We start from the raw sequence: 72,089 nt of genomic DNA, 5'->3' as shown, positions 1-72,089 counted from the left end.
ACACAATCAGCGTTATTAAGACTGGTAAACCGGAATTGAGGTACCAACCTTATTTACCGGGTTATATAAACCGAAAGTGTGCTTGAAGGCCGGTAAGTGTGTTATTACGGTTATATCGAGGACATAATTGAGGACCAATCTTTTGTGATTCATATTCCGGGTTATATGTATAAGACTATGATTCTTAGTGCGGTAAGCCGCCTAGAGACTTGTGATTTGTTTTTCTATGCAGGATAGTTAAAGACAACTATTTGAGCTTAAGGAACATGAATGATCATTTATGACCCGGAGGAATATAAGGAAACAACTTCAATGGAATTAAGCATTCAGCGCGTGCACGATGGCACGGCAAAGTTAAAATGGTCCTATTCTATTACAAGACTCATCGAGTCCAAAAGGGTGAAGCATTGTTTGAATAAGCCGCCTACAAAGTTAAGATGCTTTCTGGGTTGAAGCTTCCGGCTCATCCCTCTCCGCTCCTCCGGCTGTTCCCAAGACCTGGAAAGTTGACGATTTCCAGTCAATGCCGCTCAGAGCTTCAAATTGAGCTTCCTCGTCAATTAACCCGGCCGGGTCAATTTCCGGTGCAAAGGTGTGCTTACGAGTCGGCGGGACTAAGCTGATGGCTTCATAACGCGGAGTGGGGATCCTCTGATTCTCTGCATCGTAACCCGGCTGGTACTTGGTCAGATCCGTGTCATTTCCAATCAGAGTGGCCACCGGGCGTACGATCTTCACGCAGGATGCAAAGTCCCTTTGGTCGAAGGGGGTGCCGTCGTCCTTCAAGCTGGGGTAGCCAAGGGCAATGTCCGCCGGGTCTAGTTCTGGAAGGAACGCCTTGGCCCGGCTCAGAGCAGCTATGGCTCCGGCTCTTGCAGAGGCCCGTCGCAGCTCTTAGACACGCTGAGGAAGAACGGCAAGCCGGCGAAGAACTTCCGCCAGGTGAGTCGGCACCTCATTGGATAGGGCCACCACGGCCAAGGCGCGCTGTGACCCGGTGTAGAGTTGCTCCACCAGGGTGTACACGGCCTTCAACTTGGTCAGCACACTTTGGTTGAGGTTGGCGCTTCTGGGACCTATTTAACAGAGTAAGATAAGCCGCTGGCAATGATGGGTTATGAGACATAAAGATTATAAACTGGACGAGAGCCGGTGGAATGACTTACCGAAGATTGCGGCGACCATCTGTGACACGTGGCGCTTTAAGCCGGCGAGTTCGGCGGTTCTTTCCGTCAGAGCCTTCTCCGCCTGTTCGGCCCGGCTCACCAGGGCAGCCTTCTCTTCGGCCCAAGTTTTCCGTTTAGCTTCAAAGTTCTTCTTCAGCTTCTCTTGCGCAGCAATACTGGACACAAATTTGGTGTTGGCCTTCTGGGTCTCAGTTTCGTGCGTCCTCAGGCGGGTCTTCAAATTAGAGATGTCAGCCTCAAGCTTCTTGCAAGCAGCCTGCACAATTTCCGGGTTATAATATGAATAGTTACTATGCAAATTTAAAGTCCCAAGTGCTTTCCAAGCAAAGACACTTGGCACTTGGGGGCTAATGCATGTCGAACGTTTCTATCTACAAATTACCGGTTCATGGAAATAAGCCGGAACTTAAGTCTACAACGCCATGGAGGAGTTTTGTCAACGAGAGCATATTCGACTTGATGTTTCATCAGTGGCTCACCCTCAATCCAATGGTCAAGCTGAGAGGGCTGATCAGGAGATTCTGAAAGGTATCAAGCCCCGGCTTTTGGTCCCTTTACAACGGACGCCGGGTTGTTGGGTGGAGGAGTTACCCTCCGTGCTGTGGAGCATCAACACTACTCCTAACAGGTCTACAGGTTTCACGCCTTTCTTCATGGTTTATGGAGTGGAAGCAGTTCTCCCCAGTGACATCCGTCATGAGTCGCCTCGAGTGGCGGCTTATGTTGAGGCGGATAATGAACAGGCGCGCCAAGATGCTCTTGACTTGTTGGACGAACAGCGTGATGTGGCAGCGGCTCGCTCGGCGATTTACCAACAAGACCTGCGCCGTTATCACAGTCGCCGGGTTAAATCCCGGGTCTTCCAGGAAGGCGATCTGGTGCTCCAGCTCATCCAAGATCAGACAGATGCGCACAAGCTATCCCCGCCTTGGGAAGGGCCCTTTGTGGTCAGCAAGAATTTGCACAACGGGTCATATTACCTCATTGACATTCGGGAGCACAAAGATTCACGTAAGTCGGAGGAAGAGACCCGTCGGCCGTGGAACATAGCTCAGCTTCGGCCTTACTACACTTAAGCCACCGGCTCTCATAATGTACATATTTCTCTAAGCCATGTATATATTATGATAAGCAATAAAGCAGGACCTGTGTCCTTTTTTCTCCTCCAAAGGTGAACGTGTTGTTTTCATTGCAAGATCACATGATAACTTGAAGGAGGATCCGGCTTCTGATCGTATTCGACTCTAGCCGTATGCAATATAATCACTTGGGGGCTTCCTGTTCAAACATAGGTCGTATTCGAACCAAAGAGAACATAGCTGTCGATACCCATTTGATTGGCAAAGTGCCGAGCTCATTAGGGAGTTTTCTTTGATCATATTTGAATTATAGTTCAACCCCCTTTGGGAACCGACGGGGATCGTATTCGAATCAGCGTCGTTAAACAACTCCTCAGGTCATTTGGGGGCTTCCTGTTCAAACATGGGTCGTATTCGAACCAAAGAGAACATAGCTGTCGGTACCCTCTTGATTGGCATCGCCACACCCACTGGGGGCTATATGATCGCATTCGAATCTTAGCATAACCCCTTTGGGACGGGTCTCTGGTCGTATTCGAACCGGAAGCCCCTAAGTTTTTTCTGATTTACAACGAGTTCTTCTGATTGTTTCAATAGTGTGCACGGCGGGTCTCACTTTGCCGGATTAACTTTGATTCACAGTACTAGTCGAACACAATCGGCGTTGTTAAGACTGGTAAACCGGAATTGAGGTACCAACCTTATTACCCGGGTTATATAAACCGGAAGTGTGCTTGAAGGCTGGTAAGTGTGTTATTACGGTTATATCAAGGACATAATTGAGGAACAGTCTTTTGTGATTTAGATTCATATTCCGGGTTATATGTATGAGACTATGATTCTCAGTGTGGTAAGCCGCCTAGAGACTTGTGATTTGTTTTTCTATGCAGGATAGTTAAAAACAGCTATTTGAGCTTAAGGAAAATGAATGATCAATTATGACCCGGAGGAATATAAGGAAGTAACTTCAATGGAATTCAGCATTCAACACGTGCGCGATGGCACGACAAAGTTAAAATGTTGGTCCTATTCTATTACAAGACTCCCCGAGTCCAAAAGGGTGAAGCATTGTTTAATAAGCCGCCTGAAGAGTCAAGATGCTGGCCGGGTCGAAGCTTCCGGCTCATCCCTCTCCGTTCCTCCGGCTGTTCTTATGACCTGGAAGGTTGACGATTTCCAGTCAATGCCACTCAGAGCTTCAAATTGTGCCTCCTCGTCGATTAACCCGGCCGGGTCAATGTCTGGGGCAAAGGTGTGCTTACGAGTCGGCGGGACTAAGCTGAGGGCTTCATAACGCGGAGTGGGGATCCTCTGATTCTCTGCGTCGTAGCCCGGCTGGAACTTGGTCAGATCGGTGTCGTTCCCAATCAGGGTGGCCACCGGGCGAACGATCTTCACACAGGCAGCAAAGTCCTTTTGGTCGAAAGGAGTGCCGTCTTCCTTTAAGCTGGGATAACCAAGTGCAATGTCCGCCGGGTCTAGCTCTGGAAGGAAAGCCTTGGCCCGGCTCAGAGCAGCTATGGCTCTGGCTCTTGCAGAGGCCCGTCGCAGCTCTTGGACACGTTGAGGAAGAACGGCAAGCCGGCGAAGAACTTCCGCCAGGTGAGTCGGCACCTCATTGGATAGGGCCACCAGGGCCAAGGCGCGCTGTGACCCGGTGTAGAGTTGCTCCACCAGAGTGTACACGGCCTTCAACTTGGTCAGCACACTTTGGTTGAGGTTGGCGCTTCTTGGACCTGTTTAACAGAGTAAGATAAGCCGCTGGCAATGATGGGAGTTACGAGATATAAAGATTATAAACTTGATGATAGCCGGTGGAATAACTTACCGAAGATGGCGGCGACCATCTGCGACACATGGCGCTTTAAGCCGGAGAGTTCGGCGGTTTTCTCCGTCAGAGCCTTCTCCGCCCGTTCGGCCCGGCTCACCAGAGTAGCCTTCTCTTCGGCCCAAGTTTTCCGTTCAGCTTCAAAGTCCTTTTTTAGCTTCTCTTGAGCAGCAATACTGGACACAAATTTGGCGTTGGCCTTCCGGGTCTCAGTTTCCCGCGTCCTCAGGCGGGTCTTCAGATCGGAGATGTCAGCCTCAAACTTCTTGCAAGCAGCCTGCACAATTTCCGGGTTATAGTATGAACAGTTATTATGCAATTTTAAAGTCCCAAGCACTTTCCAAGCAAAGACACTTGGCAATTGGGGGCTAATGCATGTCGAACGTTTCTATTTACAAGTTACCGGTTCATGGAAGTAAGCCGGAACTTAAGTCTACAACATATTCAGTCATAAGTCGTCGACTTGGGGGCTAGTATGGTAAAGATAACTATGCAGTAAGCAGTAGAGTGGTACCTCAGACTTCTGCTGTATCTGATTCACCATGTCGATCTCTAAATCCCGGCTCTTGTGCACCTGACTGACATAGCCGGAGACGATCTCTCCGATGCTCAGATTGGCATAGTCGGTGAGGTCCAGATTGGCCCGACGGCGCTCTAGCAACTCTTCCTTGGCGGAGCACTTGGCCAGCGCAGTGGGTCTCCCCGGCTCAACAAACTCCATCCGGGTGATTACCACGTCCGGGTCATCGGTCGGCTGAGCCAGGCTGGAGGTCTCCGGGTTAGCAGAAGTTTCTGCGATTGGCTTGTCGGTTGGAGCGGTGGCTGCAGGAGCAGAGGCAACTGGCGGTTCTTGAGCTGCAACCTCTGGTTCAGGCAAGTCCGGCTCTTCGACCGGCTTGTTCTTTTTCGCCCTCTTGCTGAGCTTTGCCTCGGCACTGAAAGGACAAAAAGGTTAGTACAAAAGTATGAGTACAGATAAGCACAACAAGAGATGATCATCATTACCCGGGTACGGTCTTGAAGGCCGGCAGGTTTGATTGCATCGAGTCACCAGAGGAGGGTGAGGTTTCCTGATAGTTTGAATCAGAAGAATTGAGCGGTTGACGTATAACACCCGCCAAAGGATGAAAAGGGTACAAGTGGGAGATAACCTCGGTCCGGCGTTTCCTCGACGCGTCAGGTAAACCGGAGGAGAGGTCAGCGTCCTTGTTGGTCCGGGTGTGCCGCCGGCTCTCATGAATCTGTCGCTTCAAAAGAAATTGAGGATCTTGATAAGCTAAAGGATGTGAAAATCTTACTTTCCGGGTTACCCTTCGGACTTTCAGCCTTGGCAAGGGCTCCGAGTCGGAGAAAAGTGTCATTACCTCTTCAACCACCGGGTTACTTGCTCCGGTGTCATCCTTTTGATGAACAAGTATTGATAAGGTGGACAGAAATAAACAAGAAATACAACAAGAGCTTACAGGTTCAGGGGTTACCTCTGACTCGGAGCTGTCACTCAGTTGAAGCAGCTCTGAGGTAGTGGGCTTGCTTCCCTTCTTGCGGGGAGCGGCTCTCTTGGCGGCTTTCTTAGCCTTTCTGGCCTTCTTGGCCGCCTCATGGTCATATTTGACCTTCCAGAATTTGTCATCAGCCTGAAAAATACAACGACGATTTCTTAAGGTTCAGATGGAAGCTATCTACAGAAGAAAATAAGATGTTCAGATTAGCGGCTTACCGCTGGGGCCGGGTTGGTCTTGCAGAAGGGGCTTAAGCCGGTCCTCCCGCAGTCTGCCAGGCTCTCGTTCAAGAGAGCCTTGGTCATGTCCTCAGCAACGTCTTCAGGAAGATCATTGCGGCTGTGTCTCAGGGGGTCATCTTTCCGGCCCGTGTACTCACACATTAAGCCGGGGCGGCGGCTTAAGGGGATCACCCGCCACGAGATCCAGACTCGGACCAGATCAATGCCATTAAGGCCATTTCCCAGCAGAGCCTTGATTTTGTTGATGGTGGGGATCAGAGGTTGGCGCTCCGCCTGAGATAACTTGTCTGACAGAGGGTGAGTTGGTTCCAGACGCGAAGGACGAAAGCTGGGCAGCGGGCTCTCGTCAACCGGCGACGTGTCCTGGCAGTAGAACCACGTCTGGTTCCAGTCCTTTGGGTGGCTTGGCGGCTCGGCGTAAGGAAAAAGGCAGTCTCTCCGGCATTGAATAGAGATTCCACCAAGTTCCAGGCTTGGTCCGTTGGCGCACTCATTCTGGCGGTTCAAACAGAATAGCTTTCTAAAGAGCAGAAGGCTGGGCTCTTCTCCAAGGTAGACTTCGCAGAATACTTGGAAGTTGCATATGTTTGACATGGAATTGGGTCCTATGTCTTGTGGCCGCAGATCAAAGAAATTCAGCACATCTCTAAAGAACTTTGAGCCGGGCGGTGCGAAGCCCCGGCTCATGTGATCCGCAAATATTACCACCTCCCCGTCCCTTGGCTGTGGTTTCTCCTCTGACGGGTCAGGGGCGCGGTAAGACATGACGTCCTTCTTGGGAAGGTAACCCGACTTCACAAAATCCGCTAAGGTCTCGTCGGTGATGTTGGACCTCATCCAATTGCATGTGATGGGTCTTTGGGAGCTTTGGGAGGCATAGTGAAACTCGGAAGCCTATGATAAAAGGAAATGTCCGGTTTAATTATAAGCCGGAGGAATTTACAGTTCAATGTTTAAAGTGGCGGCTTATGAAGGGCCCTAATGACATATAGCTAAGTGCATCGGGTTATCTAAGCTACTGGGGGTACTGAGAGTAATTCAATTGTCTACAGCTTTGTTGTAAATGAGCCGGAAAATTTTATGGCGCGTGGCTTCTTTTGAGCCGGAAATGTAAGCCGCCATGATTCAGCAGGTACAATTTTTTACTAAGTGTGGTGAAAACAGGTTTCACACATCACAGTAACTAGTTTGGATCAAAATGGTCGATTAAAGAGGAAAGTGTCTAGAACTAAAACAGACGCAGAAGAAGTTTGCGGGTTCGAACAGAGCCTCTATGCAGTAAAAAGGAGATCTATGTACACTGGAAACGGGCGTGAAACAACTACCGCAGCAGTTCTATACAGTCTAAGATCAAGAAAGGTGGTAAAAATCAAATCTACTGAGAACTCGCGAAGAACGGTGAAGAACACGGGAAGAACGACAGGAGCTTAATGTGGATCTACTATATGGAGTGGCGATGGCTTACGGGTGCTGGTGAGTCGCGGAGGTCGCCGCCGTTTTCTCTGGACACAACAGGTTGATGCAGCGGCCGGAGTCGGTGAGGACGAGAAGACCTGCGGCGGCGACGGCAACAGAGCTCGAGCAGAAGAAAAATGGGTGCTGAAGACGGGTGGTTGAAGGCTCATCGGGCCGGACTACTTATAAGGGCAAGCTCATAAGTGGGCGCGAGAAACGAGGAGGCCACGGCGCGGTTATCTCACCGTAAAAACGCCTCAATTTTCGGGATGGCAGTAAAGATAAGATCCGTTGCGGATACGGTGGAGTGAAAAATGGACCTAATGGAAGATGACGTCACGGCGGATTACCCGGAATCCAGAGGATGACGTCACGCCGGGTTATGGCCTTCACACAATTGTAAGCCAGAGATTTTCTGTCGAGGATATAATGTTGAGGATATAAACCTTAGAGTCACCCGCCCGGTGGGGCCGGGTTACTCATAAGGGTCATCACCTGAAGCCCGGCGCCAAGCTTGAAGACGGTGGGCCAAAGATGGGTTTAAGACCCGGAGATGGCTAGGGCCCGTAGTTACAACCGTCATTATGGTAGAACTTGTAGTGTAAGGCAAGAATAGTTGAGCGTCCGAGCCGGACACTCTTATGAGCCGGCCGGGACTCTGAGAGCTGCTGGGCGACAACCTCTCTATATAAAGGGACGACCCGGCAGCGGTTTAGGGGAGAAAAAAGATCTCACCGAGAGCCAGGCATAGCAGTTAAGCTCCCTGGCTATTGAAACCCTAATCAATACCACCTCAACTGGACGTAGGCTTTTACCTTCACCGTAAGGGGCCGAACCAGTATAACCCTCGTGTTCCTTGTCCCGTTTAACCCCTTCAAGCTTCCTAGCTACGATGGCTCCACGACTAAGTCCTAGCTCATGGACATCTGCCGTGAAAATTCCACGACAACCCCGCATGTAACTTTCCATATTTGTAACTCCAACTCTTGCCATTTTCGGCTATGTGCTATGATATTCCCTCCGTGGTCGGGTTTTGTCTTTCATTTTGCATTTTGTTCATGTCATGCATTTCATATCATGTCATCATGTGCATTGCATTTGCATACGTGTTCGTCTCTTGCATCCGAGCTTTTTCCCCGTTGTCCGTTCTGCAATCCGGCGCTCCCATCTCCTCCGGTGCACCCCTCTTGTTTTCGTTTCGTGAGCGGGTGTCAAACATTCTCGGAATGGACCGAGGCTTGTCAAGTGGCCTTAGTATAGCACCGATAGACCATCGGTCAAGTTTCGTTCCATTTGGAGGTCGTTTGGTACTCCAACGGTTAACCGGGTAACCGCAGATGCCTTCTGTGTGTTGCAGCAAAACCCCCTCTCTAATCAGCCCAAAACCCACCAAACTCTCTTCCTTGCTCTAGGTTGTTCGATCACGATCGTGTGGGCGAAAACCGCACCTCATTTGGACTCTCCTAGCTCCCTCCAGCTATATATGTGCATCCCCTCCCGAAAACGTTCGCAGATGAAACCCTAGTTTTCCCCCGCCGCCGCTGGACACGTCCTTACCCCGCCGGACGAAGCCCGCAGCCAAACCGCGCAGCGCCAAGTGGCAGCCCGCCGCCGCCCGTACCCCGCGCCGCCGAGGCCCGGGGCCGGCCCCCGCGGCCCGACGCCTCCCCGCGCCGCCCGCGCTCCTGCCTCGCCGCGCCCGCGCTCCTGCCTTGCCGCGCCGCCACCGTCGCCGTCGCCTCCGGCCGCCGCCCGCCATCGCCACCGGTCGCCGCCGCCGCGCTTGCGCGCCCCGCCGCCGCACGCCTCCCCGCGCCGCAGCCCGAGCCGCCGCCTCCTTCCTCCACCGCGCCCCGTCCGGCGCCTCCTCCTCTCCTCCGGCCGCCACCTCGCCTTCCCCTCCATCGTCGCCGACGAGCACGGGCTCGAGCTCGCCAGATCCCGATCCAGTCAACCTAAGGTTGACTTTCTGCCTCCCCCGAATATCACTAAGTCATTCATTTTTTACATTACATGCACTTGTTCAACGCATCATAACTCACTGCTGTTATTTGAGTCCGTTTCGCGCGTGTAATATGTCAAAATGTTCGCCTCGTGATGCTCTACGTTTTGTTCAATTGCACCATGTTCATTTGAGTCCATCTTGATGCCCAAATCTCTGGTGCAAGAGTGCTAGTTGCTGTTATCTGCTGGTTCTTAGCAGAACTTGGAGATTTGTCATTTTTGTATCATTTAATCTGTGCATCTTATGGGCATGAGCTCTACATGTGTTTTGTTGTACGCCATGCCATCTTTCCAGTGGTGTATGCCTTGTACTTTTGTGATCTCTGTGGTGACTAGCACAAGCATGCCAACTAGGCCCCGTAATGTTTCTGATTTCAGGGACTTTGTGATTTCTCCAAGTCTGTCTGCTGTTATTTTGTTGCCATGTAAACTTAATGCTACAGAGAGATACATGCATATTTTGGAGATGTTCAGTAAGGATGTTTTGTAGCTATTTTGCAATAGATCCATTCCTGCCCTTGTTTGCAATTATGGAGTACCATAGCATGACTCAATCTTGTTCTACTTTTGCTATAAAATATTTCTGGCAGATTGTTAACATGATATTCAATTTTGCCAAGCTTGTTGTAGTTGATCCATACATGCTATGCTTATGTTCTTGCCATGGATAGCTTCATAAACATGCCATATTGCTGTAGGTATGCTTTTTTTCTCATGCATTGCTTTGTAATGAGTGCATCAAGCTCACAAAGATGCCCTCATATTATTATTTCAGCCATGCTCTGTTTACATGGTTGCCATTATATCTTCTGATCCTTTTTGGCTTATGGTCAGTAAGGGACTTTTGTCATATGCATTTAGTAGAATACTGCCATGTGTTGTTTTTCTATGTTAAGTTCCTGTAGCATGTTGATTTCGTGCTCTGAACATTGCTACCTGATGCTGTTTTCTGCCATGTCCAGTAATTTCACCAAGTCTGTGAACCTGTTATCTTTTGCACTTTTGCCATGCTTGATTGAGCTTGTTATTTTGTGATTTAGCCATAGCTCAGTGTTCATCTTTTCGCAAGCATCACCTGTAGATTACTGCCATATGCTTTGTTGCTATGTTGCAGTGATGTAGAATTGTTGTTGCATTCTAAGTGCTATCATGCTGCTAATCGCAGATTCGTGTCATTCTTGTTTTGCTTGCCATTTGCAAACCGTGCATCCGTTTCCGGTGATCTTTATATCGATTTCGACCGAAATCATCTCGTCTTTCCAGTGGCATGCTTGGTTTGCCAAGTTACTGTATTGTTGAACATTTTCCTTCCGAAGCACGCATATGCATTGCATATCATATCTCGCATATCATTCATGTTTTGCATCATGTTGCTTGTGCATTTCTCGTGGTTGATTGTGGTTTCGTTTGTTTGTGTTCTTGTCTTGGGTAGAGCCGGGAGACGAGTTTGTGAACGAGGAACCTGTTGAGTACGCTTACGAGGATCAAGCTTTTGACAACTCTGAGAACCTTGCAGGCAAGATGACCACCCCTCCAAATCACTTCTATCTTTGCTTTGCTAGTTGTTCGTTCTATTTCCATGCTGCGCTACCTATCACTTGCTTTATCATTCTTCCCATATTGAAATGTCAGCCTCTAACCATCCTTTCCTAGCAAACCGTTGTTTGGCTAAGTTACCGCTTTTGCTTAGCCCTTTTTATAGCATTGCTAGTTGCAGGTGAAGTTGAAGTTGGTTCCCTGTTGGAACATGGATATTCTGGGATATCACAATATCTCTTATTATATTAATGCATCTATATATATTTGGTAAAGGGTGGAAGGCTCGGCCTTATGCCTGGTGTTTTGTTCCACTCTTGCCGCCCTAGTTTCCGTCATACCGGTATTATGTTCCTTGAGTTTGCGTTCCTTACGCGGTTGGGTGATTTATGGGACCCCCTTGACAGTTCGCCTTGAATAAAACTCCTCCAGCAAGGCCCAACTTTGGTTTTACCATTTGCCACCTAAGCCTTTTTCCCCCGGGTTTTCTAGAGCCCGAGGGTCATCTTTATTTTAAACCCCCGGGCCAGTGCTCCTCTGAGTATTGGTCCAAACTGTCAGTCGCCGGTGGCCACCAAGGGCAACTCTGGGCTCGCCTATCGGAAGCTTGGACAATCCGGTGTGCCCTGAGAACGAGATATGTGCAGCTCCTATCGGGATTTGTCGGCACATTCGGGCGGCTTTGCTGGTCTTGGTTTACCATTGTCGAAATGTCTTGTAAACTGGGATTCCGAGACTGATCGGGTCTTTTTGGGAGAAGGTTTCCTTCGTTGACCGTGAGAGCTTATGATGGGCTAAGTTGGGACACCCCTGCAGGGTATTATTTTTCGAAAGTCGTGCCCGCGGTTATGAGGCAGATGGGAATTTGTTAATGACCGGTTGTAGAGAACTCGTCACTTGACCCAATTAAAATACATCAATTGTGTGTGTAGCCGTGATGGTCTCTTCTCGGCGGAGTCCGAGAAGCGAACACGGTTTGAGTTATGAATGATGTAAGTAGGAGTTCAGGATCACTTCTTGATCATTGCTAGATGACGACCGTTCCGTTGCTTCTCTTCTCGGTCTCTTTTGCGTATGTTAGCCACCATATATGCTTATTGCCGCTGCAGCTCCACCTCATTACACCATCCTTCCCTATAAGCTTAAATAGTCTTGATCTCGCGGGTGTGAGGTTGCTGAGTCCTCGTGACTCACAGGTTCTACCAAAACAGTTGCAGGTGCCGACGATGGCAGTGCAGATGATGGGATCGATCTCAAGTGGGAGTTCGATGAGGAACGTGGTCGTTACTATGTGTCTTTTCCTGATGATCAGTAGTGGAGCCCAGTTGGGGCGATCGGGGATCTAGCATTTGGGGTTATCTTATTTTCATTTGGATCTTGGCCGTAGTCGGTCTATGTGTGTATTTCAGATGATGTATGAATTATATTTATGTATTGTGTGAAGTGGCGATTGTAAGCCAACTCTTTATCCCATTCTTGTCCATTACATGGGATTGTGTGAAGATGACCCCTCTTGCGACAAAACCACAATGCGGTTATGCCTCTAAGTCGTGCCTCGACACATGGGAGATATAGCCGCATCGTGGGCGTTACAAGTTGGTAATCAGAGCCATCCCCGACTTAGGAGCCCCCTGCTTGATTGAATCGCTGGCGTTGTTGAGTCTAGAACAAAAAATGTTTTGAGTCTTAGGATTATATATATCGGAGAGTAGGATTCTTTTTACTCCTCAGTCCCTTCGTCGCTCTGTTGAGGTCTCCTGACGTAGAAGTTTTGACTCTTCTCCCCTCAAATTTCACTCAATTTTTTTTAGGATCACGCGGGTATCTTGGAATCGTTCCGATGGTTTTGTGACGAGAACATTGTTCTTGGTGCCTCCTGACATTTAGGGGTTGTGGCTGTGTCCCAGGGAGTTGAGCTCCGAGGTGTTGTCGTCACAATTTTATCGTTGCAGTTCTGGAATACCTGAGTTTCGCCGACATCGAAATCTCTTTTATGCAGTTGTTGGTGAGATCACCTCGACGCCACCCAGTACTGGGGCGGGAGTTCGGGAGTATTGCCATAACTTGTATAACAGATGCTTTTTGAAGGTTGAGGTACACGATTTCCGAAGGTTTCTTGGTTATGTGTTGACGGATGGATACAGCTGGATCTAGGGATTGCTAGTTTGGGTGATATATTTTGTGTCCCCTGTATCCCCAACACCAGATTGCATAACCAGAAAGTTTTGGGAGTTTATAAGTGGGAATTCAAGTAGCCTTAGGATATCTTTCCGACAGACGCATGATATGAGATTGGGGTTCGACGTCTAGTGGTCCGCCTGTACACGGTTGGTTTTAAAGTGGTCTCGTAGTGTCTTAAAGAGTCCTTGGCTATGCCGACTCGGGGACGCTTCGTATGTCATGTGCACAACCTTGTACATGATGGTGTTGAACGATCGAGCCCGTGTGGGCCCCGCCCCGAAAACTTCGGACGAAATCTCTATCATATGTTTGTTCCGGCTTATTCTGCAAGCCAATACTTTGTTTTGTTTTGAATTGTGGTGTCCGAGTTGCTTCGAAGTCAGATGTTGATTCCATACCTTTTTTCTAAGTGGCTTCTCAATTTATGGAAGTGTGATGATTTACTACGGAATTCATTCGTTCATCCTCGTTCGAATGTTTATTGTGAAGACTATATGTTGCAATTTCTATCCATTGATTCTACTTATCTATTTGTCTATCAAGATGCTAACGGATGTCACCCTCTTCAGGATGGCTCCGCCAACGCGTCAGAATCCGGAACGCAATGAAGGGAGTCTGGCGAACCCTCCGCCACCACCTCCGCCTCCAGAGGCATGCCAAGTTTTCATGGCAGCCACCAACGCCAATGCTCAGATGATTCTGCAACTCTTGCAAGAACGCACCCAAGGGCAAGGCAATCAAGGCAATGAAGGTCAAGGCAACAATCAGCCTCACTTCGCTACCCTCAACCAGTTTCTCGCAAATCAGCCCAAGTCTTTCAGCTACTGTGCCGAGGCCACGGATGCCGATGATTGGCTCGTGGACATCAAGAAGCATTTTGAATGTAGCAATGTCAGGCCTGAGGACTATGTCAAGTTCGCTTCTTTCCAGCTCAAGGACCAAGCTGCTGATTGGTATCAACAATACAAGGATTCCAGAGGAGGTCGTGTGATCACTTGGACTAACTTCTGTCGGGATTTCAAAGCGCACCACATTCCACAAAGTGTTGTTGAGAGCAAGCGTGAGGAGTTCCGCAATCTCAAGCAAGGCAACATGTCTGTGTATCAATTCAACATCCAGTTTCAGAAACTTGCTCGCTTCGCTAAACAAGACGTTCCTGATGAAAAGAGCATGATCTATCACTTCAGAGGTGGTCTTAGAGAGGATCTGCAGTTAGCTCTCGTTCTTGTTGAGCCTACTCAGTTTGATCAATTCTACAATATGGCACTGAAGCAACAGGCTGCTCAGCTCAAGTGTGAGGCTTCTAAGAAGAGAGTCAGGGACGCAGTTCAGTCTTCTTCTTCCTCACTTCTGGCAGCTAAGCAACAGAAGTTCTGGTTGCCTCCTCCTCCGTTTCGTCAGTCTTACCAGCAGAAGAACAAAGGTGGCCATGGTTCTTCCAACTCTGGCTATCAGAACAAGTCACAGAATCAAGCTCCAAAGCCCAATGCTCCTTATCATCGTCCACTCTTAGAGGTGACTTGCAACAAGTGTCAGCAGAAAGGTCACTATGCTAACAAGTGCTTCAACCAAAGGCGCCTGCCTCCTCCTCCTCCTGTCAGATCTTCCAGCAATGCAGTGGTCAAGCATAATTCAAAGTTTGCAAAGGTGAACATGATGAATGCAGCTCAAGCGGAGGAATCTACTGATGTGATAATGGGTAATCTTCCTGTTAATGATATTCCTGCAAAAGTTCTTTTTGATACTGGTGCATCGCTTTCTTTCATATCAAGACCTTTTGCATCCAAGCATGAGTTGGTTTTTCAAGGTTTGCCTAGACCTAGCAGTTGTCTCTCCGGGCAAATGCATGAATGCAAGCTCCATGGTCCCGGATGTTTCCATCAAGATGGGAAACTATAAATTTCTGCCTTCTCCAGTTGTTCTTGGTGACTCGGATATTGATCTTATTCTCAGGATGGACTGGCTTTCTGAGCACAAGGCTCAACTTGATTGTGCTGCCAGAGAAATTCAATTGACACACTCTTCTGAGGATGTTATTATTTATGCCGCTCGTGATGAAACCATTCGGTTATTTTCTCTCAATGAGAAGGGTGAGTTGAATGCCATCTCTCAGATTCCAGTCGTTTGTGAGTATCAAGATGTCTTTCCAGAAGAGCTTCCGGGTATGCCTCCTCACCGGCCAGTTGAGTTCGTTATCGATCTTGAGCCGGGAACTGAACCCGTTTGCAAGCGTCCTTACAAGCTTGGACCCAAGGAGCTGAAGGAATTGAAGAAACAGCTCGATGAACAAGAGCGTATGGGTTTGATCAGACCGAGCTCTTCTCCATGGGGTTGTGGTGTTCTTTTTGTAAACAAGAAGGATGGCACGGACCGACTTTGTGTCGACTACCGTCCATTGAACAAGAAGACAATCAAGAACAAGTATCCACTTCCCAACATCAATGAGCTATTCGAGCAACTCAAAGGTGCTAAAGTTTTCTCCAAGCTTGACCTTCGTATGGGTTATCATCAGATTCACATTCGTGAAGAATATATTCCCAAGACAGCATTCAGAACAAGTTTTGGTTCTTATGAATATACTGTCGTGTCTTTCGGCCTTGTCAATGCTCCTCCAACTTTCTCTCGGATGATGAATTTCATCTTCAACCCCTATACCAATGAATTCGTCCTGGTGTATCTCGATGATATCTTGGTCTTCTCCAAGAATAAGAAGGACCATGCCAAACATTTGCGATTGGTGCTCGACAAGCTCAGAGAGTATCAATTCTATGCGAAGTTCTCAAAATGCGAGTTTTGGCTCGATGAAGTTCTTTACCTTGGTCACATCATCTCTGCCAAGGGCATCACTGTTAACCCCGAGAAGGTGTCCGCAATGTGAATTGGGAACCTCCTCAGAATGTCAAGCAGCTCCGCAGTTTTCTTGGTCTTGCAAGCTATTGCCGAAGATTCGTTGAGAATTTCTCTAAGATTGCAAAGCCTCTTGCCAACCTCCTCCAGAAGCATGTGAAGTATGTCTGGTCTCCTGAGTGTGATGTTGCTTTCAACACTCTCAAAGAGAAACTAGTCACAGCTCCTGTCTTAACTCCTCCTGATGAATCCAAGCCATTTGAAGTTTTCTGTGATGCTTCTCTCCAAGGTCTCGGTGCTGTGTTAATGCAAGAGAAGAAAGTTGTGGCCTATACCTCTCGTCAGTTGAAGCCCAATGAAAAGAACTACCCCACTCACGATCTTGAGTTGGCGGCAGTTGTCCATGCATTAATAACATGGAGACATCTCTTGTTGGGAAGACAAGTGGACATTTTCACCGATCACAAGAGTCTCAAGTATATCTTCACTCAGCCCAACCTCAACCTTAGGCAGACTCGATGGGTCGAAATGATTCAAGAGTACAATCCGAGTATTGAATATACTCCAGGCAAAGCCAATGTCATTGCAGATGCTTTAAGCAGGAAGGCTTATTGCAGCAGCTTAATTCTCAAGCCTTTCCAACCGGATCTTTGTGAAGCTTTCCGCAAGCTGAATCTTCAAGTTGTTCCTCAAGGCTTTCTTGCCAACCTCATAGTCTCTCCTACTTTGGAAGATCAAATTCGTGAGGCACAACACCTTGATGCCATGGTGAAGAAGGTGAAACGTGGTATCGACAAGGGTCTTTCCAAATACAAGTGCTATCGCATTGATGACAGAGACACTTTATTCTTCGAGGACCGGATTGTGGTTCCTAAAGGTGATCTAAGGAAAGTCGTTATGAACGAGGCACACAATTCTCTTCTGTCCATTCATCCTGGATGGACGAAGATGTATCATGACCTCAAGCAGTCGTATTGGTGGACTCGAATGAAGCGAGAAATTGCTCAATTCGTGAATGAATGTGATGTCTGTCGAAGAGTGAAAGCAGAACACCAATGACCAGCTGGTCTCCTGCAACCTCTTGCTATCCCAGAATGGAAGTTTGATCATATCGAAATGGACTTCGTGACTGGATTTCCAAAGTCCAAGCGTGGAAATGATGCTATCTTCGTTGTCATTGACAAGCTTTCTAAAGTGGCTCATTTCTTTCCAATCAAAGAATCCATCACAGCAGCTCAGTTGGCCGAGCTATACACCTCCAGAATTGTCTCCTTGCATGGCATTCCACAATTGATTTCTTTGGATCGTGGAAGCATCTTCACCTCTAAGTTCTGGGACTCCTTCCAGAAGGCCATGGGCACAAACATTCGCTTTAGCACAGCTTTCCATCCTCAAACTAGTGGCCAAGTCGAGCGAGTCAATCAAATTCTTGAAGATATGCTCAGGGCTTGTGTCATTTCCTTTGGCATGAAATGGGAAGATTGTCTTCCATATGCTGAATTCTCCTACAACAACAGCTTCCAAGCAAGTTCGGGCAAGGACCCATTCGAGATTCTCTATGGGAGAAAATGCCATACTCCTCTTAATTGGTCAAAGACTGGCGAACGGCAACTTCTTGGCAATGACTTAATCACTGAAGCTGAAGAAATGTGTAAAGTCATCCGTGATAATCTCAAAGCCGCGCAATCGCGCAAGAAGAGTTACTATGATAGTAAGCACCTTGATGTGGCTTTCGAGATCGGAGACCATGTCTACCTCCGCGTCTCTCCAATGAAAGGCACTCGTCGCTTCGGTATCAAAGGGATGCTTGCCCCTAGATACGTGGGTCCTTTCAAGATCATTGGCAAAAGAGGCGACCTCGCCTATCAACATGAGCTTCCTTCCAACTTCGCGAACGTGCACGATGTGTTCCACATGTCACAGCTTCAAAAGTGCTTCAAGACGCCTGAGCGCACCATCAACTTTGAAGAGATTGACCTCCAAGAAGATCTGTCTTATCATGAGCACCCCGTTGCTATTTTTTAAGAAACTGAGCGCAAGACTCGCAACAAGTCAATCAAATTCCTGAAAGTGAAGTGGTCGCACCATTCCGACCGGGAAGCCACCTGGGAACGCGAGGACCATCTCCGTTCCGAATATCCGGAGTTCTTTCAGTCCTAGATCTCGGGACGAGATCCTCTCGTAGTGGTGGAGTGTTGTAACACCCCGCATGTAACTTTCCATATTTGTAACTCCAACACTTGCCATTTTCGGCTATATCCTATGATATTCCCTCCGTGGTCGGGTTTTGTCTTTCTTTTTGCATTTTGTTCATGTCATCAATTCATATCATGTCATCATGTGCATTTCATTTGCATACGTGTTCGTCTCTTGCATCCGAGCTTTTTCCCCGTTGTCCGTTTTGCAATCCGGCGCTCCCATCTCCTCCGGTGCACCCCTCTTGTTTTTGTTTCGTGAGCGGGTGTCAAACATTCTCGGAATGGACCGAGGCTTGTCAAGTGGCCTTAGTATACCACCGGTAGACCACCGGTCAAGTTTCGTTCCATTTGGAGGTCGTTTGGTACTCCAACGGTTAACCGGGTAACCGCAGATGCCTTCTGTGTGTTGCAGCAAAACCCCCTCTCTAATCAGCCCAAAACCCACCAAACTCTCTTCCTTGCTCTAGGTCATTCGATCACAATCGTGTGTGCGAAAACCGCACCTCATTTGGACTCTCCTAGCTCCCTCCAGCTATATATGTGCATCCCCTCCCGAAAACGTTCGCAGATGAAACCCTAGTTTTCCCCCGCCGCCGCCGGACACGTCCGTACCCCGCCGGACGAAGCCCGCAGCCAACCGCGCAGCGCCAAGTGGCAGCCTGCCGCCGCCCGTCCCCCACGCCGCCGCGGCCCGCCGAGGCCCGGGGCCGGCCGCCGCGGCCCGACGCCTCCCCGCGCCGCCCGCGCTCCTGCCTCGCCGCGCCGCCGCCGTCGCCTCCGGCCGCCGCCCGCCCTCGCCACCGGTCGCCGCCGCCGCGCTTGCGTGCCCCGCCGCCGCACGCCTCCCCGCGCCGCAGCCAGAGGCGCCGCCTCCTTCCTCCACCGCGCCCCCCGTGCGGCGCCTCCTCCTCTCCTCTGGCCGCCGCCTCGCCTTCCCCTCCATCGTCGCCGACGAGCACGAGCTCGAGCTCGCCAGATCCCAATCCAGTCAACCTAAGGTTGACTTTCCGCCTCCCCCGAATATCACCAAGTCTTTCATTTTTTACATTACATGCACTTGTTCAACGCATCATAACTCTCTGCATATAGCTCCGTTTCGCGCGTGTAATATGTTAAAATCTTCGCCTCGTGATGCTCTACATTTTGTTCAATTGCACCATGTTCATTTGAGTCAATCTTGATGCCCAAATCTCTGGTGCAAGAGTGCTAGTTACTGTTATCTGCTGGTTCTTAGCAGAACTTGGAGATTTGTCATTTTTGTATCATTTAATCTGTGCATCTTATGGGCATGAGCTCTACCTGTGTTTTGTTGTACGCCATGCCATCTTTCCAGTGGTGTATGCCTTGTATTTTTGTGATCTCTGTGGTGACTAGCACAAGCATGCCAACTAGGCCCCGTAATGTTTCTGATTTCAAGGACTTGGTGATTTCTCCAAGTCTTTGTCTGCTGTTATTTTGTTGCCATGTAAACTTGATGCTACAGAGAGATACATGCATATTTTGGAGATGTTCAGTACGGATGTTTTGTAGCTATTTTTGCAATAGATCCATTCCTGCCCTTGTTTGCAATTATGGAGTAACATAGCATGACTCAATCTTGTTCTACTTTTGCTATAAAATATTTCTGGCAGATTGTTAACATGATATTCAATTTTGCCAAGCTTGTTGTAGTTGATCCATACATGCTATGCTTATGTTCTTGCCATGGATAGCTTCATAAATATGCCATCTTGCTTTAGGTATGCTTGTTTTCTCATGCATTGCTTTGTAATGAGTGCATCAAGCTCACAAAGATGCCCTCATATTATTATTTCAGCCATGCTCTGTTTACATGGTTGCCATTATATCTTCTGATCCTTTTTGGCTTATGGTCAGTAAGGGACTTTTGTCATATGCATTTAGTAGAATACTGCCATGTGTTGTTTTTCTATGTTAAGTTCCTGTAGCATGTTGATTTCGTGCTCTGAACATTGCTACCTGATGCTGTTAAGCTCCCGGTAGCCAGGCATAGCAGTTAAGCTCCCTGGCTATTGAAACCCTAATCAATACCACCTCAACTGGACGTAGGCTTTTACCTTCACCGTAAGGGGCCGAACCAGTATAACCCTCGTGTTCCTTGTCCCGTTTAACCCCTTCAAGCTTCCTAGCTACGATGGCTCCACGACTAAGTCCTAGCTCATGGACATCTGCCGTGAAAATTCCACGACAACCCCGCATGTAACTTTCCATATTTGTAACTCCAACTCTTGCCATTTTCGGCTATGTGCTATGATATTCCCTCCGTGGTCGGGTTTTGTCTTTCATTTTGCATTTTGTTCATGTCATGCATTTCATATCATGTCATCATGTGCATTGCATTTGCATACGTGTTCGTCTCTTGCATCCGAGCTTTTTCCCCGTTGTCCGTTCTGCAATCCGGCGCTCCCATCTCATCCGGTGCACCCCTCTTGTTTTCGTTTCGTGAGCGGGTGTCAAACATTCTCGGAATGGACCGAGGCTTGTCAAGTGGCCTTAGTATAGCACCGATAGACCATCGGTCAAGTTTCGTTCCATTTGGAGGTCGTTTGGTACTCCAACGGTTAACCGGGTAACCGCAGATGCCTTCTGTGTGTTGCAGCAAAACCCCCTCTCTAATCAGCCCAAAACCCACCAAACTCTCTTCCTTGCTCTAGGTTGTTCGATCACGATCGTGTGGGCGAAAACCGCACCTCATTTGGACTCTCCTAGCTCCCTCCAGCTATATATGTGCATCCCCTCCCGAAAACGTTCGCAGATGAAACCCTAGTTTTCCCCCGCCGCCGCTGGACACGTCCTTACCCCGCCGGACGAAGCCCGCAGCCAAACCGCGCAGCGCCAAGTGGCAGCCCGCCGCCGCCCGTACCCCGCGCCGCCGAGGCCCGGGGCCGGCCCCCGCGGCCCGACGCCTCCCCGCGCCGCCCGCGCTCCTGCCTCGCCGCGCCCGCGCTCCTGCCTTGCCGCGCCGCCACCGTCGCCGTCGCCTCCGGTCGCCGCCGCCGCGCTTGCGCGCCCCGCCGCCGCACGCCTCCCCGCGCCGCAGCCCGAGCCGCCGCCTCCTTCCTCCACCGCGCCCCGTCCGGCGCCTCCTCCTCTCCTCCGGCCGCCACCTCGCCTTCCCCTCCATCGTCGCCGACGAGCACGGGCTCGAGCTCGCCAGATCCCGATCCAGTCAACCTAAGGTTGACTTTCTGCCTCCCCCGAATATCACTAAGTCATTCATTTTTTACATTACATGCACTTGTTCAACGCATCATAACTCACTGCTGTTATTTGAGTCCGTTTCGCGCGTGTAATATGTCAAAATGTTCGCCTCGTGATGCTCTACGTTTTGTTCAATTGCACCATGTTCATTTGAGTCCATCTTGATGCCCAAATCTCTGGTGCAAGAGTGCTAGTTGCTGTTATCTGCTGGTTCTTAGCAGAACTTGGAGATTTGTCATTTTTGTATCATTTAATCTGTGCATCTTATGGGCATGAGCTCTACATGTGTTTTGTTGTACGCCATGCCATCTTTCCAGTGGTGTATGCCTTGTACTTTTGTGATCTCTGTGGTGACTAGCACAAGCATGCCAACTAGGCCCCGTAATGTTTCTGATTTCAGGGACTTTGTGATTTCTCCAAGTCTGTCTGCTGTTATTTTGTTGCCATGTAAACTTAATGCTACAGAGAGATACATGCATATTTTGGAGATGTTCAGTAAGGATGTTTTGTAGCTATTTTGCAATAGATCCATTCCTGCCCTTGTTTGCAATTATGGAGTACCATAGCATGACTCAATCTTGTTCTACTTTTGCTATAAAATATTTCTGGCAGATTGTTAACATGATATTCAATTTTGCCAAGCTTGTTGTAGTTGATCCATACATGCTATGCTTATGTTCTTGCCATGGATAGCTTCATAAACATGCCATATTGCTGTAGGTATGCTTTTTTTCTCATGCATTGCTTTGTAATGAGTGCATCAAGCTCACAAAGATGCCCTCGTATTATTATTTCTGCCATGCTCTGAAACCTGATAACGAAACTTGCTATATTTACATGGTTGCTATCATATCTTCTGATCCTTTTTGGCTTATGGTCAGTAAGGGACTTTTGTCATATGCATTTAGTAGAATACTTCCATGCCTTGTTTTGCCATGTTAAGTTCTTGTAGAATGTTGATTTCGTGCTCTGAACATTGCTACCTGATGCTGTTTTCTGCCATGCTTGTTATCTTTTGTGAACCTGTTATCTTTTGCACTATTGCCATGCTTGTTTGAGCTTGTTATGTTGTGATCTAGCCGTAGCTCAGTGTTCATCTTTTGTCAAGCATCACCTGCAGATTACTGCCATATGCTTTGTTGCTATGTTGCAGTGCTGTAGCATCGTTACTTGTTGCATTCTAAGTGCTATCATGCTGCTAATCGCAGATTCGTGTCATTCTTGTTTTGCTTGCCATTTGCAAACCGTGCATCCGTTTCCGGTGATCTTTATATAGATTTCGACCGAAATTATCTCATCTTTCCAGTGGCATGCTTGGTTTTCCAAGTTACTGCCTTGTTCATCATTTTCCTTCCGGAGCACGCATATGCATCGCATATCATATCTCGCATATCATTCATGTTTTGCATCATGTTGCTTGTGCATTTCTCGTGGTTGATTGTGGTTCCGTTTGTTTGTGTTCTTGTCTTGGGTAGAGCCGGGAGACGAGTTCGTGAATGAGGAACCTGTTGAGTACGCTTACGAGGATCAAGCTTTCGACAACTCTGAGAACCTTGCAGGCAAGATGACCACCCCTCCAAATCACTTCTATCTTTGCTTTGCTAGTTGTTCGTTCTATTGCCATGCTGCTCTACCTATCACTTGCTTTATCATGCCTCCCATATTGCCATGTCAGCCTCTAACCATCCTTTCCTAGCAAACCGTTGTTTGGCTAAGTTACCGCTTTTGCTCAGCCCTTCTTATAGCATTGCTAGTTGCAGGTGAAGTTGAAGTTGGTTCCCTGTTGGAACATGGATATTCTGGGATATCACAATATCTCTTATTATATTAATGCATCTATATATATTTGGTAAAGGGTGGAAGGCTTGGCCTTATGCCTGGTGTTTTGTTCCACTCTTGCCGCCCTAGTTTCCGTCATACCGGTATTATGTTCCTTGAATTTGCGTTCCTTACGCGGTTGGGTGATTTATGGGACCCCCTTGACAGTTCGCCTTGAATAAAACTCCTCCAGCAAGGCCCAACTTTGGTTTTACCATTTGCCACCTAAGCCTTTTTCCCCCGGGTTTTCTAGAGCCCGAGGGTCATCTTTATTTTAAACCCCCGGGCCAGTGCTCCTCTGAGTATTGGTCCAAACTGTCAGTCGCCGGTGGTCACCAGGGGCAACTCTGGGCTCGCCTATCGGAAGCTTGGACAATCTGGTGTGCCCTGAGAACGAGATATGTGCAGCTCCTATCGGGATTGGTCGGCACATTCGGGCGGCTTTGCTGGTCTTGCTTTACCATTGTCGAAATGTCTTGTAAACCGGGATTCCGAGACTGATTGGGTCTTTCCGGGAGAAGGTTTATCCTTCGTTGACCATGAGAGCTTATGATGGGCTAAGTTGGGACACCCCTGCAGGGTATTATTTTTTGAAAGCCGTGCCCGCGGTTATGAGGCAGATGGGAATTTGTTAATGACCGGTTGTAGAGAACTCGTCACTTGACCCAATTAAAATACATCAACTATGTGTGTAGCCGTGATGGTCTCTTCTCGGCGGAGTCCGGGAAGCGAACACGGTTTGAGTTATGAATTACGTAAGTAGGAGTTCAGGATCACTTCTTGATCATTGCTAGATGACGACCGTTCCGTTGCTTCTCTTCTCGGTCTCTTTTGCGTATGTTAGCCACCATATATGCTTATTGCCGCTGCAGCTCCACCTCATTACACCATCCTTCCCTATAAGCTTAAATAGTCTTGATCTCGCGGGTGTGAGATTGCTGAGTTCTCGTGACTCATAGATTCTACCAAAACAGTTGCAGGTGCCGACGATGCCAGTGCAGATGATGGGATCGATCTCAAGTGGGAGTTCGATGAGGAACGTGGTCGTTACTATGTGTCTTTCCCTTATGATCAGTAGTGGAGCCCAGTTGGGGCGATCGGGGATCTAGAATTTGGGGTTATCTTATTTTCATTTGGATCTTGGCCGTAGTCGGTCTATGTGTGTATTTCGGATGATGTATGAATTATATTTATGTATTGTGTGAAGTGGCGATTGTAAGCCAACTCTTTATCCCATTCTTGTTCATTACATGGGATTGTGTGAAGATGACCCTTCTTGCGACAAAACCACAATGCGGTTATGCCTCTAAGTCGTGCCTCGACACGTGGGAGATATAGCCGCATCGTGGGCGTTACAGCAACATGACCATTGGATCAAACTCAAACGGTGCAGATCAGTCACTGTAGCACAAACTGTGTGGGTGTGTTTTGTTGCATTCTCATCTCAATATATTTGTTCCCTCTTCGTGTATTTGTGTTAACCTACTAGTGTGGACTCATGCACCCTTCATGCACTCTGCCAAACACCCAAAAGTGGGTCCAGAAGGGAACTTTTGCTCCCATCCCGTGCACCCTTCATACACCCTGCCTAACACTGGTTCATGCTTCATATGGTTCATGTTTCATGGAGTACTGTAGCACCGTACTCTCCGTGCACTATAGACCTAGTTCTGTTAACGTTGATCTCACCGTTTATTCTCGACCGAACAGTCTAAAAAGCGGTACTATGTTACATTACTGTCATATAGTTGACATGCGCACAACATCATTTGTTATCGTCATATCTTACTACACTAGCAAAAAGATTATGTAGGACTGACGTACGAACCACTACACATGCCTAGTAGTACGAGCACTGTGTATGTTCAAGTGGCTGCCGTGTTTCGCACTCCTCCGTTGTAAGAGTGGAAACGCTTGCTGTAATCATTTTTTTCTTCAGAAAAACAGTGGACACGCTCTACCGTGCGGATCCTCCTCGACGGAAGTCGGGAACCTTGCTACTCACTTTCGCCGACGTGTGGGACAGCCAGCATCGGGGTCCACTAGCCATGCACTAAATTACTCCATAGTAGAGTGCCCAACTGCACGGTAGACTACCCCGATCGAAGCACCGCAGTAATGCCCAATGAGCTGTCAAATCACAAAACCCCCTCCTTTCCAGCAATAAGTTAGATGGACGAAGCAACCATCATTTCGCTCTTCTCTCTCAGCTTCCTCCCTTGAAGAAAACACCCACTCGCTTCTCCCTCATCTTGTTCCTCATTTGTTCAAGAAAACCCCGACCTGCTTCTGCCATTGTTCTTTTCTCCCAAAGAAGAAAGGTGAGCACATCAATGGTGTTGATTCTGGCCAAGGCCCGGTCTTGCAACCCCGAGACTGATCCTATAACTCCCTCTCTGTTCTTATTTTGGGTTTGTGATTATGGTTTCTTTTCTTTTATTTCTATTTGACAGTTTCTTGATGGACGCTATAGCACCGGCCGAAGTGATGTCTATGGCTCTGGCCAAAACCGTCGAGGCTCATGGTACAAAGAAGCGCAAGCACCCCGCCGAGACTACCACAGACAAGCTCAAAGCCATCGCCCTGTCCAAGCCCCCCTCTCCGGGATCCCTCATTAAGCAAGTCCAGGTAATATCTCTTCTTGACGATCTTTTTGTCGATCTTGATCATGTTTTTTCATCTAACACGCATTACTAGTACAAGTAGTAAAACTTTCTAGGTGATCTTGCATGTGATTTTTGTGTGTCAAATGACGGTTCTAAATTCCTCTTTTGACCAAAACATGCGAGAGGTTGACACTGATTTCTTATAGATTACTTTCAACTACTTTATGAACATCAATGCTACCTTTGAAGAGGGTATATTTGCCTCAGTAACTTGTGTTATGGATATTGCAAGTAATCCCTCTGCTCTCATGCCTTTGAAGACATGTTCTAGTGTCTTTGTTCACTCATTTCTGTGCGTATATGTAGTCATATATGGAGTAAAATATCGAAAATCATCTTATATTTCTGAACAGAGGTAGTAATAAAATATTTGGTTTCTGTTTGAATTAGAACCAGGTCCGTGGTGGAGATGAAGTTCTCAAAGTCATGCTGTGTGAACTGGAAGACCTGAGGATGAGTTCTACTGCTAAACTATCCAGCTGTTGTGTCCTTGTCGCCATGTGTCCTGAACTAGTGTTTTCCTCTAGCATTGTTGTCACGCGTGTTCTCGTGGTTCTACTTGACCACAACAATTTCCTGGTTGTGCCTTCGATTACGAAGGGCGTGGTTCTTGTAAAGCTTCCCGAAAAATCTGATGCGGCCTATCTTCATCGTCATGTTTACGAATGGAAAGACCACTCTGTTAGGTTCTCCAAGGTTGACGAGATGGTGATGGTGCAGGTAGACATCTCTCACGAAGTCCATGGCCTAGTCAGTTATGTGGGGTTCATCCAGTAGGTCGGTGGCAACAAATAGTCTGCAGAGTTTAATTAGTGCAACTTTGCTTGTCTGTAGTAAGTACTATTGTTCAGTACTTGATTTGTGTTTGTGAACCCTGTATTGTTTAGTACTGCCGCTTTTGGTGTGCGGTGAGTCCTGAGAACAGTCTATGTTAATGTCTGTCCACTCTATTCAGTCTGTATATTTTGAAGTATCCAGATCATCTTTTTTGTGAGGACGGTTTATCCATTATGGTTACAGTCCAATTGTGGGAGTAGGCGGGGGCCTTGCATGCCACGCGTAGTTGGACAATCAATCTTCTGTTTAGTACTTCAACATAGTGATTTCCTAGTAAGGATTCACTCCTGTCACATCAAGTAAATCTTATTGATTTATATCTAAATCTTATTGATTTAATGTCATGTTTTCTTTCTTTTGCTGCAATTTTACGATGCAGGTTTTGCCATGTGACATTCATCACAGAATAAACCGTTTGGTTTGCTCTATGATGGTTATTTTTGCAGGTTTCACTTCTTATGTCGTGTCAGTAACTAAGGCACTGTCCTTCACTTATATTACTAGAAACAATTGGATCAGTCTGTTGTCTGAGTACAAGCTGAATCCCTATGATGAACTATAGTTTGGTTTAACAAACACGCCACAATTAGTCCTTCTCGTGTTTAAAAGAAATGAAGAAAAAGAATGGATCATGGTCACGGAGCCTAGTCAAGTTGGAAAGCTGATCATAGCAGACCAGACACGATCGCCGCTGTCTCGCACATCGGTACCACCTTCAGCGACGACAGTTGCTCTAGCACTGACAGCGGCAGCCGTTTAGTCTGATCCAGCTGAGGATTGGGCACCGACCGCGTCAGCCAATCAGGCTGATCTACCAGAGGATCGGGCATCGACACGGGCACCTGCTCTGATACCGGCACCAGCTCTACAAGGAGCACCATCTCCGGCAGCAGCAGCGGCACTACCAGTCGCACGGGCACCAGTAACGGCTTTGGCACCTGCACCAACACTTGCACTTGCATCTACTCCGGCCCGTGCAGCAGCAACGGAACCAGCAGTTGCACTGGCAACAGACTGGGCTGCAGTTCGCACTTCATATACCAAAGTCCTTACAAAAATAGACATGTCCACCTTCTTGGTAAGCATTGGTCGTCCAAGTGCTTCGTTCTTTTTCCTTTTCATGTTGTTTCACATGATTCACTGTGTTGATCTAACTATTTGTGTATGGCTTCTTGTTTGCAAAAAGAGAATTCCTAGAGCAATGAGGGAGTCTTTCAACAATCCGGGTGACCATGGCCAAGTTTATCTTACCGTGTGCAGCCTTGGTGTGAATGAACCTGCTCAATATACCATAAGTACAAAGCATAGTTGCATGATGATTGATGCTAAAGGATTGACAAGCTTCAAAGCTAAATCATATCTTGTGGTAGGGGATGATGTCAAAGTCGAACTTTCTCGGCAAGGAGAGCTGGTCCAAATCAGCTTTGAAATTCTTCAGTAGCAGCACGCAACTGCCGAACTGATCTATCCTCCGAGAGATTTTGATGTAATAATCTGGCATGGTGAAACAAGTGTCCTGTGTGTATAAGTAGTACGACGGTATTATTTATCACATGGTATATCATTGATAGAATTGCAACTCTGATTGCTGGTTAGGAACTGTCATTCGATTACATTCTAACAGCTGTCGTGCTTCATTCAATTTTGTGTATTGGCCTTGCGACAGCATCTAAATCCAGCGCCGTACCGATCGCTTGCAATATGAAAAGCACTGAGGTAGAACACATGGGCCCCCAAACATGCAGGCCCACCGGCCTGTGCCCAAAGTCTAGAACCGTGAGCCTGTCTAATTATTATATTCTCAGCCGAACCCCCAAAATGCCGGTGCATTGCATGTAACATCAAGATGCATTTGTATGAGTATTTTATCTTGTGAGAGAAAAGGATGAACGAGGGAAGGCCTTATTTGCAAATGTGGAGAGGTGTGTGGGTACCTTTCTGCAAAGCCATAGTTTCCTTCCTATCCATCAGAAATAAATTAGACGACCTATATTGCAGGATGGCAGGCACACCATCATCACCAACTTGTCTATACTGTGTTAAAAAAACTCTGTTTTTTATGATTATATATGTTATATATATTCCCCTCGATTTTTCTTATGTATAAAGTTGTGATATAAAAGATTTTTATACTTACAGAGGGAGTATCTCTCTATCAAAAATATATTTATGTGTAACTAGTTACTCCTGTCTTTCTACTTCCTTTCGCTGATATGTGGGGCATCAGGCAACGGGGTCCACGTGGCATATGCACCAAATTAGAGTGCACAACTGCACGGTAGACACACCCCGGTCGTAGCGCCGTAGTAATGCCCAATGAGCCGTCAAATCACAAAAAACACCCACCTTTCCAGCTTTAGCAGTAAGCTGGACGGACGAAGCGGCAATATTTCACTGGGCCTGAATCCCCTTCTCCCTCGTCTGCTTGTTCAGAGAAAACCCACTCTCGGCGATTGCACAGGGTTTTCTCATGGAAAACCAAGTACGAATTCTTCATCCATCCCCGATAAATCCAAGTACCTTGGTTGCGGGTAATCCTAGGATGGCAGCCGCCGCCATTGATGCATTTTTCTTCCTACTGAAACTAGTGTGTTTCATTTGTAGTGCCCAAAGTGTGAGGACCCTACAGGTTTCTGCACCCTCGGCGAGACGCCACACTTCTTCCTTCTCATTCTAACACAGGATTCTAAAACTTGCACAGTATGTTCCTAGAACCCTCTTTTCTATCCGGGAGGGTGGGGTTTTTTGAACATGCTATCGACTAATTTGGAAATTTGGATTGCTATATTTGGATAAAATATACTAGTACCATGTTCAGCAATGACGTGAAGGAACAAATTATTTCTAGATTTGGATAGGGAATTGTGTTCTCATATTATTTTTCCTGCAGTGCATTCCTTGCTCTGCCAGAACACATGTACTGAAGATGCTCGGACTTGCCATAACTGAATACACCAGTTTAATGGTCACAGTGAAGACAAGCCATGGATAGAAGTTCCGAGTTGGGTTCATGAACCAAGAAGATTGCTGCTTTTTTTATGGCTGAACTTGCATAAACTTTCTCAAGTGTTACAGACTGAAGGTTGGCGCACGAATGTTGATGGAAATAGAAGAATCTGGTCTCATCTTCACTGCAATCTTCCACCCCGATGTCGTTCCAATTGTTCATCCATGTTAGTTTTGTATCTGGTTCTTGCTTGTTGCCAAGATTACTTCTTAATCTACCTATTTTGTCTAACTAATCACAATTTAACTTTAGAAGTAGCAATGAATCTCTCACGTAGATGCTACTTCTAAATAATATTTTCTTATAATTGGTGGCACGTGTAGGTTTTTTCAGAGTTAAGTAGGCTACTCGTTTGTTATTCTATAAGAACCCGGTTGTTACTCATGGCACTGAAGTTGACTGGGACGACATCCACAAGTTCCTACACTTTATTTATCGTCTTGAGGTCCTTGTGGGGCGTTTCAATGGTGGAAGGCCACGTGGGATATGTGTGCCACTGCTGCACTCGTTGAACAGGTCCAACTGTGTCAAGAAACTTATGGTACGAGCTGTTTTCTGTTATATATGTTGTTCATAAACTCTTGCTTATACACAGTTTTACAGCTGTGATCTTCTTGAAACAGAAACTGCCCAGTTCTATTGTTCCTATACAGATGCTTGACCATGGTCGGGTCAGACTTGCGCTTGGTCACAACATGATGTTTATATCGACCTACTCCATTCCCCTTGGAGGTGAAAAGATACTTATTCATGGGTGGTCTCAAATAATGAAGGCCCGTCCATCTTGGAGAATAGGACAAAAGATTATGTTCCTGCTTTTCCATGGCTCTAAAGTGAATATCCTATTTATTGACTACATTGCGAGATGAAGCCACTTTCAGAAGGTTGTGATGCGGGGTGGCGCCTGGGGCTTGGCGGCCTCACCCTTGGATAACAGTAGGCAAAGTAACATTGTTCGAGGCGTGCTTTGTACGGTTGAACCTGTATAAGTACTCATACTACTTTCAACTATGGTTGTTAAGTGCCCCTACTGGTTTCAGTTAAGGTTGTTCAGTACTCCTGCTGCTTTTACAGTCTGTCGTGTTTCTTTAGTCCTGTCTTCCTCCAGCCGCCAAAACCGACCAGTGCCGGCGGGGCCGCCTGCTTCCACCTCCAACAGCTGGCTGCGCCTCAGTGCACACATCACCGCCCCACCGTCTCCTAAATCTTTAACGCCGACGTCCGAGGCCTCACCGTCGTCCTCCGTGCGCTTTGGTGCGCTGGCCACGGCGCCGCCCTCTCGCGTTGTCAACATGGTCAACAAACAAGAGGAATCGGCAGATGAGTGTACGTGGAGAGGATGATAGTAGGGACCCACCATGTCCATGGCCGGACGCAAGGAAGTTCCTCATTTTTTGTTATATATACTCCGTTGTCAGCATATGGAAAAAGAAAATGCTTCCTCCTAGTGGTTTCCTAACATCTGGGACCCACGACATTGTCAGCGTATATTGTCAATAGACAAGAGAACAGCACAAGATCGGCTAACACCTGCGACGTAGCTGCTCGAGAAGTTATTTTTTTGTTATTGTTGAGACGGAGTAGGTTTCAACTCCACTGTGGCCCGTCTAGACCAGGCTTATATTTTATGTTCACCCCATGACGAGCCCAACTATTTTTTCTTTGTGAAAATGAGCCTAGTTTATTTTTTCTTAAGAATACCCAATCCAGGCCTAGTTATTTTTCTACGCCCTGATGGGCTGCAACTCTTTCAAGACGCCTGCAAATCTTGAAAGTTCTATGAAATGGGTTGTAAATATTAAAACAGATGACAAATTGGCAATTACTTTATAATTTCTGATTATTTTTTCACATTTTCAGATTCCAATTTCAGTGGGCTTTAACCTAATTTAAATATATCTTCAAAGTACTTTAAATCTCGCTCGACATTTCGGTATTAAAAATAGTTCGGAACCCACAGTAATATGCGAAATTTCATTTAAATTTTTAACCTTGGCCCTATCCAACAAAAAAAAGGACTGCAATAAATTGCATAACAAGTTGCAATGAGCTATATATAAATTATTAAAAAAAGGGAATGGTCTGACTTGTGGGCCTATTAAGTTGACGTGTATGCAAGATTTTCTTACTTATTATATACGTCAACAAACGATTCTAGCAGACGTAACCGTTGGATGTCAATCCAACGGCCGTCGTGTTTCTTCAATCTCTGATCTTCTCGCTCCAGCCGCCAAATCCAGCGCCGGCGGGACCGCCTGCTCCCGCCTCCCGTGGCCTGCTGTGCTGCCGCGCAGGCCTCACCACCCCTACTACTCCCACCGCTGGCCAGGCCATCCCTCTACTTCACCCACATCCCTCCACTGTTGTGGCTTTGCCACCTCCAGGCCATTCCCTTCCTGGGTCTCGCTGTCATCCATCGCGCTGGTGTTCTCGGCACGGCATGGTCAACGTTGTCAACAAATGACAACATCAGAAGAGGGATGTACATGGAGAGGCTGACAGTTGGGACCCACATGGTCCATGGCCGCACGCAAGCAAGTACCTCCTTATTACACCAAAAAGAAAGAATACTCCCGCTGACCGCTCGGACCCACCAGCTATATCTTCGCACGCAAGGAAGTGCCTCCTTATTACGCACAAAAAAAATGAATACTCCCCTTGCTAGCTGGGACCCACAATAGTGGGAGGCTGACTTGTGGGCCTACTAAGTTTATGGGGATGGAGGGCTTTGTCTACTTAGTCAATATGAATGATTCTAGCTCCAGTGAACGTACGATGTCCATCCAACGACCGTAGTGCTTCTTCCACCTCTGGTCTTCTTGCTCCAGCCGCCCAATCCAGCGCCGGTCATGCCGCCTGCTCCTGCCTCCCGTGGCCGGCTGTGCTGCCGCGGAGGCCTCACCGCCGCCTACTACTCCCACCGCTGGCCAGGCCATCCCTCTACTCACCCACACCCCATGTTATTCTACGGCGACGGCAGCCTCACACCAAAGCCGAACCAGTGAACCCTCGTACTCCTCTCCGCGTGGGCATCCACTGCCGCGTCTTCCCCGGCTCCACGTCGTCCCCTTCCAAGGCCCCGCCGTCGTCCACCGCCTTGGTGCTCTGGGCGCGGCGTGGTCAATGTGGTCAACGAACGACTTCCATACGAAGAGTACTATACATGGAGAGGCTGACAGCTGGGTCCACGGCCGCAACAAGGAAGTGCCTCCTTATTACGCGGAAAATAATGATTCCTCCACCTGACAGCAGGGACCCACCGGACGGGCCACCGTATTTCGTGAAAAAAATGTTTCCCCCCGGACAGCTGGGACCCACCAGCTACATCTTCGCACACAAGGAAGTGCCTAACAGTTGGGACCCACCTAGTCGAAGCGTACGTAGCATTGTCATTCTGGTCGCGAACGTGTACATACATACTGGTCGATTGGTCTGTCTATAGGCTGCAGCGATGAACCGTGGCCGAGTAAGGAAGGGCACGTGTCGTAGTAGAGGCGCGCACGTAGCGTGTACACGTACATATAGCCAGGGTGGAAGAAAGTAAATACGGCCACGTACGTACATACGGGCGGGGTCTCGAACGCCTACTCGCGCATACGTACGGCCAGGGCTCGTGTACATGGCTGGATCGGAACGGAGAAACAGTGTCGTCGTGTTCATCAGGAGCCAATCGGCTTGGATGGAACAGCTGATTGAAACTAGGCCTAGCGTACTGTAGAACGGAGGAAACGGCCTTGTGTTCGACCGGCCACGGTCGAAACGGGATCCTGTTCATCGGGAGGGGTCTGGCGTATCGCAAAACGGAGGAAACAGACATCTCTTGGACCTCCTATGGTCGAAACAGGGTCCTGTTGATCAGGAGGGGTGTGGCGTACCGCAAAACGGGACTCCACGGGCTACTGTTCATCTCCACCGTCGACCTCCTCCAACCTCCATGGGCTACTGTTCATCCACCGTCGACCTCCTCCAGCCTCCACCTGCGACTGTTCATCCACGGGGTCCTGTTCATCCAGCCTCCACCGCTCCTCCACCGGCTACTGTTCAACCAGCCCTCTCCATGGGGTCCTGTTCAACCACCCCTCCACGGGCTACTGTTCATTTAGCCCTCCACCGGCTACTATTCAACCATCCCTCCACGGGGTCCTGTTCATCCATCCCTCCACGAGGTCATGTTCATCCACCCCCAACGGGCTCGATCAGGGTCCTGTTCATCCAGCAGCAACGGCCTCTACTACCACGGGGTCCTGTTCATCCAGCCCCCACCAGGAACTGTTCATCCACCCCCCAACAACACTCACTGTTCATCAAGGGAAGGAGGCAGCAGGGTTCGATCGACTTCAGTTAGCAGCAGTAGCGAAGGAATTGCTCGATCGGGTTCAGTTAACAGCCAGATCAATCGATCGCTCGGGTTCAGTAACGCGTAGCCTGCAGTGCAATCGCTCGGGTTCAGTAGGCGAACGCCTCGCTTGGGTTCAGTTTGAGCCCAACGCCTCGCACCCATGCGCGTACGTGTATGAGAGAAACGCGCATCGCTCGGCCCCCGACCACCCACCGTAACCGGGAACTCCTCGATATTTTCCTCACCCTCGCTTCTACCACTGTTTTTTCCGTCATGGACGGCCCAAAGAATGTCATGGAGCTGCGTCTCCGGCCCGCCCAGGACGAAAAGACCATTTTCTGTCATGATTTTTTGTCATAAAAGTAGGAGCCCACCACATCTATGATGATACCGGGTTTCGTCACAATTATCGTCATAGAAGTGTCATAAGCATGACAAAAAAATCGTTCAGCCCAAAATGTCACGGATGTGTCTTTTTTTTGTAGTGGCTAGGTGTCGCACGGAGGCCGGGAAATATGGTGATAGCGTGACTGCGTGAGGTGGGCTTGTACGTAGTATGATGTAGTCACAGGGCTTGCCGTGTTTCCTACTCCTCCCGTCTAAATGTGGAGAAGATTTGGTTAAGTTCTTCCTCCTTTTGCCAACACGTGGGACATCCAGTATCCAGGTTATGTCATGCAAGAAAATGGAGTGCTAGTTGATGCCACGTGATGTGCATGTTGGGTTAAACTGTAAATAGAATCTTACTCTTGAGTAACTCCAAAAGCGGCCACTGAAGATCTTTATTGGATTTGTTTTTCATCACCAGCACGTCGAGGTGAAAGATGTGCAGGTTCAGTGGGTCGTCTTGCGTTTTCACTGACATGTCGGACCGCATGTGAGCAAACAGACGATGCGCTCCGTGGCTGTGCTGGCTGGCTGAGAAGAGAGAGAGAGGAGGGAGCACAGACTAAATTTCATGACAATGTGTTCGCTCTACGTAACCAGCACCTCGATATAGTGGGTGGCATGTGCCATAACTAGCATTCACGTCTAGCAGTACGGCACACGCCACCCACACGAGTCCCATCTAACACCAATTTTTTTGGAGTCCGTGCTATAGCCATCTCTTCTCCCTCCAGTTTTCTCAGCCATCACGCGGTGGGCGGGGTGGGGGTTTGCCGTAGTCGGTTTGCTCAACTGCGGTCCCACTTGTAAGTGAAAATGCAACACAGCACGCATTCCCCCTTGAGCGGCGTGCCGGACGAACCATGTGGGGGTGCGACGTGAACATGGCAGGCTTGTCCTTTTGAACTTGTAACTTTTAAAATTTCGTTCTGCTCCATGGTGCGACCGATAGATAGAAATAACGATTTTCCCTAGAGTAATGAGAAGTTTGGTTCTGGTGCGGTTCATGCATGGAGTACGTACCAAAATTATGAAGTTGATGCGAAAGGTAAGATAATTACTAGTAAAATATACTACTACATGGATTTGACAGAAAGATAAAGATACATACGGATCCATCAACGACATCCTCACGCCCTAGTGCACCGGGTCACCAACCGACGTGTGAGGAGCAGCGGCATTGGCGGCGAGCTCAACGTGCTTCTGAACAATGCCGTCAAAGGTTGCCCTGTGGTCCAAGAAGGCCAGCGCCCTATTGTCCTCCTCTTGCACGTAGTAGTCCTTGTGGACGATTTGCACATAGACGTGGGTGATTATGTCGATGGTGTCTTGCTGCGCCAGGCGCTGCGGGGTGAGCGTGACCTTGAGGTGGACATTCTCCGGTGCAATGGCGGGCAGTTGTAGGGCCACCAGTGCGTCGAAGAGGTTGTCACCATAGAGGCCGTTGAGGGTGGCGGGCATCACAGAGCCTGGGCTCGTGGGCTGGTGGCATACGTCAAGGTCGTCCGGGAGCTTCTTAACGACGGTGAACTTGTCGAGGAAGCCAACGAGGACCTCATCGAACAAGGAGACGAAGTTGTCGCCCAAGAGGCATCTCGCCCTGGCGGCCTCAAGCATGACGTGGAGACGTTCCTCGGTGCTGGTCCGCAGGCCGGCATCGTGGACTCTCTGGCATAGCCGGCTGATGCTCGCGCTCATCGCCTCCATGGGTCTAACTTCTAGTCAACTGATCTTGCGATTGGAGTGATCACTCTTGCCCTTGGATAGGGTGCGTAGGTGCGTAGGATTTCGTAGATTGTACTGGTGGGGAGCCTTTATATGAGAAGTGCAGACTGCATTGCATTCACGTGTGTGTTGACCATCTACTCCTCGGCCCTCCCTCCGTGCTGGTGCAGTATAGTCATCTCACCGAGACCAAGTTGGGGCAAAACAAGAGAACTTTGATGTTTACTGGTTTATTAGCCCCTTTCCATTTTACGCCAAGTTTTGACCTTTGATTTAACTAATAAAATGTTAATGCATGTAAGCAAAAATGTTGTGCTAAGTAGTCTCAAGTCATTGAATGCATACGCACCCCAGATCTCCTATTCGGTGATTTCTTTTTTCGTGGCAAAAAACAGGGAACGGGGTGGGTAGTTAATGCATCGCGCCTAAGGCTGGTCGTAATGGTGAGTATCATATACTAGTACCATGCATATGATACTAGTGTAGGATACTACGTTCGTAATGCATTACTGATATCTACTACGCAACCTTCTCCTTGTAGACGTTGTTGGGCCTCCATGTGCAGAGGTTTGTAGGACAGTAGAAAATTTCCCGCAAGTGGATGACCTAAGGTTTGTCAATCCATGGGAGGTGTAGGATGAAGATGGTCTCCCTCAAACAACCCTGCAACCAAATACCAAAGAGTCTCTTGTGTCCCCAACACACCCAATACAATGGTAAATTGTATAGGTGCACTAGTTACTGGTACATACCCTCAGCCCCGAGGGTGGACTACTCCCTCCTCATCATGGAGAGTGACGGGATGATGAAGATGGCCACCGGAGAGGGATTCCCCCCTCCGGCAGGGTGCCGAAACGGGTCTAGATTGGTTTTCGGTGGCTATAGAGGCTTGCGGCGTCGGAACTCCCGATCTAGGTTATGTTATGGAAGTTTGGATATATATAAGAGGTGTTGGCGTCGGGAACAAGTCAGTGGGGTCTCAGAGGCGGCCACAAGGTAGGGGGGCGCGCCCAGGGGGTAGGACGCGCCCAGAGGGTACGGCACGCCCCCACCCTCGTGGGTGCCTCGGGACTCTTCTGGTCCATCTCCGATACTCCGTGGGCTTCTTCTGGTCCAAAAATAATCTCCGTGAAATTTCAGGTCAATTGGACTCTGTTTGGTTTCCTTTTCCGCGATACTCAAAAACAAGGAAAAAACAGAAACTGACACTGGGCTCTAGGTTAATAGTTTAGTCCCAAAAATCATATAAAACAGCATATAAATGCATATAAAACATCCTAGATGGATAATATAATAGCATGGAACAATCAAAAATTATAGATACGTTGGAGACGTATCAAGCATCCCCAAGCTTAATTCCTGCTCGTCCTCGAGTAGGTAAATGATAAAAATAGAATTTTTGATGTGGAATGCTATCTAACATATTTATCAATGTAATCTTCTTTATTGTGGCATGAATGTTCAGATCTGAAAGATTCAAAACAATAGTTTAATATTGACATAAAAACAAGAATACTTCAAGCATGCTAACAAAGCAATCATGTCTTCTCAAAATAACATGGCCAAAGAAAGTTATCCCTACAAAATCATATAGTCTGGCTATGCTCTATCTTCATCACACAAAATATTTAAATCATGCACAACCCCGGTTTCAGCCAAGCAATTGTTTCATACTTTAGTATTCTCAAACTTTTTCAACTTTCACACAATACATGAGCGTGAGCCATGGATATAACACTATAGGTGGAATAGAATATGGTGGTTGTGGAGAAGACAAAAAGGAGGAAGATAGTCTCACATCAACTAGGCGTATCAACGGGCTATGGAGATGCCCATCAATAGATATCAATGTGAGTGAGTAGTGATTGCCATGCAACGGATGCACTAGAGCTATAAGTGTATGAAAGCTCAAAAGGAAACTAAGAGGGTGTGCATCCGACTTGCTTGCTAACGAAGACCTAGGGAACTTTGAGGAAGCCCATTATTGGAATATACAAGCCAAGTTCTATAATGAAAAATTCCCACTAGTATATGAAAGTGACAACATAGGAGACTCTCTATCATGAAGATCATGGTGCTACTTTGAAGCACAAGTGTGGTAAAAGGATAGTAGCATTGCCCCTTCTCTCTTTTTCTCTCATTTTTAATATTTTTTTATTTGGGCCTTTTTATTTTTTTATGGCCTCTTTTTTCCCCCTTTTTATTTTTTTTCGTCCGGAGTCTCATCCCGACTTGTGGGGGAATCATAGTCTCCATCATCCTTTCCTCACCGGGACAATGCTCTAATAATGAAGATCATCACACTTTTATTTACTTACAACTCAAGAATTACAACTCGATACTTAGAACAAAATATGACTATGTGAATGCCTCCGGCGGTGTACCGGGATGTCCAATGAATCAAGAGTGATATGTATGAAAGAATTATGAATTGTGGCTTTGCCACAAATACGATGTTAACTACATGATCTTGCAAAGCAATATGACAATGATGAAGCGTGTCATAATAAACGGAACGGTGGAAAGTTGCATGGCAATATATCTCGGAATGGCTATGGAATATGCCATAATAGGTTGGTATGGTGGTTGTTTTGAGGAAGGTATGGTGGGTGTATGGTACCGGCAAAAGTTGCGCGGCACAAGAGAATCTAGCAATGGTTGAAGGGTGAGAGTGCGTATAATCCATAGACTCAACATCAGTCATAAAGAACTCACATACTTATTGGAAAAATCTAAAAGTCATCAAAACAAAGTACTACATGCATGCTCCTAGGGGAAGGGTTGGTAGGAGTTAACCGTCGCGCGATCCCGACCTCCACTCATAAGGAAGACAATCAGTAAATAAATCATGCTCCAACTTCATCACATAACGGTTCACCATACGTGCATGCTACGGGAATCACAAACGTTAACACAAGTATCTCTCAAATTCACAACTACTCACTATCATGACTCTAATATCACCATATTCATATCTCAAAACAATCATAAGGAATCAAACTTCCCTTAGTATTCAATGCACTTTATATGGAAGTTTTTTATTATACCCATCTTGAATGCCCATCGTATTAGGACTAATTTTATAACCAAAGCAAATTACCATGCTGTTGTAAAAGACTCTCAAAATAATATAAGTGAAGCATGAGAGTTCGTCTATTTCTTCAAAATAAAACCACCGTCGTGCTCTAAGAAATATAAGTGAAGCACTAGAGCAAATGACAGACTACTCCAACAGATATAAGTGAAGATCAACGAGTAGTCGAATAATGATGTAACTATGTGAAGACTCTAACATTTAAGAATTTCAGATCTTGAGATGTTATTCAAACAGCAAGGAAAACAAAATAAAATAAAATGACGCTCCAAGCGAAACACATATCATGTGGTGAATAAAAATATAGCCTCAAGTAAAGTTACCGATAGACGAAGACGAAAGAGGGGATGCCTTCCGGGGCATCCCCAAGCTTAGGCTTTTGGTTGTCCTTGAATTTTACCCTGGGGTGCCTTGGGCATCCCCAAGCTTAGGCTCTTGCCACTCCTTATTCCATAGTCCATCGAATCCTTACCCAAAACTTGAAAACTTCGCAACATAAAACTCAACAGAAAACTCGTAAGCTCCGTTAGTATAACAAAATAAAACCACCACTTAGATAACGTTGTGAACTCATTCTAAATTCATATTAGTGTAATATCTACTGTACTCCAACTTCTCTATGGTTCGTACCCTCCGATACTACTCATAGATTCATCAAAATAAGCAAACAACACATAGAAAACAGAATCTGTCAAAAACAGAACAGTCTGTAGCAATGTGTAACTTTCGAATACTTCTGGAACTCCAAAAATTCTACCAAATTAGGAAGTCCTAAGAAATTTGTTTATTAATCTTCTGAAAAAAGAATCAACTGAAAATCACGTTCCTGTGATTTATGAAAACTAATCTCGTGCGCGCAAAAGTTTCTGTTTTTCAGCAAGATCAAATTAACTATCGCCATAGGTTATCCTAAAGGTCTTACTTGGCACTTTATTGAAACAAAAGCTATAAAACATGATTACTACAGTAGCATAATCATGTGAACACACAAAAACAGTAAAGGTAAATATTGGGTTGTCTCCCAACAAGCGCTTTTCTTTATTGCCTTTTTAGCTAGGCATGATGATGACAATGATGCTCACATAAAAGATAAGAATTGAAACATAACTGGAGCATCATGAAGCATATGACTAGCAAATTTAAGTCTAACTCGCTTCCTATGCATAGGGATGTTTTGAGCAAATAACTTATGGAAACAAGAATTAACTAGCATAGGAAAGCAAAACAAGCATAGCTTCAAGATTTTCAACACATAGAGAGGAAACTTGATATTATTGCAATTCCTACAAGCATATATTCCTCCCTCATAATAATTTTCAGTAGCATCATGAATGAATTCAACCATATAACCAGCACACAAAGCACTCTTTTCATGATCTAATTGCATAGAAATTTTACTACTCCCCAAATAAGCAAATTCATTCTCATCAATAGTAGTGGGAGCAAACTCAACAAAATAACTAGCATGTGAAGCATAATCCAATTGAAACTTAAAATCATGATGACAAGTTTCATGGTTATCTTTATTCTTTATAGCATACGTTTCATCACAATAATCATAGTAAATAGGAGGCATGCTTTCATCATAATAAATTTGCTCATCAAAACTTGGGGGACTAAACATATCATCTTCATCAAACATAGCATCCCCAAGCTTGTGGCTTTGCATATCATTAGCATCATGGGTATTCAAAGAATTCTTACTAACAACATTGCAATCATGCTCATTATTCAAAGATTTAGTGCCAAACATTTTAATGCATTCTCCCTCTAGCAATTGAGCACAATTACCGGAATCCTTATTTTCATGTAAGACATTAAAAAGATGAAGCATATGAGGCACCCTCAATTCCATTTTTTGTAGTTTTCTTTTATAGACTAGACTAGTGCTAAAACAAGAAACAAAAAGATTCGATTGCAAGATATAAAGATATACCTTCAAGCACTCACCTCCCCGGCAACGGCGCCAGAAAAGAGCTTGATGTCTACTATGCAACCTGCTCCTGACGTTGTTGGGCCTCCAAGTGCAGAGGTTTGTAGGACAGTAGCAAATTTACCTCAAGTGGATGACCTAAGGTTTATCAATCCGTGGGAGGTGTAGGATGAAGATGGTCTCCCTCAAACAAACCTGCAACCAAATAACAAAGAGTCTCTTGTGTCCCCAACACACCCAATACAATGGTAAATTGTATAGGTGCACTAGTTTGGCGAAGAGATGGTGATACAAGTGCAATATGGATGGTAGATATAGGTTTTTGTAATCTGAAAATATAAAAACGGCAAGGTAACAAGTGGTAAAAGTGAGCATAAACGGTATTGCAATGCTAGGAAACAAGGCCTAAGGTTCATACTTTCACTAGTGCAAGTTCTCTCAACAATAATAACATAACTGGATCATATAACTATCCCTCAACATGCAACAAAGAGTCACTCCAAAGTCACTAATAGCGGAGAACAAACGAAGAGATTATTGTAGGGTACGAAACCACCTCAAAGTTATCCTTTCTGATCGATCTATTCAAGAGTCCGTAGTAAAATAACACAAAGTTATTCTTTCCGTTCGATCTGCCCTAGAGTTCGTACTAGAATAACACCTTAAGACGCAAATCAACCAAAACCCTAGTGTCACCTACATACTCCAATGTCACGTCAAGTATCCGTGGGTATGATTATACGATATGCATCACACAATCTCAGATGCATCTATTCAACCAACAGAAAGAACTTCAAAGAGTGCCCCAAAGTTTCTATTGGAGAGTCATGATGAAAACGTGTGCCAACCCCTATGCATAGATTCCCAAGGTCACTGAACCCGCAAGTTGATCACCGAAACATACATCAAGTGAATCAATAAATACCCCATTGTCACCACGGGCATCCCACGAAAGACATACATCAAGTGTTCTCAAATCCTTAAAGACACAATCCGATAAGATAACTTCAAAGGGAAAACTCAATCCATTACAAGAGAGTAGAGGGGGAGAAACATCATAAGATCCAACTATAATAGCAATGCTCGTGATACATCAAGATCGTGCCAACTCAAGAACACGAGAGAGAGAGAGATCAAACACATAGCTACTGGTACATACCCTCAGCCCCGAGGGTGGACTACTCCCTCTTCGTCATGGAGAGCGCCGGGATGATGAAGATGGCCACTGGAGAGGGATTCCCCCCTTTGGCAGGGTGCCGGAACGGGTCTAGATTGGTTTTCGGTGGCTACAAAGGCTTGCGGCGGCGGAACTCCCAATCTAGGTTATGTTCTGGAAGTTTGGGTATATATAAGAGGTGTTGGCATTGGGAACAAGTCAGGGGGGTCTCCGAGGCGGCCACGAGGTAGGGGGCGCGCCAAGGGAGGTAGGGCGTGCCCCCACCCTCGTGGGTGCCTCGGGACTATTCTGGTCCATCTCCAATACTCCGTGGGCTTCTTCTGGTCCAAAAATAATCTCTGGGAAATTTTAGGTCAATTGGACTCCGTTTGGTTTTCTTTCTCTGCGATACTCAAAAACAAGGAAAAAATAGAAACTGGCACTGGGCTCTAGGTTAATAGGTTAGTCCCAAAAATCATATAAAACAGCATATAAATGCATATAAAACATCCTAGATGGATAATATAATAGCATGGAACAATCAAAAATTATAGATACGTTGGAGACGTATCACATAGTATCATAACTTAGTATCTTAGGTTGCATTATTAATTGCCATGCATGACACAAAGTAGTACAACATTTAATATGATACAGTATCATGATGTGATACCACATCCTCTCTTTCCTCATTTAATTGTGTGCCACATCATCCAAAAAGCCTAGTTGGCATGCATGATACCACTTATGATACTCCCATTACGACCAGCCTAAAAGTTTGGGGATTATTTTGATTTTGTAATGTGACTAATGCACTAGTATGGAGGGAGTACAATAGTAGTCTTTGATTGCAATTTTTTGGGTAGCTTACCAAGCTGAGCGCTCGGTGAGTACAATAGTAGTCTAATTGACGAGACTTCAGATTTGAGACATCTACCGGAAGGGAGAGTGTATAATATCATCGGGAACTATGTTCAAAACCGAATAAAACAATACTCCATGTATTTATTTACAGAGGGAGTAGTATATTTTTTGTGACATGCATTACTAGATATTGCTAGTCAAATACTAAATCCAGACGGATGTGGTAGTACTACTAAATCCAGACGGTGGTGCTAGACTAGTAGTACTACTACCAATGTAGTACTAGTACTGTACTACCCGTTGGTCAAATTACTCCTCACAGTGAAGTAACAAGACCCTGCATCAGAGATGACACCTGAGTGTAGGCGCCGTGTTCGGCATACCAAAGTCAGCCTCACCCTATGCAGTCACTATCATCATGGCTGTAGAGCTAGCCTACTTACAACTAGCCGTGTTCGACATAATTTCCCGTGCATTGCCAAGAGTATCTCTACTCTTTTCTTATACGAGTAAGATGCCCGTGCATTGCACGGAACACCAAGATTGGGGGTGGACGGCGCCGGCAGCGGCCATCGCGCCAGATTGTTCAATGGCCGTCTAGATGTGGTGGGGAGGAGATAAGGCTGATTGTGAGAGACAAGGAGTTGTTTGTAAATAGGGAACAAGTGCGGGCATCTTTTTGCAAAACTACAGAAGTTTGCTTTCTATTCGTCAGATCTAGATCCAATGGCTATTGGTGAAAGATGGCAGGCACACCATCATCAACAACTCAGGACCTCTTTGATTCGCAGGATTTTGAAAACGCAGGAATAGGACACGGCAATATTACAAGTTTCAAACTCATATTACAAATGTTAGGAGTAATGTTGCACCTATGAAGAGGGAATTATTAGGAAGTTTACGTAAGAACTTTCATACTTTAGGTAGATGCAGCATTATCGTACAAACTAAATCCACCGCCCTGACAAGTCACTAATGGGCAAGTAAATTTTTGAGTCTCTCATGACTTGATGTTTCAAAAACAAATTCAGCTTCTACGGAGACTTTCTCATTTAGGCTTAGACACTTGCGGTGATCAGCATGCCATTCATTGTTGCGCCGGAGAACGCCAAACCTCATTACCTTGAGCACACTTGCCTCCAGAACAAAGAACCTGACCAACTTAATCTCAGATGTGCTGCCTCGGTAGTCGATCAAATCAATTTCTGTAAGATGGAGATCAAAGCATTCGATGAGATTGTTATAGTGCAGCACATTTTTCACTTTCGGGTCTTTTTTTATCTACAAAAGAAGAGAACATATTAGAGCAGCTGGTTGTATAAGATTGTCGTGTCATCAAGAGGTACCAATATCATTCGCTCATACGATAGGGTTGGCTGGCTAGTGATATTTTTTCACTCTCTCTCCTTCTCTTTCCTCTCATTTACCTAGGAGCACGTGAAGAGCTTGGGCATTGGTTGCCTTCCACTATGTGGCCGATGCCATATTTCTCAAAAGTATGCCACATAATACGCATCGATGTCAAATCAAAAGATTTTGGCACCACTCTAGCGATGTGAGCACTACTAGGAAAAGGCCTACTAGTGGCGCACCAGTTTTGCCTACTAATGGCGCACTACTGGTGCGCCACTAGTACCACGCCACTAGTATTAAATACTAATGGCGCACCAGTTTTGCCTACTAATGGCGCACTACTGGTGCGCCACTAGTACCACGCCACTAGTATTAAATACTAATGGCGCACCACTGGTGCACCATTAGTATCTGGTATACTAATGGCGCATCAACCCGTGCGCCATTAGTATATCCCACTGTGCGCCATTAGTATGCCTCCCAGGGGGCCATATTTACCCATGTGCTTTGCCATACTAATGGCGCACTGCGGGGTGATGCGCCATTAGTATCCTTTGGCATACTAATGGCGCACATTGGGGTGATGCGCCATTAGTATGTATCTTAGGGATTTTTTTTCTTTTCTGATATTTGCACAGATTACAAAATATATTATTGGACAGAATATAGACAACACCACACAGCAACAGCAGATTCATCAAATACAATAGAAGATTAGTCTCCGAATACAATTCATCATATTAGTCTCTGAATTCTAAAGACCGAACAAAGATAGAACATTACAAGTCTCGAGACCGCGAGTAGCGAGTTTGTCTTCACATTACAAGTCGATATCGATCATCTAAACTACCATCACATAGAAGAGAGCTGCGGTCATCACGATGAGCATCATCGCGATGAAACTGGTCTTCATCCGGTTCCTCCAACGCTCCCTCCTCTCTCCCGCTAGATAGCGCGCGTATCTAGATTCCGCCTCTGCCCTAGTGGTGTACCCTTTGTAACTGTTACCGTTGAAACGGTGAACCTGTCTCCGACACTCCTCCCAGTCGTCATAGACTCCGGGAACCTTACCCTTGTACACGACATACGAAGGCATCTCTATGCACTAGCCAAACAGCAGACAATACATAAGAAATATATAAGTATGCAACAAAAGGATCGGAAGAGAAAAGCAAGACATTAATAGCACGATTCATGGTCCTAGTAATAAATAGCATCGATTACATCTAAGTTGAACGACTGTCCAAACCAAAGAGACATACAAGTTTAATTACAACATGAGCTAATAAATGTTTCAGAACTACACATAGCATCACTACTTTCGACTCGACTCATGGGACCGGAGCATGAATGAAGCCGCCGTGTGTCGTGATGGTCATGAAGTTGCGGGCGTTGTCAGCCTGCATTTGTAGCGTTGTGTCTATCTCACTGTTGGACGGTTGATATTTGAGGTAGAACTGCCCCGAGGTACAAAGGACATCTTGATGGATGATTTCTGCAAACTCCGACTGGATGCGAAAGAATTCTTGTCGGATGTCTGCGTCCTGGATTGCCGCCAAGCTTGCGGCCCAATCTTTGAGATTATTTGGTAGCAGAAGGTGATTATGGTCCCGTACGATCGCCCGCATGTGATCGAGGGCGTAGTAGGCATCCTTCTGACCGCCAGGCGGCTGCTTGACGCAGGGGAACATCGTATTGTGGGTGAACACGTGCCTGCTGTACCTACGAGCTGGCCTCTTAAAGGTGCCTCCAGATGCGGCATAGCCGGGGAGAGCATCATCAAGAACTTTCTTGATATTTGTGTAGTCTATCTTGGAGTCACGGTCCGGGTCGAAATACGTGGCCATGGAATATTTCGGGCTTAAGAGGATGAGTGTGCAATGTGTGTCACTGCACAGAACACGGAATGTTAGAAAAAAAAAGAACGATCAAAATCTAAGAAATCATATGTTACGGGGCGGTTAGGGGATGACTTACTCGGGAAAGTGAGGCACGAGGAAGTTATCCTTATCTTGGTTTGCCAGAATGACGCCTTCGAGGTGTGAACTCGCGACTTGCCGGTCCCCAGCGCTGCCCAAGATCTTGGCACGCATGTAGAAGGGTTCGACTATCACAATGTCTGGGGTCTTGTCTCTAATGATCCGCATCTCCATACTTGGCGAAAACAGCCGAACGAAGGTGTAGTGCAGCGGATGAAGGTTAAACATAGCAAAGATGTCATCAAACCGCAGGACGATCGTACCCCCGACGGCGCTATCCTCAAAGCCCTTGCCCTCTGGCACCTTGGCCACGAAAACCGGATATGCCACATCATTCTATCTGAGACGCCGCTTCTCCAAAGAAAGAACACTGTCATGCAGACTCCGCATAGCACCGGTTGCAGCATTTAGCATATTTGTCGGTAGCATCGCCCTACCCGCCACATGCACCCTCCTCGAGATATCCTTAGGTGAAGGTGGCCCGTCCTGAGCACGGATCGTACTCGGTGCCAGCTGGCTCGCACTGGCGCCCTTGTTAGTCTTTCGTTTCCGTCCCTTCTTCCTGATCTATTGTAATGGGATCGAGTTCTGCTCACAGACCGCCTTCTTGAGCGTGTTGGGGCTGATAATATTTTGCACCTCAGCTATCTGAGGCTCGGTGAAGGTGGCAGCTCGAGGCGTCTCCTGAGAACTGCACGCCAGACGACGCCTGTTGCAATTGGGTTTCTCCGCCGTACCAGCTAGATCGCGGTCGTCTTTTTCAGGGTTGGGTTCTTGAGAAGGAGGCCCGCAGAACTCGTCACTGTACCCATGTTCGGCAAAGTACGTATCGACGTTGGAAAATGTACCGTCGTCGTTGTCGTCATCGTCCGGATCCTGTGGCATATGCATGTCTGGATCATGTGCCATAGGGATGTCCGGCATGTCCGGTAGCGTTGCGGCGTTCTTGCCATGGCTTGGCGCTGGCACGACTGGCGGTCTTGTCTGTGGGGTGGTGTCCCCCGCCCCCAAACGAATCTGGCTCTTCGGCCAAAGTAGGGGCCAGCTTACGCAAGCGCTGAGGGTCATCACATCATCTTCGTCGGCCCCAGTGGGTCGAATCGGAGGTAACAACTCGTCGCAGCCTGGCAGCACCCGAACCAGTTCAACCCTATACAAGGTGGGTGGCATCGGATTACCGTTGTACACGCGGTTGCCCGGTTGAATGATTCTGCCCTTGGCGACATCGACCAACTCGCCGCCCACGAAGTGCAGGAGAGTGCAAGGAACGTCGGCGGCGCCCTACGAAAACACGTAGGGCGTCAGGGATGCCCAGTCAAAGCCAAGGAGATGAAGTCATCGGCCGAGAGGCTTAGTTACCGTGATGCCGTCGAGCTCGGCTAATGTTGAGGCACCACCAACGGCGGGCGTGCAACTGACGGAGGGGCTGCTTGCTGGCGAGGTGCCGGATGGCGTACACCCGGGTGCATTAAGCTCCAATGCCCGTGCCGGCGCCGGAGACACGAATACCGCCTCCGCCGGAGACACCAATGGCGCCTCCTGCACGTTGTGCGAGTTGCTGGCCGTGAAGCTGGGAACCGGGGGAGGTCCCTGTTGGCCGCCCGCAATCCACGTCGTCAGCCCCTGAATCAAGGTAGGCACAATGGCGGTGAGCGTCGTTCCCAGTTGCTGTTGCACTTGCTCTTGGACAATCTCTGGAATCCGTGCCACTCGTGCCTTCAGTTCTTGAACCTCGCGCGACTGGCTTTCTGAGCTGGTCTTTTTCTCCTTTCGCCCACCAGCGGTATAGTATGACGACCATTTTGTGGACAAGCCTTTGCCAGCCACACGACCAGCTGACGACGGCTTACTGAGCTTATCCTTGTTTTTCATTATGTTCAACGCCCTATTTAAAGGGGTGTCAAAAGGGGAGCTCTGAGACGACCCCGCGCTACTGCTTTCAGCCTCCTGCGGAAGGAATGTGAACAATTTAGAAATTTGGCTTCATTAATTAGAATGCAACCATATGGAGCTAATTACGCGGGGGTGTATTCCTTACCAGAACAAGCTCAAGCGCTCTGGTCTTCGGATCCGTGGTAAGCTCCTTTGTTACCGGGTCCTCCTTGTACCGGGCCCTGACAAAGTTCCTGGTCTGCTTGTCACGGAATTTCTCGAAGCGAGGCGGTAGGCCTTGCTCAGCATGCTCCGCGTCCTCCTTGTCCCATATAGGCTCCGCCACTCTGTAACCGCCGGGACCGAGTTGGTGGACCCCTAAGTTGAACTGACGCATTTCTTTCCCCCACTGACTTGATTCGGAGGTTGCGCTGCTCTCGCACTTGATCTTGAACTCCTTGTAGTCATCTTCGCACATCAAAGGATATTTCGCCTTGATCTTCTCATAACTATCACCTTTTTCAATCATTGCCTTCACCGTGCTTCTCCATGTAGACAGGGCCGTGCTCATCCTCATGAGGGCGGCACTGTTCACTTTATTCCCTGAGAGGCGTGTGTTTGGAAACTCAGCGAGGAACTTGTATCGTTCGTCCAGCTTCGTGAAGAGGAGGCTGCGCAAATTCCCTCGGTCCTTATGCCTTAGGTTCTCGGTGTTGATCGAGACGGTGCTCCGGAAAATGCACCCGAGCTGAACCGAGAACCCCTTGACTACTTGTTTGGGCGCCGTTGGATGCCCGTCGGAGTTCACTTCAGTAAATTCCTCCTTGACGGTGCCGAGCACGCTCGGGCGCCGGTCCTTCCGTTGCCTCTTCGGTTGGCTGCCATCTGTGCGTGCGCCGCCATCATCAGTGGTGGCATCCTCGGTGGCACCATCAGTGGTGTCATCCCCGACGCCACTAGGGGTTGTGTAGTCAGGATAGGTGTCTTCCGCGGCGTTGTCCTCATAGCGGTGAGGTTCTTCCTCCAGCTCCTGGGACAGCTCCCAGAATTGCTTGCCGCCCGAACCGCCGGCCTCATCGTTGTGGGCCATGTTTCGCTCTAAATAGGAAAAAAGTTTGGTCAAAAAGTTGGTTATTGTCAAGGAACAAGATCATGGTCTCATCATTTAGGGTTTGTCGACACCGAGGCATCCTAAAAGCTAAGGTTTTATCATTTAGGGTTTGTCGACGCCGAGGCACCCTAAAAGCCTAAGCGTACATCATTTAGGTTCTCATCGACACCGAGGCACCCTAAAAGCCTAAGCGTACATCATTTAGGTTCTCATCGACACCGAGGCACCCTAAAAGCTAAGCTGGGAAGGAGAATTCTAAGTTGGGCCTAATCACTTGGCTCTATTGCCACCTATGGTTTAATGCAGCAAGAATAAAGGGGCAGTTGATCCTACTTAATTAAGTACTAAGACCCCAGCCCATGCATTAGTCACAAGTACCCCATATGTCCTATTTTTAGCAAAGTCATGCTAAAATTCATGGAAAATTTCAGCATGACCTTTGCTGAAAATAGGACATACGGAGTACCCGAATTTGCCGGAACGGAAGTTAATCGACATTCCAGCAAACTCAACGGCCTCTCGGGGTACAACAGCAGCATCACAAGTTGACAAAGTTCCCAAGTAGTACAGTAGCAGCATCACAAGTAGTACCAATGAACATATAGTCCAGCACATTCTGAATTTCGATAAATGACAGCAAGTTAACTCATGCTGACAGCAACAAACTTATAACAACATAAATGAAATTGCAGTTCATACACAACACGTGGCCACATGGCTGCTCCCTCCCTCTCTCTCTTAGTTTGCTGGAGAGCAGCTTGATGACATTGCTAATCCATATTTACCCACTGGACAGGAGTAGTACTAACTGATCCATTAATAAATTAATTAAGATAAATAGTTAGGTTAATCAGTGAAAAGCCAGTAAAAATGGCACCACCAGTCAGTGTGCACTCCAAACATCAACTCTGACCGCTGGTGAGGTGATAACAACACATATATTCCCTTCCAAAAAGAAAAAAGAAAGAAATGTATGCGTGGACACATTGCTCATCACCAGTCTAGAATATGTAGCACATGCATCTGCTACTGTTTATAATTAGCCCCCTCCCTCCCTAACTAATTAGAGTAATTACAGACTTGCTGTCAGCATCACAAGTAGTACCAATGGAAGTGGAGCATTACTACTCTATAGAAAGATAACGCAATGTAACAAAAGTGTAACTCTATCTATCTACAATGAGTGGAAATGGCCAAGCCTAAACAACTTACTACTCGATTGATTAAGCATGTGGATTTGTCAATGATTAATATGATATAAGTGTAACTCTGAAATGAAAGACCATATAGATAAAACAATGCAACAAAAATGAAAGACCATGTGGATTTTCTCAGAACTTTAAGCGCAAATGTCAAGAGCATAGAGTACACATTCTCAAAGAGAAGTTCAGTTCTGCAATCGACAAACCAGACACTTTAATTTTTATCAAGGAAGGGTTTACCCCTCCGATTACCATTAAGAGAAACCAACAGCAAACTACAAGAACCAGTTATCTTACAAAGATAAAACCAAAAGCTACTTACTACAGGAGCTTATGTCTGGACCTGATGACAACACTGCTTATGGACCCTTATAACGCTAAAAAAGTCGAGAGATTTTACAGAACAGAACTTAGTTACCAGCTTATCGACCTCGTTACAGATAATCCTTTTGTAGGTACCGTCCTTGATGCTTTTCTTTGGAGGTGACTGTGTTTTGTTATACGCAACAAAACTTGAATTAGAATATTTCCAAATCATAAACAGACAATAAAATGCAAATTTGGAGAAATTTGAGCAAATAGATGAATTGTGTAGGTATGCATGGATTTAAGATTATTTGTTCAAAGCCAATTTGTCAACGATTAATATGATATCTCAATTTCCACCAAATAATACATTTGTTATACACCACATTTTCTTTTCCTTTGGAAAAGAAAAAATCACACTGGAGATTTGCCCCCCAAGAAAAGTAATGGTATCAAAATGGGGCTGCTAAACAAATCTGATGTCAGAAATCCTCAATGGAACAGGTATTCCCACAACACTGTCCTGCTTGTGTTTAGTTGGGATATTGTACTGCACAAAAAAGATTGTTCCTTCAATGTGCTTGACAATGCATGCACTACTATGAGGTCCTTACTGATTATTAAATTGAAGCACTGCATCCATCAAGACTATCTCTAAAATGCATTGATGCCCCAAAATAAATACCAGTGAAAATTGAACCCAACACTGTCCTGCTTATGTTTGGTTGTAAGATTATAATAAATAAAAAGATTAGTTCATTGATGTGCTTGACAATACATGTCTTGTGAGAGGCCCTTTCAAATATTAAAATAAAGTACCGCCTCATGAATAAAACTAACTCTAAAATGCCTTAATACCCCAAAAAATGTACAACTGCGGGGTGGTGCTGCTGGAGATGCTGTCGGGGCGGCGGGCGCTGGACAAGAAGGAGGAAGGAGGAAGGAGGAGAGGGACCTGGGCGGGCGCGGCCGGTCACCGGAGGGGTCGGAGTTGGGGTCAGGGTCGGCGGCGGCGGCATCGAAGGGATGGCTCGATGGCGTCCGAGCTCGTCCGAGTCCTCGTAGTCGAAGGGGAAGACGGCGGCGGTCCTCCTGGGCGCCTCGGTTGGTCGTGGGGAGGCCGGCGGCCACGTGCTTCGCGAGTCGACGCGGGGGAGCTGCAGTGGTGGGGGACGCGGGGGCGGCGGCACGGGGGAGCTGCAGTGGTGGGGGGCGCGGCGGCGGCGGCGCGGGGGATCTGCAGTGGTGGGGGGCGCGGGGGCGCGGGGGCGGCGGGGGTGGAGTCCGGCGGGGGTCGGGGCGGCGGCGTCGTGTGGGTCGGGGCAGCGTGCGGGTGGATTTGGCGAGGGAGAGGGAAGGGGATCTGGCGAGGGAGAGGGAGGAATTTGCTAGGCGGGAAGCTTACTAATGGCGCACCCCACAGCGGTGCGCCATTAGAATGTTTTTTTTAGATAGCAATGGCGCACCCACGATCGGTGCGCCATTAGTAATCGTTTTTTTATATAGCAATGGCGCACCAGCCAGAGGTGTGCCATTAGTAATCTTTTTTTTTTATATAGCAATGGCGCACCAGCCAGAGGAGCGCCATAAGTAATTTTTTTATTATTTTTTGTTGCATCTAATAATTTTTTAGAAAATGAATATGAATATGAAGCAGTAATAATTTTTTATAAAAACAGTAATAATTTTTTAAAAAATATCATCAAATTTGTTATTTGAAAATATTTATGAATATGAAAAAATATCATCAAATTTGTTATTTGAAAATATCATCAAATTTGTTATTTGAAAATATAATCAAATTTGTTTTTTTTGCAATTTTAGTTGCATTCATTTGTGACGGTGGAGCGGGCCGGGGAGGGTGCGGGGGGTCGTCGGTGGTGGTGGAGCGGGCCGGGGAGGGTGCGGTGGGTCGTCGGCGGCGGTGGAGGAGGGGAGGGTGCGGTGGGTCGTCGGCGGCGGTGGAGCGGGGGAGGGTGCGGGGCGTCGGCGGCGGCGGCCGGTGGAGCGGGGTAGAGGGTGTGGGGGGTGCTCGGCGGCTGCGGCCGGTGGAGTGGGGTAGAGGGTGCGGGGGGTGCTCGGCGGCGAGGGGGGCTGGATCTGCCGAGGTGCGATAGCGATCGAGATGAAGGGGGATCGAGATCGAGTGTCCGTGAAATTTAAAAATATTTCAGGAGTTCGAAAAGTGCCCATGAAATACAATCGAGAAATGAAGGCTACAATTTAAATACAATCGATCTTAGCTAGCTATCTGTTCACAATCTTCTTGCCCTTATTTTTCGTAAATGGAGTTCTTCTCTTGAACGGACGTCCTTTAGGTAGGGTGGTCCTGCTTCTTCTTGTGGTGTATGCTGATACTTCATCGTCTTCGTCATGTTCCATCTTCGAGTCGCCGTACTTGTCGAAGTCTTGCTCATTGGTGACTCCATCCATTCCGATGATCTTCCTTTTGCCTCTCCTCACGACAACACGACTGGGCTTTGACGGGTCGGTAATGAAGAAGCATTGGTCCATTTGGGAAGCCAGTACCCATGGCTCATTTTTCGCGGTGACGTTCGCGCCTGCGGTATTGGATTTGGCTTCGGGTAAAACCACGGTGGTGAAATACCTGTCTTCTTTTATGACGCTCTTGGCCCATCTGACACGGAACATCGGGACCTTCTCTCCAGCGTAGCTCAGCTCCCAGATCTCCTCGATCCTTCCATAGTATCTATCCTTGTCGTTACTGGTGTAGGATTCCATCGTTACCCCGGAGTTCTGATAACCATCGCTCTTCATGTCCTTATCCTCGGTGTAGAATGTGTAGCCGTTGATATCGTACGCCTCATACGTCATCAGGTTGTGCTCGGCGCCCTGTGACAAGGCGAATATGAGTTGTTCTTCCGCGGAAGAATCCTCATGTAAAGGGTACGACAGAAGCTTCTGCTTGAACCAACGCGTGAAACATGAGTTGTGCTCTTTGATTATATCTCCGTCCGTCCTCTGTTGGCCTCGGTCATTGTACGTCTTCTCAATAAAGGTTAAGTGCTCTACCACCCAAGGATCGACCACGTCTATGTGTTGTAGCGCGACTAGGTTTGCTCTTTCAAAGTCGGCGAGTCGACCCTCGAAGTCGACATGCATTTCGCGGCGACCCTCACGGTGACCCCATCCAGCGAGCCTACCGAGGTGCCTGTTGACGGGCAGACAAACGGGGTTCTCGATGCCTAGATAATTCGTGCAGTAGGAGATGCACTCTTCGGTCAGAAAGCCCCTGGCTATGCTTCCCTCTGGACGTGACATGTTGCGAACGTATCCTTTGATGACACCATTCATCCTTTCGAACGGCATCATGCTGTGCAGGAACGTCGGCCCGAGTTGGATGATATCCTCCACGGTATGGACCAGCAGATGCACCATAACATTCAAGAATGCGGGCGGGAAGTACATCTCAAGCTCGCATAGTATCACCACGATCTCTTCCTATAGCCTTCTGAGTTGCCTCACGCCAACCGACTTCCGAGAGATGACGTCGAAAAAGTTGCATAGGCCAAATAACGTTTCACGGACGTGCGCGTCCATGATCCCACGGATTGCAACTGGAAGTATCTGCTTCATCAGCACGTGACAGTCGTGAGACTTCATCCCGCTGAACTTCTGCTTCGCTGAGTCTAGGTATCTGCTTATCTTCCCGGCGTAACCGTAAGGAAGTTTTACTCCTACGAGGCAGGTGAAAAACTGATCGATCTCCTCCTGACTTAGAGTGAAGCACGCGGGAGGGAAGTCATTTCCGGTCTTCTTGGCCTTTTTGCCTTTGCGACGACTTTCCGTGTCCTGCTTCGCCTCATCATCATCATCATTAGCGTGAAGCTCCTCCCTGATGCCGATTGATTTCAAGTCTGCCCTTGCTTTCGGCCCATCTTTGGTCCTCTCTGGCATGTTGAGCAGGGTACCAAGCAGACTCTCGCACACGTTCTTCGTGATATGCATGACATCAAGGCTGTGAGGCACACGGTGGATCTTCCAGTACAGCAAGTCCCAGAAAACAGACCTCGTTTTCCATAACTTCAGCAGCGGCTCTGGCGCCTTTTGCTTCTTTCCCGGCAGTTCCTCGTACGCGGGCGTCTTCGGGGTTCGGTTTCACCATCGAACAGATCCTTGCGTTTCCTCCACGGGTCATCGTCGCGAAGCCACCTTCGATGTCCCATGAACACGGTTTTCGAAGACCCGGGATCTCTATCTAGCTAGCGATACGTTGTGTCATCCATGCACCTGACGCATCCAGAAAATCCGTGGACCACCTGCCCCACGAGATATCCGTAACCGAGATAGTCGTGCACCGTCGTGAGCAGTGCGGCTCTCATAGGTAAATATCCTTTCTCTGCGGCGTCCCACGTATTGGCTGGCGTTTTCCACAGCGTGTCTAGCTCCTCTTTCAGCAGCCTCAGATACAGATTGATGTCGTTCCCTGGTTGTTTCGGCCCTTCAATTAGCATACTCATGTGAATGTACTTCCTCTTCATGCCCAACCAGGGGGAGGTTGTACATCCACACAAACACAGGCCAGGTGCTATGTGTGCTTCTCTGGCTACCAAACGGATTGACTCCATCGGTGCTCGCGCCCAGCATGATGTTCCTTGGATCCTTCCCAAATTCTCGGTGTTCGAAGTTCAACGCTTGCCACTGGCTCCCATCCTTAGGGTGACTCAGCATCTTGTCTTTTTTATTTATCTCCGAATGATTTGCGTCATCTTCTCGCTTCTTCTCCTCCCTATCCGCGTGCCAACAAAGGAGGTTTGCTACCTTAGGGTCTGCGAAATACCACTGCAGATGAGGAGTGGCCGGAAAGTACCACACCACTTTTCGAGGAGCTTTCTTCCTCTTCTTGTATCGAGTGACGCCGCACACCGGACATATGGTAAACTCCGCGTGCTCGTCCCGATAAATGATGCAATTGTTCATGCACACATGGTATTTCACATGCAGTAAATCCAGAGGACACAGGATTTTCTTCGCCTCCTCGAAACTGGTCGGGCACTTATTCCCCTTGGGAAGACGTTCGTGCCAGAATGACATGTTCTTGTCGAAGCATGCGTCGGTCATTTTGTGTTTTACCTTCATCTCCAGAGCCATGAGCGTTACTTTCAGGCGGGTATCCTCGGGCCTACATCCTTCATACAATGGAGTAACCGCATCTATCTCCAGTTGATCCAGCTTGGCTTTCTCTCGGGCGGCAGCTCCTGCGTTATCCGTCTGCTTGAGAAGCAGCTCTTGAATATGAGGGTCCTGCACCCAGCCCATCGATGGTCCATCATCGTCTGCTCCGCCGGCATCTTCATCTTCATGATCATGCCCTTCGTCTGCTCCGGCATCTTCGTCATCATCATGTCCGGCATCTTCTACATGATGACTGTGTACAACATCACCCTCGTGATCATGTCCTGGAGATTCTTCGTCTTCTCGCTGCCCTTCCTCATTTCTTGCCCGGCCCCCATGGACGACTTCATAGTCATCTTCATCACCTTGCCACCGATAGCCATCCATGAAACCACGCAAGAGCAGGTGGTCCCGCACCTGCCCGGAATCCGGGTCCGCAATAAGGCTCTTCAGCTTGCATCTTTGACCCGGACATCTTATCTCCGTCTCGTTCTTTTCAAGCATCTCGGCCTTCGCGGAGCTCAAAAACCTATTCACGATGCCTTCGGTCATCGTGCGGACCATGGTCGCCTGCGGGATAGAGCAAAATGATATTTTAGAACCAAGAAAAAATTTGGCATGACTTTCCCTAAAAATAGGACCAAAAAGAATGCATAGTGCCAAAATTCTCGCCGAAACGGAAATGAATCAACATTCCGGCAAAATATCGGCAACTCTCGCATTTCAAATACCGGTACCTGCAAACACAAACATATATGAAATACCACAAACATATGCAACACCACAAACATACATAGATCTAGCTAGGACATAAAAAGTGCATGTGCACGTTGTTGGAGGGAGAACAACACATAAAGATGGCTTCCCCCTTACTTACCTATCAAAAAGGGGGTTGAGCCACTTAATTTGGATGAATTTATGGTGCAAATGAGGTGAGGAGGAGGAGGCAGCCGAGACAAGCTTGGAGGAGGAGGTGGAGAGAATGAAGTGGGGAAAGTGAGTGGGTAGGTGTGGCTGTCCAAAATATCTAGCTGGTCCCAGGTTACTAATGGCGCACCACCTACAAATGCGCCATTAGTAACCCTGGTTACTAATGGCGCACCTGCTGGTGGTGCGCCATTAGTAGTTTTGCAAAAAAAATTGTAGTGGCGCACCAGGGCACAGTGCGCCATTACTAGTTTAAACTAGTAATGGCGCACTATACACTGGTGCGCCATTAGTAGTTTTGCAAAAAAATAGTAGTGGCGCACTCCGAGGCTGGTGCGCCATTACTAGTTAGAACTAGTAATGGCGCATTGTGCCCTGGTGCGCCATTAGTATGTTTGGAAAAATAAGAAGAAAAAAATTGTTACTAGTGGCGCACCGTGTGTCTGGTGCGCCATTAGTGTCTTTCACACTAATGGCGCACCAGCACATGGTGCGCCACTGCTATATAGGAGTGGCGCACCACATTTCTGGTGCGCCATTAGTGGCCATTCCATCTATAGCCCTTTTCCTAGTAGTGGAGAGAGTTGGCACCACTATGCACACAGACCAACATGTATAAACAAATCAATCAAACCAACTACACCAGTCTCTCACTCTCCCAAACAAGTGTTTTTTTATTGCCTCAGTCCTCTCCCTCTCCCACACAAGTGTTTTCTCATTGCGCGAGTTAATTTGGCACTGGAGCAAAGTAGGTGATCCAGATTGGGGCACCAGGTGAGCAATGGAGGGGCATCAATGCCAAATGCATCACACGTGAATTTGGCACATGTTTTGGCCTACATAGTGGAGGGCCGTTATAGCCCACTTTTGTACTACCTCGTATTTAGTGTAAAATTTTGACCATAGATTTACCTAAGAAAATGCCAATGCATGTATGCGAAATTATACCATTTGAAATTATGTTCAAATATGAATCCAACGACATAATTTTTAGTGACATGCATTAACATTTTGTCAGTTAAATCTATGATCAAATTTTGATACTACAAAATAGGAAGAGTGAACCAGGATGGAGGTAGTACTTGGTCTTAGCGTAACCATAGAGTTACTAGTCTGAATTACTTGCCACTATGACTAGCCTAGGCTACTAGTAGTACAACAAAAAAAGATGCACATGATCACGTGAGAAAAAATACTAAAAACATTTCTTTCGGTGCAGTACGTAGATGCAGTTTTGAACACTACACTTGTCATCGTAATTTGGGAAAATTACAAAAAAAAATTGAGCTACGTTGTGATTACCGTTTACTAATAGGAAAGAAGTTTCACCTCGATGAGTAGCTTCTCTGTGCACAGAAAGCATGTAAGGAATCCAACAACTTGATCCAGATTGGGGCCGATAGATTTTATTGCCAACATCTTCACTGTCAGCACATACTGGGTCAAGCTTGTGGGAATCATTTTCTGGATGACAGTCATAAATACATCAAGAAGAAATTTAAAAATGTAAATTTCAAGAAGACGGAGAAGAAGATGAGTGTTGTACCTAAACGATTATGGATCCAATAAAGAGTTCAGAGAATTTGGCTGACGAGTATACCAACGCTGTCAATTTCGGCGCGTCAATGACCCTGATATTTGTTGGACCTTCTAGATAAGATACAAGCAATCTCTCAAGGAAAGGCGCATTCTCAATGACCATAACATGGAACAGCTGGAGTGATCTCTTCCCAATTGATGTCTTGTTGCCGGGCCAGCAAGACACATAAATCTATCGGAGATTCATTGAGGCGATGTGGCGGCTAATGAACCTGTGGATCTGCCAAAGACGAAGGTACTCGAGCGCAGTACAGCTGCGGAGCAGGTGCTCCATAGCCTTCTTTGAGATGCCAACATCGAAGAGGTCGAGCTGCTTGAGTTGAGGGAGAGGAAGGGCGGGCGCGACATTAATCTGGGGAAAAGGAGCTGAAGCTGGCGCGGCGCGGCGTTGGCATGAGGCGGAGTCCTTACGACGGCACAGAGCGACATCGTCCGGCTTCAAACCTGAGCTCCCCGAGCTGATCTAGGGCGGGGGGATAAGAACCACTCATCGAACTTGGCTTGGACCTTGCAGTTGGTACTGAACATGCGGATGTCAAGGCATCTGGCTGGCCTAGGGTGCGATGAAACGATCTTGGAGACTGCGGCCATGCGTTTGCAATCCTTGTCGCAGAGGCAGCTATCGACGGTGAGGTTGAGGGGGACGCGGCACCAAAGGGGGCACCACCGCTGGGAGACCGGGGTGGTCCGCACGGCAGATTTGGTGGCGAGGAGGCCGATGATGATGAGCAGCATGTCGTCGGGGAGGCTGCTATGAAGTCCAGGCTCGCCGGATGCGGTTTTGGCTTGAGCTGCCTCTGCTTGTTGGCTGTCTCGCCGTCCATCTCAGCCAGCGAAGACGCTGTTGTACACGTGTGCTGGTGTGTACTGTGTGTTGGGTGTGCGCGGGTGTGTCCTTCTGTGCATGCCGCCACGTAGTGGTGAAGTGTGCGCGAGTGCCTAAGTCGAGAGAGATCAATTGCGTGTGAAGGAGAATGAGTGAGTGTGCAAAAAGAGTGTGTGTGTGAAAGAGAAGGGGACAACAGACAATAAACTAGAGAGAGTGTGTGTGTTCGTTTCTTATGCAAACATATCACGCATGAGTCACCGAGATAGAAAAGCGAGGTGAGGAGATACATGAAGATAGATGCTACCTCTTGAGCACTGCGTTGGTTTTCCCTTGAAGAGGAAAGGGTGATGCAGCAAAGTAGCATAAGTATTTCCCTCAGTTTTGAGAACCAAGGTATCAATCCAGTAGGAGGCTACACGCAAATCCCTCGTACCTGCACAAACAAATAAGAACCTTGCAACCAACGCGATAAAGGGGTTGCCAATCCCTTCACGACCACTTACAAAAGTGAGATCCGATAGATAATAAGATAAATATTATTGGTATTTTTGTTGTATAGACTGAAAAGTAAAGATTGCAAAATAAATGGTGCTAGAAATCGCTAGTTGTTGGGAGATTAATATGATGGAAAATAGACCCGGGGGCCATAGGTTTCACTAGTGGCTTCTCTCAAGATAGCATAAGTATTACGGTGGGTGAACAAATTACTGTCGAGCAATTGATAGAATAGTGCATAGTTATGAGAATATCTAGGCATGATCATGTATATAGGCATCACGTCCGCGACAAGTAGACCGAAACGATTCTGCATCTACTACTATTACTCCACACATCGACCGCTATCCAGCATGCATCTAGAGTATTAAGTTCATAAGAACAGAGTTATGCATTAGGCAAGATGACATGATGTAGAGGGATAAACTCAAGCAATATGATATAAACCCCATCTTTTTATCCTTGATGGCAACAATACAATACGTGTCGTTTCCCCTGCTGTCACTGGGATCGAGCACCGCAAGATTGAATCCAAAGCTAAGCACTTCTCCCATTGCAAGAAAGATCAATCTAGTAGGCCAAATCAAACTGATAATTCGAAGAGACTTGCAAAGATAACAAATCATACATAAAAGAATTAAGAGGAGATTCAAATATTTTTCATAGATAATCTTGATCATAAACCCACAATTCATCGAACCTCGACAAACACACCACAAAAAGAATTACATCGAATAGATCTCCATGAAGATCGAGGAGAACTTTGTATTGAGATCCAAAGAGAGAGAAGAAGCCATCTAGCTAATAACTATGGACCCGAAGGTCTGAGGTAAACTACTCACACATCATCGGAGAGGTTATGGTGTTGATGTAGAAGCCCACCGTGATCGATGCCCCCTCTGGCGGAGCGCCGGAAAAGGCCCCAAGATGGGATCTCACGGGTACAGAAGGTTGCGGCGGTAGAAATATAGTTTCGTGGTGCTCCTGGATGTTTTCGGGGTATATGGATATATATAGGCGAAGGAAGTCGGTCAGGGGAGCCACGAGGGTGGGGAGCGCGCCCAGGGGGGCAGGTGCGCCTCCCTGCCTCGTGGCCTCCTCGTTGGTTTGTTGACGTCCACTCCAAGTCCTCTAGATCACGTTTGTTCCAAAAATAACTCTCCCGAAGGTTTCATTCCATTTGGATTCCGTTTGATATTCCTTTTCTGCGAAACACTGAAATAGGCAAAAAAACAGCAATTTGGACTGGGCCTCTGGTTAGTAGGTTAGTCCCAAAAATAATATAAAAGTGTATAATAAAGCCCATTAAACATCCAAAACACAATATATATAATAGCATGGAACAATCAAAAATTATAGATACGTTGGAGACGTATCAAGCATCCCAAAGCTTAATTCATGCTCGTCCTCGAGTAGGTAAATGATAAAAACAGATTTTTTGATGTGGAATGCTACCTAGCATATTCTTCAATGTAATTTTCCTTATTGTGGCATGAATGTTCAGATCCGAAAGATTCAAGATAAAAGTTTAATATTGACATAAAAATAATAATACTTCAAGCATACTAACTAAGCAATTATGTCTTCTCAAAATAACATGGCCAAAGAAAGTTCATCCCTACAAAATCATATAGTTTGGCTATGTTCCATCTTCGTCACACAAAATATTCAAATCATGCACAGCCCCGGTTTCAGCGAAGCAATTGTTTCATACTTAAGAATTGTCAAACCTTTTCAACTTTCACGCAATATATGAGTGGGAGCCATGGACATAGCACTATGGGTGGAATAGAATATGATGATGGGGATTGTGTGAGAACACAAAAAAGGAGAAAGTCTCACATTGACGCGGCTAATCAGCGGGCTAGGGAGATGCCCATCAATTGAGGTCAATGCAAGGAGTAGGGATTGCCATGCAACGGATGCACTAGAGCTATAAGTGTATGAAAGCTCAACAAAAGAAACTAAGTGGGTGTGCATCCAACTTGCTTGCTCATGAAGACCTAGGGCATTTGAGGAAGCCCATTGTTGGAATATACAAGCCAAGTTCTATAATGAAAAATTCCCACTAGTATATGAAAGTGACAAAACAAGAGACACTCTATCATAAAGATCATGGTGCTACTTTGAAGCACAAGTGTGGAAAAAAAGGATGGTAGCATTGTCCCTTTTTATTTCTATTCTCTTTATTTGGGCCTCTCTTTTTTGGCCTTTTTCTCTTTTTTCCTTTTTTTGTTGGGACAATGCTCTATGAATGATGATCATCACACTTTTATTCATTTACAACTCAATGATTACAACTCGATACTAGATCAAAATATGACTCTATATGAATGCCTCCAGCGGTGTACCGGGATGGGCAATGAATCAAGAGTGATATGTATGAATAATATGCATGGTGGCTTTGCCACAAATATGATGTCAACTACATGATCATGCAAGGCAATATGAAAATGATGAAATGTGTCATAATAAACGGAACGGTGGAAAGTTGCATGGCAATATATCTCGGAATGGCTATGGAAATGCCATAATAGGTAGGTATGGTGGCTGTTTTGAGGAAGATATAAGGAGGTTTATGTGTGATAGAGCGTATCATATCACGGGGTTTCGATGCACCGGCGAAGTTTGCACCAACTCTCAAGGTGAGAAAGGGCAATGCACGGTACCGAAGAGGCTAGCAATGGTGGAAGGGTAAGAATGCGTATAATCCATGGACTCAACATTAGTCATACAGAACTCACATACTTATTGGAAAAATCTACAAGTCATCAAAACCAAGCACTACACGCATGCTCCTAGGGGAAGGGTTGGTAGGAGTTAACCATCGCGCGATCCCGACCTCCACACAAAGGATGACACTGAAAGAACACTTCATGTTTCAAATTTGCTACACAACGGTTACCATACGTGCATGCTATGGGACTTGCAAACTTCAACACAAGTATTTCTCAATTTCACAATTACTCAACAAGCACAACTTTAATATCACTATCTCGATATCTCAAAACAATCATCAAGTATCAAACTTCTCATAGTATTCAATGCACTTTATATGAAAGTTTTTATTATATCCATCTTGGTGCCTATTATATTAGGACTAAGATTTTAGCCAAAGCAATTACCATACTGCTCTAAAGGACTCTCAAAATAATATAAGTGAAGCATTAGAGATCAATAATTTCTATAAAATAATACCACCACCGTGCTCTAAAAGATATAAGTGAAGCAGTAGAGAAAAATTATCTAGCTCAAAAGATATAAGTGAAGCACATAGAGTATTCTAATAAATTCCGATCCATGTGTGTCTCTCCCAAAAGGTGTGTACAGCAAGGATGATTGTGGTAAACTAAAAAGCAAAGACTCAAATCATACAAGACGCTCCAAGCAAAACACATATCATGTGGTGAATAAAAATATAACATCAAGTAAGTTACCGATGGACGAAGGCAAAAGAGGGGATGCCTTCCGGGGCATACCCAAGCTTAGGCTTTTGGTTGTCCTTGGATTTTACCTTGGGGTGCCTTGGGCATCCCCAAGCTTAGGCTCTGGCCACTCCTTGTTCCATAATCCATCAAATCTTTACCTAAAAACTTGAAAACTTCACAAAAGAGGGGATGCCTTCCGGGGCATACCCAAGCTTAGGCTTTTGGTTGTCCTTGGATTTTACCTTGGGGTGCCTTGGGCATCCCCAAGCTTAGGCTCTGGCCACTCCTTGTTCCATAATCCATCAAATCATTACCTAAAAACTTGAAAACTTCACAACACAAAACTCAACAGAAAATCTCATGAGCTCCGTTAGCGATATGAAACAAAGCACCACTTTAAGGTTGTCGGCGTTCTGGGAACGGGGGTCCCCAGCCTTGCCTGCCTGCGGCCTACGGCGTGGCTCAAGGGGTGGCCCAGTACGGCCCATCTTCATCAACTCAAGCTCAAGACCCTCGCAAAGGCCAAGCCTCGCGGGGCGGACGACGCAAGGCTTCCTCAGGAGCGGCCTCACCAGGCAGGCTCGCGAGGAGGCGGAGAGATCAAGGCAGGTGTACCTCGCGAGGTGCTCTTGATGCAAGCCATGACGATCAAGACCAGGTGGGCGCCAGGCGGGCGCCGGCCTGCGCAGTGTCCTTGTTTCCTCTTTGGTGCAAAGGGGCAAGTGCAGGCGCGAAGTACCGAGGCATCAAGCAAAGGTTACCGTCTCGGTGCAACGAGACCAAGACCAGCAGAGCTGCAGGACGGAGGTCACCGTAGAGCCCAAGACGGCGTCATCGCTAGTGCCTTTGGCAGCCGAAGACCACTTTAGTCAGGATAACTTGTACTAGATGTTCCCCTTCAAAATGGTCGTTGTTGGCGCCCTTCCCGCTCAATATTTGGGAAGAGGACCAGGGCCTCTATATATAGGGATAGCCACCACAGTAGAGAGAGAGTTCTCATCCGATCCAGAGGCGATCGAACTCACCCAAGTAGTTCATCGCACCAGCCCAAGAACACCTCTCGCGAGGCCGTTCTTCCTCTGTACTGTTCATCATCAGCCCCTGAGGCAATCCACCACACCACACACTGGATTAGGGTATTACACCACAACGGTGGCCCGAACCAGTATAAACCTTGTGTCCCTTGTGTTGCTTATCATGTAGCTAGATTTGCAGCGAGGCGTTGGGGCGTGGATCGGTAGGGGGAAGATCTTCACGCGCACCCCAGAGTTCGAACCTTAAGGGTTTTGCCGGAACCCTATATCCGACAAAGGTACTGTAATGAACTCATTATTTATTTATATTGGTGTTAAACCTACTGTATTCCAACTTCTCCATGGTTCATAACCTCCAATACTAGCCATAGATTCATCAAAATAAGCAAACAACACACGAAAAACAAATCTGTCAAAAACAGAACAGTCTGTAGTGATCTGTATCTAACGCAAACTTCTGTAACTCCGACAAATCTACCAAAATAGGACGACCTAGATAATTTTTTTATTGATCTACTTCAATTGGAATCACTATTTTATCACGTTCTGGTGATTTTTAATAATTCTTTTCGTGAGCAGAAAGTTTCTGATTTTTTTCACCAAGATCAAATAACTATCATCCAAGAAGATCCTATAGGTTTTACTTGGCACAAACACTAATTAAAACATAAAACCACATCTAACCAGAGTCTAGATCAAATATTTATTACTAAACAGAAATGAAAAGCCAGGAACAAAAATAAAATTGGGTTGCCTCCAACAAACGCTGTCGTTTAACGCCCCTAGCTAGGCATAAAGGCGAGAGTAGATCTAGGTATCATCATCTTTAGCTTGCAATTCTTCAATAGAACACTTATAGCTTTTATGGTTTTCCTTCCGCTTATTAATGATCAAACTCCTAGGCAAGAAATCAAGGAAATCATTTGTAGCAAACGGTTCCTTAATGATAGCGAAAAAGTTGGGGTGGACACTTATTGATTTAATATCCGCAGTTTCCTTACTAGAAGATTCACCCTTATTTTTAGGAACATATATAAATTTGGCGATTTTGGTAGTAGGAGGATTTGGAGTATTTCTTACGGCAGAAAAAGCGGACCCCAAATTGGTAATAATACCCTCAAGTTTATCAATTCTAGTGGAATCTTGATCTATTCTTTCATTAACTATGGGTTCTTTTTCTTTAAAACTTTTCAAAGTAACTCCTACCTTAGATCCACATTGGGTAATTTGGTTGTGGATCTTTTTATCCAAATTCTCAATCAATTCCACAGTGGCAATTTTATTTTCTATAATTTCAAGCCTTTGTATCACATGTCCCAAAGTTAGCATAGTTCCATTAACCAAAACTGGTGGTGGGGCAAACAAATCTATCATAGCATTATAAGAATCAAAAGTATGGCTACCCAAGAGATTCCCTCCAGTAATGGTATCAAGAATATATCTATTCCAAGGAGTGATGCCTACATTAAAATTGCAGAGAAGAACGGAAGTAGATTGCTTCCTAGTAGATCTATTTTGACATTGCAAATTCTGTACCAAGCATCTTTTAGATTTTCTCCCTCCCTTTGTTTAAAATTAAGAAATTCATTCTCGGGAGACAAAGGAGTAGATAAAGGACTGGCCATGACGGCACACGGGACACAAGAAGCAAGAAGAAGAGGCGAACAGAAAAAGAGGGCGAATAAAGCGGCAAGGGTGAAGTGGGGGAGAGGAAAACGAGAGGCAAATGGCAAATAATGTAATGCAAGGGATAAGAGTTTGTGATGGGTAATTGGTATGTCTTGACTTGTGAGTAGACTCCCCGGCAACGGCGCCAGAAATCCTTCTTGCTACCTCTTGAGCACTGTGTTGGTTTTCCCTTGAAGAGGAAGGGTGATGCAGCAAAGTAGCGTAAGTATTTCCCTCAGTTTTGAGAACCAAGGTATCAATCCAGTAGGAGGCTACATGCGAATCCCTCGTACCTGCACCAACAAATAAGAACCTTGCAACCAACGCGACAAAGGGGTTGTCAACCCTTCATGGCCACTTGCAAAAGTGAGATATGATAGAGATAATAAGATAAATATTATTGGTATTTTTGTTGTATAGATTGAAAAGTAAAGATTGCAAAATAAACAGCGCCAGAAATCGCTCATTGTTGGGAGATTAATATGACGGAAAATAGACCCGGGGGCCATAGGTTTCACTAGTGGCTTCTCTCAAGATAGCATAAGTATTACGGTGGGTGAACAAATTACTGTCGAGCAATTGATAGAATAGTGCATAGTTATGAGAATATCTAGGCATGATCATGTATATAGGCATCACGTCCACGACAAGTAGACCGAAACGATTCTGCATCTACTACTATTACTCCACACATCGACCGCTATCCACCATGCATCTAGAGTACTAAGTTCATAAGAACAGAGTAACGCATTAGGCAAGATGACATGATGTAGAGGGACAAACTCAAGCAATATGATATAAACCCAATCTTTTCATCCTCGATGGCAACAATACAATACGTGTCGTTTCCCCTGCTGTCACTGGGATCGAGCACCGCATGATTGAACCCAAAGCTAAGCACTCCTCCCATTGCAAGAAAGATCTATCTAGTAGGCCATACCAAACTGATAATTCGAAGAGACTTGCAAAGATAACAAATCATTCATAAAAGAATTCAGAGGAGATTCAAATATTGTTCATAGATAATCTTGATCATAAACCCACAATTCATCGGATCTCGACAAACACGCCGCAAAAATAATTACATCGAATAGATCTCCAAGAAGATCGAGGAGAACTTTGTATCGAGATCCAAAGAGAGAGAAGAAGCCATCTAACTAATAACTATGGACCCGAAGGTCTGAGGTAAACTACTCACACATCATCGGAGAGGGTATGGTGTTGATGTAGAAGCCCTGCGTGATCGATGCCCCCTCCGGCGGAGTGCTGGAAAAGGCCCCAAGATGGGATCTCACTGGTATAGAAGGTTGTGGCGGTGGAAATAGGGTTTCGTGGTGCTCCTGGATGTTTTCGTGGTATATGGATATAAATATATAGGCGAAGGAAGTCGATCAGGGGAGCCACAAGGGGCCCACGAGGGTGCACTACAAAAAAAAGAGACATCCGTGACATTTTGGGCCGGACGAATTTTTTTTCTGTCATACTTATGACACTTCTATGACGATAATTGTGACAAAACCTGGTATCATCATAGATGTGGTGGGCTCCTACTTCTATGACAAAAAATCATGCCAGAAAATGGGCTTTTCGTCCTGGGCAGGCCAGAGAGGCAGTTGCATGACATTCTTTGGGCCATCCATGACGGAAAAAACCGTGGTAGAAGCGAGGGCGAGGAAAATATCAGGGTGTTCCCGGTTACGGTGGGTGGTCGGGGCCGAGCGATGCGTGTTTCTCTCGTACACGCACGCGCGTGGGTGCGAGGCGTTGTGCTCTAACTGAACCCGAGCGAGGCATTGGGCTCTAACTGAACCCGCGATTGCACTGTAGGCTACGCGTTACTGAACCCGAGCGATTGATCGATGGCTGTTAACTGAACCCGATCGAGCGATTCCTTCGCTACTGCTGCTAACTGAAGCCGATGGATATTGCCTCTGGATGAACAGTGAGCGTTGCTGGGGGGGTTTGGATGAATAGTTCCCTGTGGGGGTGGATGAACAGGACCCTGTGGTGTTGCCTCTGGATGAACAGGACCCCGATCGATCGAGCCGGTTGGGGCTAGATGAACAGGACCCCGTGGAGGGCTTGATGAACAGGACCACCCTGTGGAGGGCTGGATGAACAGTAGACGGTGGAGGTCTGGATGAAGAGTAGCCCGTGGAGGGGTGGTTGAACAGGAGCTCGTGGAGAGTGCTAGTTGAACAGTAGCCCGTGGATGAACAGTCGCAGGTGGAGGCTGGAGGAGGTCGACAGTGGATGAACAGTAGCCCGTGGAGGCTGGAGGGGGTCGACGGTGGAGATGAACAGTATCCCGTGGTGTCCCATTTTGCGGAACGCCACACCCCTTCCGATGAACAGGACCCCCGTTTTGACCGTAGCGCTCTAACACAAGTCTGTTTCCTCCGTTTAGCGGTACGCCACACCCCTCCCGATCAACAGGACCCCCGTTTCGACTGTAGGAGGTCCACTTCCTCCGTTTTGCAGTACGCCAGACCCCTCTCGATGAATAGGATCCCATTTCGACCATGGCCGGTCGAACACAAGGCCGTTTCCTCCGTTCTGCGGTACGCCAGGCCTCGTTTCCATCGGCTGTTCCGTCCAAGCCCTCCCGATTAACACGACGACGCATTCCGTTCCGACCCAGCTGGTTGGCTCCCCATGAACACGACGACGACGCAGTTTCTCCGTTCCGACCCAGCCATGTACACGAGCCCTGGCCGTACGTATGCGCGAGTAGGCGTTCGAGACCCTGCCCGTATGTACGTACGTGGCCGTATTTTCTTTCTTGCACACTGGCTGCTCTACGTACGTGTACATGCTATATGCGCGCCTCTACTAGGACACGTGCGCGCCTCTACATCGACCAGTATGTACGTACACGTCCGCGACCAGAATGGCAACGCTACGTATGCTTCAACCAGGTGGGTCCTGACTGTCAGGCACTTCCTTGCATGCAAAGATGTAGCTGGTGGGTCCCAACTGTCAGGGGGGCGAATCGTTTTTTTTGCCCGGACGCACTTCCTTGCGTGCGAAGATGTAGCTAGTGGGTCCCAGCAGTCAGGGGGAAACGTTTTTTTTTGCGAAATATGGTGGCCCGTCCGGTGGGTCCCCGCTGTCAGGTGGAGGAATAATTATTTTGTGCGTAATAAGGAGGCACTTCCTTGCATGCGGCCATGGACCCAGCTGTCAGCCTCTCCATGTACAGTCCACTTTAGATGCATGTTGGTCGTTGACCACGTTGACCAGGCCGAGCCGAGAGCACCAGGGCGGTGGACGACGGCGAGGCCTAGGAAGGGAACGACACGGAGGCAGGGAAGACTTGGAAGTTGTTTCCCACGCAAAGGGGAGTACGACTGTACGAGGGTTTACTGGTTCGTCTGCCGTCGCCGGAGAATAACAACAGGTGTGGGTGAGTAGAGGGATGGCTAGGCCAGCGATGGGAGTATGGTGGGGCGGTGATGCCTGCGCGCCAGCACAGCCGACCGCGGGGAGGAGGGAGCAGGCAGTCCCGCCGGCGCTTGTTTGAGCGGCTGGAGCAGGAAGAGAAGAGATTGAAAAGCATGACGGCCGTTGGATGGACATCCAACAGTCACAGCTTGTGCGTCAACCTTTTTTTAGGAAAGCCTCAAATCTATGGAAAATAGCATACAACCCATCTGCCATTATTTCTAATAATTTACAGCCCATTTGCTAATTCTTAAGGTTTTTTTTGCAGCCCATATTCTTTTTGTTAGCATTACAACCCATATTGTGGCCACGGTTAAAAAATTATACGAAATTTTGCATATTTCGGTGCGGTCCAAACTGTTTTTAATCCCGAAATTTCGAGTCACATTCAAACTGATTTTAAAAATAAATGTATATCAATATAAAATCCAACAAATTGTCCACGCATAAAAATTAATGCAATTTATAATCTTGAAATGAAAAAAGAAATGTGAAACTAATTGCCGGTTTAATGTGTTTTAAAAATGTACAGCCCATTTCTCATTACTGATAGGCCATTTTCTCGGCCAGCCGAATGAAGCTCTCCTCGTCTTGAAATATTTGGAGCCCAACAGGCCTGACAAAGCGACTTACTTGGCAAATCACAAAAAAACTGGGCTAGCCATTTTCAGAAAGAAAAAAAACTACTGGGCTGGTCTGTGGTAAACATAAAAGAGAAGGTTGTCTAGACAGGCCAGAGTGCCCCACACAGCCCAGTTGACACCCTGCTTCTGTCTCAAAAACAAATTAGATAAATGCCACTCCAATTATGGCGATTCATAAAAATGCCACTGCAATTTCCAAACTTTGAAATACCCCACTACAATTTTTGCAAACTCTCGAAAACACCACTGCAATTTGCAAATTTTGAAAATGCCACTCCAGACTTCAAAAAATGCCACTGGAAATGGCATGAAATGGCATTTTTCAAAGTTTGGAATTTGAAGTGCCATTTCTCAAAAACACCAGATTTGGAGTGGCATTTATCAAATTAACCCAAAACAAAAATATCTGGGCAAGCTGCTGGGTCCCTGGTGTCAGCCGCTCGTTGTGCAATTCTCTCGTTTATTGACTACGTTGACAATGGCATGGGACCCAGATGTCAGAAATCCATTAGGAGGAGCCATTTTTTATTGGCTTGAAATTAGGAGGCACTTGCTTGCGTACTGCCATGACCTTGGCGGGTCCCTGCTATCATCCTCTCCACGTACAATTATCTCCTGATTGTGTACGCGTCAACTTGGTAGGCCCACAAGTCAGCCTCTAAACCCGTGGAGGACAAATACAGCCCATTAAAAAAATAACAACCCATTCCATACGTTCAAACGAAAAGTTCAACATTCAGAGCAAAGTAACAGGTCTGATCCACATATAGAGTACTGAACTTCCACCTTGACAACCATCATAGCCAAGTTAACTATCTACTCCCACTAATACTCTAGTAGCGTACAAGTACTAACTTACTCTTAGCTAACTAGACGATGCCAGCCGCCATCTGCGGTACACGCTAAACGCCGGCACCGGCGTCCTCCGCCTAGCCTCGGACTTGCCAGAGGTGCGATAGGGCGCGTTCCTCGCACGCGTTGGCCCTTTCCATGCCGGTGTGGTCCACCGAAGCTTCGGCTTCTAAGCGGGAAACCCACTTGACGAGCTGGTAGTAAAAATCGGTGTCGCGAACGCGTGCGTGCCCGATAGCCTCCAGGGCTATTTGCCGAGCGCCGGCCTCCACGTAGTCGGCCCAGTTGCGGGCGCTCTGCTCACGACTCAGAGCGTCGGTGCGCTACTGCTCCATGTCCCGCTGGCGGCGCAAATCGGCGATACGCTGCTCCTCCGCCAAGCGGTCGCGCTCCAACAACTCCTGCTCCTCCGCCAGGCGGTCGCGCTCCAACAAGTCCTCGATCTCCGCATTGCCATATAAAGACCGATAGAATGCCTCCTCCCTCCGTCTGCCTTCCGGTGAAAAACCGAACACTAGTTCCGGCGGTGACCGCCTCCGGCCTCGCCTATCGCGGACGGGTGGGGGCATGGCGGACGTGGAGAGAGCGAGGATAAGTGGCGAGCGATGTCGGGCCGGTGGGGGCTTATGAGGATAGGGTGAGTTGGGTCACGGTGCCACCATAGAAGGCGGGGAAACAGTACTTATAGGCCGAAGGTAGCGCGACGCTCATCGGAATTCAATGCATAATTAAGTATGCATGGCTTAGCATGCCAGCTTGCCGTGGAAAACTAGAGAAACTGAAATTATGACTGTGTCATCCCGTCTCGTCCGTGCTGGGTCGCACGCCGGCATGACGGTCTAACGAGTGCATTTGAATCATCTCCCTCCTTGTCAATAATGATTCTGCGGATTTAAAAGGCCCGCAACAATTAAAGCGCATCTTTTTCGCATCAGTTAGCTGCCTTAATTATGGCCAGCTACATGCAGGCACTCAAAATCACTCGCAGCCAGTACGCGGAGCAGCATGCAATGAGTCGCAGCTGAGGGCATTAGTTGATGAACTTTAGCTGGGAGATAAGGCATTTGCGAACGTTTTCACTGGCAGTTTCTTCAGATTCGCATGTTATT

This window comes from Aegilops tauschii, chromosome 1 (genome assembly GCF_002575655.3).
Source record: "Aegilops tauschii subsp. strangulata cultivar AL8/78 chromosome 1, Aet v6.0, whole genome shotgun sequence".
In the NCBI taxonomy this organism is placed as follows: domain Eukaryota; kingdom Viridiplantae; phylum Streptophyta; class Magnoliopsida; order Poales; family Poaceae; genus Aegilops; species Aegilops tauschii.
The sequence above is the reverse complement of the archived record's forward strand: the minus strand, read 5'-3'. Positions refer to the sequence as shown.